This window comes from Chelonoidis abingdonii, chromosome 3, assembly GCF_003597395.2.
Source record: "Chelonoidis abingdonii isolate Lonesome George chromosome 3, CheloAbing_2.0, whole genome shotgun sequence".
NCBI lineage: Eukaryota > Metazoa > Chordata > Testudines > Testudinidae > Chelonoidis > Chelonoidis abingdonii.
The window spans coordinates 193,122,989-193,195,077 of NC_133771.1; the positions used below are offsets into that span (position 1 = coordinate 193,122,989).

The 72,089-nt window shown below is 46.5% G+C and overlaps 1 protein-coding gene and 1 long non-coding RNA gene across 4 annotated transcripts in view; one reads left to right on the forward strand and one right to left on the reverse strand.

The window, feature by feature from the left end:
- Window positions 1-22,231: 22,231 nt before the first annotated feature.
- Window positions 22,232-29,191, reverse strand: LOC142046508 (uncharacterized). Of its 2 annotated transcripts, none has more exons than XR_012655453.1 (3): window positions 29,103-29,191; window positions 28,570-28,648; window positions 22,232-22,518 (listed from the first exon to the last, which is right to left on the reverse strand). It is a non-coding gene; the product is annotated as an uncharacterized LOC142046508 (long non-coding RNA). The 2 variants fall into 2 exon arrangements; XR_012655452.1 differs by lacking the exon at window positions 22,232-22,518 and adding an exon at window positions 27,690-27,804.
- A 34,273-nt stretch (window positions 29,192-63,464) lies between these two features.
- CFAP36 (cilia and flagella associated protein 36) overlaps window positions 63,465-72,089 on the forward strand; it is a 144,950-nt gene continuing 136,325 nt past the window's right edge. For both annotated transcript variants that reach the window (XM_075064423.1, XM_075064424.1), the window contains exon 1: window positions 63,465-63,680. In XM_075064423.1, the coding sequence (XP_074920524.1) occupies window positions 63,566-63,680 (115 nt within the window). In that variant the 5' untranslated portion in view covers window positions 63,465-63,565. The remainder of the gene's footprint in view (window positions 63,681-72,089) is intronic.

A 72,089-nucleotide genomic window follows, 5' to 3' on the forward strand; every position in this document is an offset into this window, starting at 1 on the left:
GAAATCTCACTCATTTTTGGTTCCTGGATGAAAAGCCCTGCAAATTTTGTACCTCTCAGTCTGGTGTGCCTCCCCCAGACACTTCAAGCAGGAGTCATGGGGGTCACTAATGGGCACAGGCTTGCTGCTAGCAACCCAGGGCTTAAAACCCTGGGCTTGCGGCATGTCCCGGAGCCCGAGGATGGGTTAGGGATTGAGGAGAGATCCCGCTCCCAAACCTTACTACCTAAACTATCTACTACGTAAACTAGACTAACTAGGGAGAAACGCTAAGGAAAGCCCTTGCTGAGCAAGTGCTGTTCCAATGACCGTCATGGACAGTAAGAAGGAAATGAAGGGGGGTCAGGTCAGCAGGGTCACATATTGAGCGCCATGCAGGTGTCACTCCACAGGGCTCCATAGCCGACCCGACGGGAGCTGCTAAGGGAAAATGTTCTGACGACTGTGCACGCAGCGTGCATGCACCTGATTGGAATCAATGTGAACATGGATCTAGACTGTTCTCAGTGGTACCTGATGACAAAACAAGGAGTAATAGTCTCAAGTTGTTGTGGGGGAGGTCTAGGTTGGATATCAGGAAAAACTTTTTACGCTCGGAGGGTGGTGAAGCACTGGATGGGTTACTAGGGAGGTGGTGGAATCTCACCTTCCTTAGAGTTTTTAAGGTCAGGCTTGACAAAGCCCTGGCTGGATGATTTAGTTGGGATTGGTCCTGCTTGAGCAGGATGTGGGACTAGATGACTCCTGAGGTCCCTTCCAACCCTGATATTCTATGATTCTAAGCACTCAAAGAAGAATGCCTAATCTGGCTCTGACTCTTGGAAGGAGAGTGACTGTTATAGACTATCGTGGTCCACATTGGGTGGGGTGAAGGAAGGACAGGAACATGCACATTGTTGTCATCTCACTGGCCCCTGCATAGATACCAAGTTACATTTTCCCTTCACAGTAGGGCCCTGTGGACAACCAGAGCAGTATACTGGGGGCCAGAGTGTATTGGGAGGGATCTGGTTCCTGGAGATGGCGCAAAACTCATGACAACTGAATAATGAGAAGATTCCACAAAATTCTGAGGCCTGGTCTACACTACGCCGTTTATCGATTTAAACGCGTTAAATCGATTTAACGCTGCACCCGTCCACACTACACTGCTCTTTAAATCAATTTAAAGGACTCTTTTAAATCGATTTCTGTTACTCTACCAAAACGAGAGGAGTACCCTAAAACGACATTACTAATTCGGATAGTGTTAGTGTGGACGGAAATTGACGTTATGGCCTCCGGGAGGTATCCCACAGTGCACCACTGACCGCTCTGGACAGCCAATCAGACTCAGAGGACTGGCTAGGTAACAGGAAAAGCCCGCAAACTTTTGAATTCATTTCCTGTTTGGCCAGCGTGGAGCTCTGTCAGCACAGGTGACACGCAGAGCTCATCAGCACAGGTACACATGCGTCCTCAGAAATCAAAAAGAGCACCAGCATGCGACGCACAAGAGGTACTCGATCTGATCGCTATATGGGGAGAGGATTCAGTGCTAACAGAATCCGTTCGACAGACGAAATGAAATTTTGAAAGAATTTCAAGTCTATGATGCAAAAGGCCACAGCAGGGACTCAGTGCAGTGCAGGTAAAAGTAGGAGCTCAGACAGGCATACCAGAAAACCAGACAAGAAACGGAAGTCTGGGTCAGGGCGAAACATGCCGCTTCTTGCTGAGCTGCATGCAGTTTGGGAGCTGCAAACAGTACCCCACCCTGGCCGTGGTCAGAGGTCGGGGTTGTATCTATCACCATGGATGAGGATTCTGCGGAGGAAAGAGATAGGAGGGAGGAAGAGGAGGAAGAGCTTGCTGAGAGCACACAGCACTCCGTTAGCCCAACAGAGGAGCTTTTTGTGACCACAGAATTACCCTCCCAGCACCACCAAGCCTAGCCCAGACAGTGAAGCATGGAAGCGACCTCTGGTGAGTGTACCTTTGTAAATATCAAACATGGTTTAAAACAAGCGTTATTTAATGATTGATTTGCCATCAGGGCTTGTGATGCATTCACGCCAGTAAAGTTAGCAGGAAAAGTTCGTTACACGTCAGGGATGGAGCGAAAATCCTCCAAGAAATCTCCTGAATTGCTCTTGGAGTACCTAAAAAGCCTTTGCATGAGTTTTGGGCAAGGCAGCCTTATCCGGTCCCATTGTAGGACTCTTTCCTTGCCATGCATGTACAAGTAATTCGGTATCATTGCTTCACAGCACAGCTGCGTATGCTCCTGTGACTGCTGGCATTCAAGAAAATACGTTCTGATTTGCGCTTGTTATTCTCCGGGGTGTATTCATTGTAACCTGGTTGAAATTCGGAATTTTAATTAGGGGGCATACATACATGGCGATTTTCCTAACCCTTACTGGGCTGCCGCTTAAATCAAATCCTTTCCGTGCCCATTGTAGCAAAGCGGGGGGAGAGGAGGAAGGATGCACTGAGCTTTTCTGCTTTGGCGAGCAGGAATTCTTCCCAGCTACCGCCACGTGGTGCAGGAGGGGGGGGAAGGAAGGAGGGGGATGATACCAGTGTCTTACATGATCAGCAGCCATGCGGTGGGGAGGAGGGGAAAGGTGGTGGGGTGGGTTCTGCTGGTTCTCTTAACAGGACAAGGCATCATAGAGCACTGTGTATATGAAGCTGCAGAAAGTCAACATAAGCCTTCCAATGGCCGCATGGAGCTGAATTATGATGTCTGACCTGCATCTGTGAGATCTGCAACACAGAGCCACACAGGCACAATATAATGATACAAACATGCGACTCTTGTAGTGAAATCACAGGGCTCATGTAAGGTGGATAGTGTTATTCACTGTGAAAGAGTACAAGCGTGTTCTGTAAATGTATCTTTTTACTACTTCTCTCCCTGTTTTCCCTCCCCAGGCTGCTGCACAGTTGTCCAGCCTCCCTACCCCATCCCGAAGGCTAGCTCAGATAAGGCGAGGAGGAAGAGCGCGAGATGAAATGCTTCAGTAATCATGGAAGTACCACAGTGAAAGAGCTCTATCAGAATGAGTGGAAGGACGTGCTGCAAAGTACAGGAAGATGCAGTGAACGGAGGTAGGAGAGATGCTCGAGAATGAGAGGTGGCGTGGAGGATCAGAAGTGTGGCAGGAAGTCGCGGTGGCAGGATGCAATGCTGGAGCTGCTGCGTGATCAAACTGATATCTCTGACGCTGGTGGATCTTCAGGAAGAGCGCGGGGTCACAGAGTGCCACTGCAGCCCATATTTAACCACCCTCACGTACTCACAATGTCCATATCTTCCTCACCCAGAGTGTTAGAACGCGGGGGGAAGGCTTTTCTGCACCGCCCACTCCACCCCCGTGCAGTCCAACCAAAAGGTTCTATACGGTTGAAATGTGCTTAATGGCCTTTCCTTCCCTCCTTCCTCCTCCCAAACCCAGCAGCAGGGTGACCTGATAATGTCTCTGCCCTTTTTATAATTACTTTTAATAAGAATACATGATTTTTAACCATATGACTTTATTTCCTTCAGAACTATATAGCAAAGGGGAAGGTGGGATTGCTTACCAGGGATGATCATCAAGGGGGGAGTTCATCAAGGGAACAACACAGCAGCACCACCGTACCCTGCCCGTGCTGAAACTCGTTTTCAGCTTCTCCTGATGCGGCAACCTCCTGGTGTGCTCTTCTAATGCCCTGGTGGTCTGGTCTGCTGTAATCAGCAGCAGGTTGATTTGCTCTTCAGCTCCACCCGCCATAACTGTTCCCTTCTCTCACAGATTTGGCCACACAAGAGCAATAACACAACGGGACATTGGGTTTTGGCTGAGGTCTGGAGCGAATAGTCATGTGCCAGCGCCCTTTAATCGGCCAAGATTGCCCATTCTACCACCATCCTGCTTGCGCAGCCTGTGTGTTAAACGCTCTGACCACTGTCAGGTGCTGGAGGGTTCTGAGCCATGCTTACGGTAGGCTGGGCACCAGGATACGACCAGGCATCGTCAACATCCCCAACTGTTTTATTTTCTGTTCTGGAAGTTTCTGCTTGGCTGCGCGTTAACGAGTTTGTGCTTTGGAGCGTCAGGGCTCATGTACTTCGGCCATCCGGGATGTTGGTGAAAGTCCTTGTGTAGTCCACCAGTGCTTTGCCGCACCATTGAAAAGTACCCTTTGCGGTTTGTACTGGGTGGCCTGGTTTCAGTCGGTGCCCAGATAGGGATATGCGCCGGTTCCTCTAGGGGCCTCACATTAGGAATTCCATTGCGCAAAGCCATCCATATGACCTGCGCGTTTCCCCGAGTCGACCTTTGTAGCACGCAGCTGGTAATGTTGCTTCTGGCTATTTCGCATCCCAGCAGCCTTCCACAGTAGATTTTCCCACTCAAATTGCATTCCCGACTACCAGATTAGTCTGGAGCTTGCAAGATTTCAGCGGCTATGCCCTCGCTTCTCCACTGTGAAGGGCTGCTTCATCTAGTATGTATGCGTTCAGCAGGCGGAATAAGCAGTCACAACGTCAAAGAGAAGTGCCTCTACGCAATCACAAAAGTTTCGCAGCCACTGGCATCATCACCACACCTCAAAACCTATGGGGTCCCACCAGTCTGTGCCTTCGTTTCCCGCGCCAAATCGGCATATCATATGGGTTAGACTGCCCTTACCACAGAGCTCCAACGCAGTTGGGCCACGGATTTAGAAAATTCGTGTTTCCAGATCCCTATCGCTTCTCCCCGCTGCCGTAGTGTCCTGTAGGCCTGCTCCTCTCTCTGCCTTTTCAGTTCAGGTCTCACCATAGACAGGCAAGAATCGCGAGTTTTACAACGTCCATGATAGCGTTACAATCTGAGTCGCGCATGCTTGTGTCCTATGCGTTTTGCTCTCAGTTCACCCAGCGAGAAAGGCGTGAACCGTTTGTCTGCTGCTTTCACAAGGGCAAGGGGTGCGTGGCGGGTGCGGGCTGTACAGACACCGACATATGTTTTTGCTCCCATCAGGCACTGGACTCTCAACCAACTTCCAAGGGCAGGGGGACATGAGGGCCTATGGGTAGCTACGGCACAGCTATCTACACAGATGCACCGCTCCAGAAATCGACGCTAGCTTTGGACCATGGACACACACCATCGAATTAATGTGCCTAGTGTGGACGCGCACAATTGACTTTATAATATCAGTTTTATGAAACCGATTTTAGCTAATTCGATATTATCCCGTAGTGTAGACGTGGCCTGAGATTTCTTCTCTGCATATCCCTCTGTTCTAACTTGGCAAAAGTCCACTGACTTCAAGGGGGTGTTGTGTGAGCAGAAACAGTAGGGTTTGATCCTAATATCAGAGTAGTTTCAGGAAAAAATGATGAATGAGACAGTGGCATGGGGAGAATATTTTTAGTGGACAAGAGGGGTTGGGCACCGAGGGGCAGCTTTCAACCCCTAAATGTTGTTAATTACTACTGGTATCTGACTGCCTATGTCAAGCTGTAACAAGCAGAGGGAGACCTGAGGACAGTGAAAGGAGAAGGGAAAGAGGCAGGACACACAAAGATGTCTGTGTTGCAATCTGCAGCTCCAAAACTGCTTTTCTGCACTACTGTCTCTAAACAAATGCATTAAACTTTGATACAGGATAGAATATTGGTTCCAACAACATACTATACTTTTTGTTTCCAGACATAGCTTGCTAACTGGTACTCATCAAGCCATATGACTCTGATTTAGTCCACGTGGACACTGAATCCTTTAGCTTCTGAACTAAAGTATAATAGAATGAAACACACATCTCCAATATTCTCTAATATTGACTCTAATTCATTATTTTTTATTTTGTAATGGTGAACTCTGTCTACAATAAACTATGACAATGTGAATTTTGAGAATGTGTAAATTGACATTTTAAAATTAATTCAAGGGGAAGCAGGGTAGTCTAGAGGATATTACACAGGAGTGGGGCAAGTTCTGACTTTGTCACTGAGTTGCTGTGTGACCTTAGGCAAGTTAGTCTACCTCTGAGTTTTCCTGTCTCTAAATAATGGGAATAATGATGTTTACCTACTTTTTTCAAAGTACTTTGAGACTATGGAATGTATGAATGAAAGCACTACATAAATTCTAAGTATTAACTAATACTAAGTATAATAATTGTGTGTGTGCTACCTAACCTGTAAAACAGTGTGTGGAAATTTTAAATCTAAATTAGCATTTAACCTGAAAAGACATAAGTAAATTTGTTCCATTTCTTTTCCGTCAGCCTGTTGCCACAAGTGTTTCAGTTTTCCTTGGCAGGAAACTATGTGATGTCATTGTAGAAAGTCTGCTAATCTGACCAAGAGTAAATAGTGAGATTTCTCTCTTGCTAGTTATATTTAACTACAGATTATTTTTAAAAGGTGTTTAAATAGGTTTAGATTACTAAGAATGTCAACTATGTTATTATGAAGACAAATAATGCCTCACAAATAAGTTTTACTTAAAACTTACTACTTTGGTCTTTTAATTCAAACTATCTAATATTGCTTTAGTCCTGTCCTTTTTATGATTCTAGTTAAACTACAAGACTGGCTGCTAATATTTATTTCTTTTAATATCCTTTTATTCATTATTTGCTCATAAATAGAAAAATAATTGTAACCATCAAAACAATACATAAATAACAGTAGTTTTCTAGGACAACAGTTTTTGCACTAAATCCTACCCTGGCCAGCAGAGTGAGGCAGAGAAGAGGCATTCCTTTGTATGTCTTCTGTCAAAGAATTCTTGCCAATTTGGGCAGTTTTTCTTGTAATGGGTCAGGGAGATGAATTAAAGTGTATTAAGCCAGTGGTTCTCAACCTGTGGCCCACGGGCTGCTTGCGGCCCAATCAGCACACAGCTGCAGCCCATGTGACATCCTCAGGGCCATACAGGTAGTATTAGATGTGGCCCACAATGCTAAATAGGTTGAGAACCATTTCCCTAAGCTTCTGACTGCTAGATCCTGGGACTCTGGAGGGTTGCCAACCCTCCAGGATTGTCCTGGAGTCTTTTGGAATTAAAGATTAAACTTTAATTAAAGATTATGTCATGTGATAAAACCTCCAGGAATACATCCAACCAAAACTGGAAACCCTAACAACAAGGGGTGGATCACTCAATAATTGCCCTGTTCTGTTCATTCTCTCTGAAGCATCTGACATTGGCCAGTGTCAGAAGACAGGATACTGCGCTACATGGACCATTGGTCTGACCCAGTGTGGCCATTTTAATGTTCTTATATCCTTGGATCCACAGACCTCAATCAGCTGGAGACATGACACAGACAGAGGGTATTGTATGAGCTGGCTTTCATCTCTACTGCATTCAAACTTCTCTGTCAGCCAAAGATAAAAGTTCAACCCTTGCAGGATAATGAAAAGTCCAAACCAATTAATCAGCCAAACAAAAAGCATCACAGTTCTTCATGTTGCCCAGGCACAGTCCTTTCCCAGGCTCCATACAACATTTTCCTATTGGCTGCAGGGTTACCCAGTCTTGTTTCTGGATCATAGATCCTCTTTCACGTGTCTATGTCAGTCATATCTCCTGATGGTCCCTCGGAGATGTAGAAGAGATCTCTTCCCCTTTCCTCTCTCCTGTGAGCTGCAGCCTTGGGCCTTATACTCAGAAGCAGTCATCCCCCCCACTTCTTTTGTACTCAGGGCTCCTTCCTATACTGAGGAAAGCAAGCAACTTTTTTACTATATCTCTTTCCAGCTTGCTGCTTTGTTACCAGCCTACAGTTCCCATATTCCTTTGGGAACTATAACTCTCAGAATGTCTTGTTGCTGTTGGCTGGAATTTGGAACAGGGCTGAACTGGACCTTGGGCCTGCCTTTAAAGGGAGTACTTTCCGTTATACTTGTCTTACACGACCGCACAGGGCAGGATGTATCCCTTTATGTTCATCTTGAGTGGCTTGTAATTGTTAAGCTTTTTATTTGTTTCCCAAACCAATTCAGAGCAGATAACATCTTTCTGTCCAGTTAGTTGGGGAACTGAGAAGAAAGTAGAAAGTTTTGTGCCCTAAGCCCTGATCCAATGTCCATAAAAGTTAACAGAAAGTCTCCCATCAACTTCAGAGGGCTTAGATGAAGCTTATTGTTTTCAACTGTCTAAAGCACAGAAGAGTAATAAATATCAGTAATAATGATAAGCCTAAGATTGATTCTGTAGTCTTTCTGCATACAAAATTTGTCTTCAATAGATGTTCTCCATATGGACTTCTAGTATCCACTAAAGTTCATTAAATAACCCTCAGCACAATCAGAAAGGATATGTTTCTGGATTACTTGGATGCATTATTCCTATACGTGGACATGGTTATACCAACAATAGTAATAAAAAATATATAAAGTTATAAGAACATAAGTAATAGAGTTCAAACACTGTTCAAACCATCCTAGTTCTTTGATTTCTCTGCCTCAGGATCTTCCATTTTGTTTTCATTTCTAATTGTATCAAAGTCATTTGTCCAATTGTTTGTCCCAGACAAGATGCCACCATAATTTTCCAAAGGAGGGGGCTCAGAGTTCTTTCTTCCCTGCCCTGCACCCAGCCCCACATACCCTCTTCTGCTGCCACACATCCAGTCCCATGCTTCCCCCCCCACATTGTTCCTCACTCAGCTCAAAGCTCTCCCACTGCACCCACACCCATAATATCTCTACCCCACACCTAGCCACAGGTAGGGACACACCCAGCTGCAGTTACACGTAGACTTTCTGACCAGACACTGCATGACCCAACAGTAAAAAGGTTACAGCCAAACTCTCAGCTCCCCAGGCATGGACCTCTGGAGCATAAACCCAAAATTATAGCATCTTCCGGTGCACAGGGAAGAGTATGGCATAAGCTTTCATAGAGTTTGCCCCTCCCTCAATGTGAAGAGGAAATACAATGAATCTGTGTTAAACCAAGCTGAGATTTGTCCTCACCTCTCACTTAAAGGCACATTGGGTTTTATTTAAAATATAAAACAGGTTTATTAATTACAAAAGATAGATTTTAAGTTTAAGCAGATTACCTAGTAAATAAACAAAATTTGAAAGCTGTTGTTTATTTAAACCTCTCATCTTTTACTTACAATCATAGATTATTAGGGTTGGAAGGGACCTCAAGAGATCATCTAGTCCAACCCTCTGCTCAAAGCAGGACCAATCCCCAAATGGCCCCCTCAAGAGCTGAACTTACAACCTTGGGTTTAGCAGGCTAATATTCAAACTGCTGAGCTATCCCTCCCTCCCTCCGATAATTGGAGATATACCAATCTCCTAGAACTGGAAGGGACCTTGAAAGGTCATCAAGTCCAGCCCCCTGCCTTCACTAGCAGGACCAATTTTTGCCCCAGATCCCTAAGTAGCCCCCTCAAGGATTGAACTCACAACCCTAGGTTTAGCAGGCCAATGCTCAAACCACTGAGCTATCCCCCTGCCCCCCCCTTAATAATTAGAGATATACCAGTCATCCAGGACCTCACCCAATCACCACAAATTTTCAAAGATAATGGCCAATGGCTGCAATCACATCAGCCAACTCCCTCAGTAACCTTGGATGCATTAGATCTGGACCCATGGACTTGTGCATGTCTAGCTTTTCTAAATAGTCCTTAACCTGTTCTTTCACCACTGAGGGCTGCTCACCTCCTCCCCATACTGTGTTGTCCAGTGCAGCAGTCTGGGAGCTGACTTTGTCTGTGAAGACCCAGGCAAAAAAAAGCATTGAGTACCTCAGCTTTTCCCACATCATGTGACACTAGCTTGCCGCCCCCATTCAGTAAGGGTCCCACACTTTCCCTGACCTTCTTGCTAACATACCTGTAGAAACCCTTCTTGTTACCCTTCACATCCCTTGCTAGCTTCAACTCCAGTTGTGCCCTGTCCTCCCTGATTACACCCCTGCATGCTCGAGCAATATTTTTATACTCTTCCTTAGTCATCTGTCTGAATTTCCACTTCTTGCAAGCTTCCTATTTGAGTTTAAGCTCACTAAAGATTTCACTGTTAAGCCAAGCTGGTTGCCTGCCATATTTGCTATTCTTTCTGCACATCAGGATGATTTGTTCCTGCACTCTCAATAAGGCTTCTTTGAATACTGTGTGAAGTTCTGGTTGCCCCACCTCAAAGAAGATATATTAGAATTGGAAAAGGTACAGAGGAAGGCAACAAATATGATTAGGGGTATAGAATGGCTTCCATATGAGGAGAGATTAAAAAGACTGGGATTCTTCAGTTTAGAAAGGAAACGACTAAGGGGGACATGATAGAAGTCTATTTAATCACAAATGATGTAAAGAAAGTGAATAGGGAAGTGTTATTTATCCTTTCACACAACACACAAACCAGGGGTCACCCAATGAAACTAATAGACAGCAAATTTAAAACAAACATAAGGAAGTACTTCACACAACGTACAGTCAACTCGTGGAGTTTGTTGCCTGGGAATGTTGTGAAGGCCAAAAGTATAATTTGATTTAAAAAATAATTAAGATAAGTTCATGGAAGATAGGTCCATCAATGGCTTTTAGCCAAAATGGTTAGGAATGCAACCCCATGCTCTGGGTATCCTTAAATGTCTGACTGCCAGATGCTGGGACTGTACAACAAGGGATGGATCACTTAATAATTACCCTGTTCTGTTCATTCCCCTCTGAAGCATCTGGCCCTGGCCACTGTCATGAGACAGGACACTAGACAAGGTGGACCATTGATCTGACACAGTATGGTCATTCTTGTGTTCTTGGAAAGAACAACCTTAATAATTATGGGTTTGTTGCTGACTTGCAGCTGGTTATACTATTTAAGTTCCAGTAACAGTTATTCTTCTTTGAGTGCTTGCTCATGTCGATTCCAATTAGGTGTGCGAGCACCGTGTGCATGCTGTCGGAGAATTTTTACCCTAGCAACACCAGGTGGATGACTGTGGAGCCCCCTGGAGTGGCATTTTCATGGCTCTGGATATATACCCTGGCTGACCCAGCGGCCCCTCAGTTCCTTCTTACTGCCCGTGATGGTCGTTGGAACTGTGGAGATTGGCTTTGCTACTCTCCACTCTCCCTAGCATTTTCCCTACAGTTTATTAATAGTTTGTTGTTATAGTATTGTTATAGATTTTAATAGTGTAGTTCTAGTTATAGTATAGTAGTTTGTATTAGTGGGGGAGAAGGGGCTTTCCCCTCCTTCTCATATTTGATTGGGCTCATGCCCAAAACTCCGGGCTTTAAATCCTGTGGATCCTGTTCAAAACCCATGCCAACAAGTAGCCTCCACAACTCTTGCCTGGGGGAATCTCACCAGGCAGAGAAGTGCAGGATTTGCAAGAGCTTTCACCCCTGGACTACATTTGAGACAGCTCCTTATGGAGGTGGCTCTTAGTCCTCAGCCTCCAGCGGCCTGGCAAGACCTGGTGCTGAGCACTTCGGTACACAGCACCCTGGCTTCAGCTACAGGAACAGTACCGTGTTCGGACTCTGATAGAGAGCCCCGACACCGACGTTCCCTAGCAACGCAACCAATTTCTGCAGTCTTGCACCACTCTCACTCGCCTGGCCCAAAGCGGCACCAGAAGCTGGAAAAGGCTGTCCCACCTCACCCCTTCTGAATCCGCCTGTAGAAACTTGTCCCCCAGCAGAAAGCCTGGGGACACAGGTACTGGCCTCAGCACCGTTGACTCCAGCACCAAGGATGAAGCCGTTGAGTCCGGTGAGACTGGTCTCCCTGTCTCACAGCGTGGTTGAGGTCCAGTTGCCATCTACACCAGATACATTTGCAAGGGATCTGATTGCCATGACTGTATTGTCATCTCCCCAACAGACCAAGGTACCGCCACCTATCCATGTGGCACCATCCAGGGAAAACCAGCTCTTATTCACCCGCTGACACCGTTGGTTGAGCTGCGGCACCGTTCCCACTCTCGGCACCATTCACACTTTTGGCGCTGTTCCCGCTCCTGATGCCGTTCACAGTCCCGGCACCACTCTCCATCGTGGCGCCAGTTGTACTAATGGCACTGCTCCGACTCCTGGCATCAGTCTTGACACCGCTCTGTCTGCGGGTCACCATCCAGGAGTAGATCCCAGTCCCGACACCGGTCATTGTCTTCGAGACCCAGGTCCAGATCCAAATGCCGATCCAGTTCCTGACACCAGTCTAGGTCCAGACCCTGTTCCCCAGTATCGTGGGACCGTTCTTCTCCATCTCGGCACCAATTTCCAGCTTCATGGTACCAATCAACTTCAGCTCGTTGACATGACTCGGCACAGACCCACTCGGTACCACTGTGGCCATCATGTTCCACCTCTCACTCATCAGGGTCTGAGGCAGGATCACGCTTCTCAGACTGCCACCACTTGGATCATGGCCACCTGGGCTCAGGGGCGGATCAGTGGCAGGCGCAGGAACAAGGCCCCTCTCAAAGGGTACACCCAGTGGCCCTTTTGGACACCCTGGGCATATCTCCAGGCCCAAGGTGCTCCCTCTGGGGCTTCTCGCTCGGCACTGTCTGAGCCACGAGTGCCTGAGGCCTCTGCCAACTGTCCTGCTCCCAGAGGCATGGAGATGGTGGCATCATCCTCACAGGCGCCAGCTCCTCTTCCTCCAACTCCAGCTCCTGTCCAGGACACTGAGGTCACAGGACCAGAGCAGAGGGACACAGCTCAGCAAGAGGCCCTGTATGATCCTTTACCTCCTGTGGCATCCTCCTCATCTTCGCCCAGTGAGGCTGTGGCAGAGACCACTATATCGGGTCCCCCCCACAGTAAACCTCCGCGCCCACCAGGAACTCTTGCAAAGAGTGGCGCAGAATATGAACCTGCAAGCAGAGGAGGTAGTCGAGGTGGAGGACCCTGTGGTTGACATTTTGTCCACAGAGGCTACTTCCAGGGTGGCCTTACCACTTATCCGGACCATTCAAACCATGGCTAGTACAATCTGGCAAACACCCACTTCCATTCCCCCAACTGCTAAGGGGGTGGAGCAGAAGTATTTTGTCCCCTTCAAGGGATATGGCTATCTGTACACTCACCCACAGCCCTGTTCACTGGTGGTGGCCTCAGTGAATGAGAAGAAGCGTCATGGTCAGCAAGTCCTGGCACCCAAATCGAAAGAAGCCAAGTGCCTCAATTTATTTGGGTGCAAAGTCTACTCCTCAGGGGAGCTCCAACTCCGGATTGCGAACCAGCAGGCTCTCCTAAGCCAACACAATTTTAACTCTTGGAAGTCCATGATGAAGTTCAAGGAACTGGTTCCTCCAGAGTCCAGAGAAGAGTTTGGGACTCTGTTCGAAGAGGGCAAAATGGTCGCACGAACCACTTTGCAGGCCTCATTGGACACCATGGACTCTGCCGCTCGGACCCTCTCCCCAGGGATAGCAATGAGGTGCATTTCTTGGCTGAAAGCTTCTAGTCTACTACCAGAGTTTCAGCAAACTTTGCAGGATCTCCCCTTTGATGGAGTGGGCCTATTCTCAAACAAGACAGACTCGAGGCTTCAAAGCCTCAAAGACTCTAGGGCTATAATATGTTTGCTGGAGATGCACACACCATCTACCCTGCGGAAACCATTTAAACTGCAGCCTCAATGCTCCTACCCTCCTCCTCAGCCGAGACAGGACTTCTACAGGAGATGGGGGTGCGGTGGCAAGAGAAAACCCTCCAATCACCGATCTAGCAAGGCCCAAGGTCCTTTCAAGCCCTCGGCGATTCCCAAACAAAACTTTTGAAGGGACGCCTGAAGACGGACCTCACTCAGGATCCTACCCCATTCTTGAATCATTTATCCCATTTCCAGCGTGCCTGGTCCCTCATAACCACGGACTGTTGAGTTCTTCGCATGGTGGAAAGGGGATACTCTCTCTAATTTTCATCCTCCCACCCTCCCTTCCGTCCCTCTTCAGGGACCCCACTCATGAGCAACTCCTTATCCAGGAGGTCCAGTCGCTCCTTGCCATGGGGATGATCGAGGAGGTTCCAAGGGAACTAAGCGGCAGGGAGGTTGACTCCTGTTACTTCCTAATCCCCCAGGCAAAAGGCGGGCTTTGGCCTATCCTGGACCTGCGTGGACTCAACAAATTCATGGTAAAGTTGAAGTTCCGCATGGTCTCCTTGGGCACCATTATACCTTCCCTGGATCCTGGAGACTGGTATGCCACCCTCGACATGAAGGAGGTGTATTTCCACATAGCGATCCATGCAGTTTACGGTCCTTTCTATGTCCCCCTGGGTGTTCATCAAATGTATGGCAGTAGTGGCAGCCTTCCTCTGTCGTTGACGAATTCAGGTATACCCATATCTCGATGACTGGCTCATCCAAGGGCGCACCAAAGAGCAGGTGCAGTCCCACATTCAGTTGTCACGGACACGTTTGGTCAATTAGGTTTCCTTCTCAGCATGGCAAAGTCGACGCTAGAACTGACCCAGACGATTGAATTCATAGGGGTGGTCCTGGACTCCATGCATGCTCAAGCCCTCCTGCCGAAGGCTCATTTCCAAGCTTTGTCGGGCCTCATCCAGACCCTTCAGAGCATCCCAAGCTCAATGGCAAGAACATGCTTGAGTCTTCTAGGACACATGGCTTCCTGCACATCTGTCACCAGGCATGCCAGACTAAGGATCTTTCCACTTCAAGCCTGACTGGCATCAGTCTATTGCCCAGGTTGAGACAGCCTGAACCTGGTGGTCACCATCCTGGAGAGGGTCCTGACCACACTCCACTGGTGGCTAGACCCAGGGACGGTATGCGAAGGAGTTCCCTTCCACATCCCTCAGCCCTCCTTGTCCTTTGTTACGGACGCATCAGCCCTGGGATGGGGCACCCATCTCTGGGACACTCAGACACAGGACCTGTGGGCCCCGTCCAAACTCTCTCTCCACATCAATGTACAGGAACCGATGACAGTACGTCTAGCTTGTCAAGCCTTTCAAGAGCGGCTGCACGGTTGTTGTGTGACGGTCCTCACAGACTACACCATGTTCTACATCAACAAGCAAGGGGGGGGCTCATTCCTCCCCCCTCTGTCAGGAGGCCATTCAACTGTGGGAATTCTGCATAGCCAACTCCATTCACCTGGTGGCGCCTTTTTCTCCCAGGGGTCCAGAACACATTAGCGGACCGCCTTGGAGGATACTTCCACACCCACAAGTGGTTGCTCCATCCGGAGATTATCCACTCCATCCTCCTAAAGTGGGAGTTTCCCCAGGTCAACCTGTTTGCTTCATGCACCAATCGGAAATGCCAGGCATTTTTCTCCCTCCAGGGTCGCTCCCCAGGCTCTCTCACAGATGCCTTCCTACACTTGTGGACAAGCCGATTGTTCTATGCCTTCCTGCCATTTCCCCTTGTACACAAGGTCCTGCTCAAGGTGTGCAGGGACAAATCACAACTGATTCTGGTGGTCTCAGCATGGCCTAGATAGCATCGGTACACCACTCTGTTGGAGATCTCAGTGAATGCCCCGATTCCGCTGCCTCTGTTTCCAGACCTGATCATGCAAGATTGTGGCCACCTCTGTCACCCCGACCTGTGGTCCCTCCACCTCATGGCATGGATGCTGCATGGCTGAGCCACTCTGAATTCCTCTGTTCTCGTTTGGTGCAACAGGTCCTGTTGGGCAGCAGGAAACCTTCCACTCAGGCTACGTATATGGCTAAATGGAGGCAATTCTCATGCTGGTGCTCTCACCATGACATGCTTCCCCTCCAAGTGTCCATGCCTCTCATTCTGGACTATCTCCTGAATCTGAAACAGCAAGGCCTGGTGATATCATCCATCAGAGTTCACCTGGAGGCCATCTCAGCTTTCCACGCAGGAGTGAATGGCCCATCTGTCTTTGCCAACCCCATGGTTGATAGGTTCCTCAAGGGCCTGGACCATCTATATCTGCAGGTACGACAGTCTGTACCCACATGGGACCTTACCCTGGTCCTCTCCAGACTTATGACTTCTCCATTTGAGCCTTGGCCACATGTTCTCTTTTGTACCTCTCTTGGAAAACCGCTTTCCTCATGGCTATCAGTTGCGCGAGGCATGTCTCTGAGCTCAAGGCTCTTACATCAGAACCACCTTACGCAATCTTCCATGGAGATAAGGTGCAGCTACGACCTCACCGTGCCTTTCTTCCCAAGTTGTATCGACTTTTCATATCAACCAGGACATCTTCCTCCCAGTTTTCTACCCAGAACCTCACACCAATAGTCAGGAACAACGGCTTCAGTCCCTCAATGTTCGTAGGGCTCTTACGTTCTACTTTAAACGTACAAAGCCACTCTGGAAAACAACACAGCTCTTCATCACAGCTCTTCATCACAGAAGATGAAGGGTCTTCCGGTCTCCTCCTAGCAGATCTCTCCTTGGATTACGTCATGTATTCATGCTTGCTATGATCTGGCCAGGGTCCCAACCCCTCATCTCACTGCTCACTCCATGAGGCCTGAGGCCTCGTCGGCAGACTTCCTGGCCCAGGTGCCAATCCAAGAGATCTGCAGAGCTGCTACTTGGTCTTCAGTGCATACGTTTGCCTCACACTGTGCCATCGTTAGACAGGCCAGAGACGATGCAGCATTTGGTAGGGTGAGCGTACAATCCACGGTACTTCACTCTGACCCCACCACCTAGGTAAGGCTTGGAAGTCACCTAATTGGAATCGATATGAGCAAGCACTCGAAGAAGAAAAGATGGTTACTCAGCTTTGTAACTGTTGTTCTTCGAGATGAGTTGCTCATAGCCATTCCAAACCCGCCCCCCTTCCCCTCTGTTGGAGTAGCCAGCAAGAAGGAACTGAGGGGGTGCTGGGTCAGCCAGGGTATATATCCAGCACCATGAAGGCGCCACTCCAGGGGGCTCCACAGCCAACCCACCAGGTGTTGCTAGGGTAAAAATTCTCTGACAGCCATGCATGCGGTGTGCACACACCTAATTAAAATGGATATGAGCAATACATCTCGAAGAACAACAGTTACAAAGGTGAGTAACTATTTTTCCCCTATCCCTCAATGGAATAGTCTATAAACAAACTCAATTAGAAAATGAGGGTAGTTTATGTTGAATTCTAGCTTAGCCTAGTGATTATTCTGTCCAAAAACAAAGGTGTTGCCCCTAATAATTAATAATTCAAGGTAATGGGAGGTTTTCTTGTCAAATGATGTCTGGATTGTGGTATCCTGGAATACGAGCTTTTATCATAGCATGATGTATATGAAAAAGGCAATGAAACAGAGTCAGTGACTGGCATGGAAAAAGAACTTGGGATAGAATTTATGATTCAGAGGTGTTCTGGATCTAAAAAAAACTTGCCATTTCAGCTGATTCATCCACTGAAGGTGTCCATAGTTCTTGCAAAATGCTCATTGATATGTGTCCATCTTGTGAGACAATTTTATGTACCCCACAGTAGATGCTGATCCTGTTTCTGCACTGACTACTGAAGGAACTGTTATATCCTCTTTAGTAGAGTAAAAAAGTTAGAAATGATTTGTCCTCATATAATGATTCTGCTTTTGGTTTATATCTCCCCTTTGTCTAGCTCTTATTCTTTGCAGCCTGGGTTAAGGATGATTGCAGTAAGCGGAAACAAGCAGCTGCCAGCCAAATGTTAGAAGTCCTAGAGACTCCTTTGTAGTGGCATATGAGCTATGTTTAAGAAATTAGTTAGGTATTTAGGAACAGATAATCCTCCTTGTGCAGAACAGAAAACTTGTTTCATTACGGAAATTTCTCTTCCACATGCCAGTCTTTGATTCCTTGGAAATACATAGTCCACAAGTAAGTTGGTTTTGCCTACTAAATGCTCTTGCTTCTAAAAAATTTGGGTTTTAACAATGCAATTTTTTTCTTTCCTGGCAAATTTTCCTGTTGCTCTTTTCCTGTGGCTGGTGTCATAGTGGAGTCATTGTCCTCATAACTAGTGAAAATATTAAATATAACTAGGCTTAAATAAACAAGGGAACACACCCAGATGCAGGTCAACAACAACCTCTTCTTTATTAAATTATTCCTTAGAAAAGCAGGTTTTAAATGGCTTCTGCTTTCCCATAATTTGTATGATAGACTTTTAAGGCTGACTATTCAAGGCATGGTAAGTTCTTCTTCGAGGAATGTCCCTGTGGATGCTCCACTTTTAGGTGTTTGAGCGCCCCTGCACTTCTAGTCAGAGATTTAAGGTAGAAGTGCCCTGGTTGGCCACGCACACGCTGCAGTCAGCTCTTGCTGCTCTGAGTGGGTATCGCGCACACGTAGCCAACCGTCCCCCAGTTCCTTCTTTGCTGCTGTTGGCATCAGTCGGAACAACAACAGCACCTCAGAATAATCTTCCTCAGAATACTTTTTCCTTTCCTTTTAGCCCGAAATTACTCCTTCCTGTTCCCTGCGAGGTTCCTGTTTCTTCTCTTTCCATCTAAAAACAACAACAACAAACAAAAAACCTAGAGACTCTCTTCAAATGGCCATGCCTCACCTGTAGACCATCAGTACCAGTCTCTGGTAGTCATTTCCAGTGTAAGGGGACTGTTGCCCTTATTAACATTCAGAGAGGGTGTTTTGTTTGGCTAACTCCCAGCACTAAAAGATAGGGGAAAGGCCAATGCTCCAAGTCAGCCTCAGCCTCTGAGCCTGATTGACAAGGCGGGCAGGCTAATCAGGGAGTCAGGAGGCCAGGGTGGTCCCATCCTCTGTGTGAGCTGGAATTGCTGGGTCAGACAGAGTGGGGCCAAGCTAAGGAGAAAGCAGGGGCCCAAGCTGAGCTGGGGAGCAGAGCCATGCCAGCCAGAGTGGCCAGAGAAGCAGGTCAGGAAGCAGGTCAGAGCTGGGAGCAGAGCCAGAGACTCAACCCAGGGAGAGAGTAGATCCTGTGTTGGAAGCAGGGCTGCACCCACAGAGCCAGAGACACAACCCAGGGAGAGAGCAGATCCTGTGCTGGGAGCAGAGCTGCAGCCACAGAGCCAGGTGTGGTGAGCAACTGGGGCCAGCCAAGGGGGGGCCTTGGGCAAAGGACCCAGTGCAGAAAGACACCTTCAGCCAAGGATCCTTGCAGGCCAGACTGGGAGGAGGATTGTAACCCGACAGGCGGCTGATGCTGTAATAAATGTCTGTCTCAAATTTGGACTTAGAGTTCAACATCTGAGTGTTTATCTGAACCTTCCCCAAGCTCACTACCAGCTTGGATTTTATCTCGCTGCCACCAACTAGGACTATTTAGGGTTCCTAGTTACCCCGAGTCACCCAACCTTTCCCTGGGGGACCCCCAAGACCCAGAACCCCTGGGTCTCCCTATCTCAACGGGAAAACAAGCTCTTCCCCCTTGTCTCCTCGTTATCTGCTCCCCCGCTTCCCCCTCCCTTTTCCCTGGGTGAGCCTGGACGATGCAGTACTTAACTCCTTGAAGGCAAAACAAAGAGGGAAATCACCCTCCCCCTGAGGCGATGCATTCAAATCTAGTAAAGCTAATATAAAGAGATGTTCCACCCCCCCTTCCTGTAGCCTCACCGGAGAAATCCCAAAAACCTCAGCCAGGTTTTAAAAAAGAACTTTATATAAAAGAAAGAAAATACAAAACAATATTACTGCATTAAGAGATCAATACAGGCTCTTGCTTATAAGAAAATATGAATAAACAGTCTGAATTTTAAAACGATAGCCAAATTAACCAGTCCATGCCTATCAACACACATGTAAATACACACCAAAGCTATAACAGCCTCCTATTTGCCTATGTTGCTTGCTGTTACTTACACGTTGTAGGAGAAATTAGAATAAAATAGAGGGTTAGCAGGAAGTTGTTCCTCATGCTGGAGCAGAAACAAAAGACTTGAGCAGTCACAATTCCCACCCCTGACTTTTAAAAAATCCAGCTCTCTGATTGGTCCTCTGGTCAGGTGTTTGGTTCCCTTTGTTCACCCTTTACAGGTAAAAGAAATTTAACCCTTACCTTACCTATCTACTTACCTTACCTATCTTCCCCACAGATGCTGGGAAGAGGGGTCCCACCACCCAAAGCCCGGAGGTGTGTGGCCACCACCATTGCAAGTGTCCAACCCGCAGCATCCCTGCCCAACAGCCAGGGCCTGAAAAGGAGACCTGGGACCTACAAGGAATAGATTGTGAAGTACCCTGATGTCCAGAGACACTGTTTGTAATGTTCCCTGCCACAGAGCGGGGTGATGTGTTTTCCTTTAACCTTTCCCATTTTTCCTTATTCTTTTTTTAAATTAATTGTTAATTAAACAACTTGTATTTGCTTTAAATTGTATGAAATGATCAGTGGGTCAGGGAGGTGCCCAGTGCAGAGAGAGTACCCCGGAGTGGGACACCCTAGCCCCTGTCCCATGTGACTACAGCAGGGTTGGTGATTGAGCCCCCCAGGAACCCTGGGTTCAGCCTTGTTGGGGTTCACGGACTCTGCCAGACAGGAGAGTGGAAGGGGAGTCCTCGAGGGCAGGGAGGCCTCTGGGTAAAGGAAGTGGGAATGAGGACTCAGATCCTTTCACTAGCCCATCTCACCGGGGTAGTGCAGAAGGCAGGAGAGTTTCCCACTATAGCGGGATCATCCCCCGCTTACACCAGTGTGTTCACTGCCTGGGAGAGACTCACGTTCTGCAGAAGTGCCACTACTGCAAAAAGTTAACCTCAAGGACCAGAAAGGCTAGGGAACTCCAGCTCAAATTGATGCTTATGGAGAAATCCCTGTGTCCTGCCTCTGATCTTGAACAGGGGATTCCTCCCAACCAGCTCACTCACTCATCAACTGCATGTCGGACATGGGATCCTCTAAGATGAGCACAAAGAAGCTCCCATGAAAACAAAGAAGTGGTCTCACTCCTCCCCCCAGGGAGAATCGCCATGCAAAAAGCGATCTCCAACTGCTAAATCCACCCCGGTACTGTCGGCACACAGAGCCTCAGACCGTGTGGCAGTGGGTTCGTCCAATGCAGAGGCGACCCAAGGAGCGAAAGACCTGGTGCGGTCTAGGTCTAAGACAGACAGTCATGGAAAAACTAAGCCTGTTCCTTCAGAGGCTAGAGAGCTGAAGCCCTTGGCACAAGCAGTGCTATGGCGCCACCTGCTGTTCCTATATATTGTTAGTCCTGCTTTGAGCAAGTGATTGGACTAGATGACCTCCTGAGGTCTCTTCCAACCCTAATATTCTCTTATTCTATGATTACAGCAAGCCCACAGCACCAGCAGCACAGACACTGACTAACCTCTGTGTGCCCGCCATGCCTGCACCTAACTTCCCGATGCCTCAGCATTTCATTAGCCAGGCAGACTTTTTCATTGCCTCCATCCCAGGCATGCCTCTCTCTGTCACAGATGGCACCCTAGCCAGACCAGCCATGAGTCTCACGTCTACACCTGCTGGCTCAGTCCCTCCTCTCTCAAGCAATGAGGAGGATGAAGCGGCCGTGGGGATGGGCACCCCACGCCATTCATCAACCAAGCCTGGAACCTCAGGGCTATAACCCATAGTGTGGCAACCCCCTTAATGGATGCCCCCACAATGGCCCTCCCACCAAACTGGCCCTACTGGGACTGATGGGCACTGTATAGGGCTCATAATATTCAGCCCTCTAACCAGTTCAGGTCCAGAACACTAAGATCAGCTAGATCTACTTCACTGGTTGCCCCAGCTTCCCCTGAAGTCACCATGGAGGAGCAAGACGGCAATGAGGACTTAATAGAGAGTGACATCCCACCTCCTACCCATATTTCTTCATCATCCCTGGAAGACACAATCATGCCTCCCCACACACAGGGGGATGACTTTAAATCTTTCCAAGATCTATTGAAGCGTGTGGCTGATTCCCTAGCTACCAGAGACACACAGCATAAGCTCACTGACATTCTCCATGCCTCTCCTATGGCCAAGATTGAATTGCCTATTAATTCTTCCACTATAGACCTGCCAAAAACGGTCTGGCACACACCGGCCATGGCCCCACCTTCTTGTAAATGTTCAGACAAGACGTATTATGTGCCAGCAAAAGGGGCTGAGTTCCTCTTCACTCACCCTTGCCCAAACTCACTGGTTGTGGAAGCTGTTAATCAAAAGGGAAAACAACACCTGGCTCTTAGCACTCCTTACAACAAAGACTGGAAACGCCTTGACCTGTTTGGTAGAAAGGCCTCAGCGACTCTTCAGTTACGCATCGCGAACTATTCTGTGCTATTAGTCAAATATACTCACAACATTTTTGCACAGATGTCTACGTTTATTGAGCATCTCCCCACAGACAAATAAGAACAATACAAAGTGAGCATCTTAGAAGGTTCCCTGATTGCCAGGATGGTCTTGCAGGCATCATTGGATTCTGCAGACACAGTGGCTCACTCCATTGCCACATCAGTAGTCATGCAGAGGGCCTCTTGACTCCACCTTTCCGGCTTCCCCAAGGAAATCCAGGCCACAATCAAGGACAAACCTTTTGAGGGACAGAAACTCTTTATGGACACCACAGGTGCAGCCTTGCATAAACTCAAGGACTCCCATGTCATGCTGAAAACCTTGGGAATTCATGTACCTGATAACAAAAAGAAACAAGGCCCATTTTACATCTAGCACTTCCGTACTGCTCTGTATATCCAGCTGCAGAGACAGTACTACCAATGTGGCAAACAACGTCAGCCAAGACAACAGACACCGGGGCAATCCACCATGACCCAACCATCTACTTCTAGACACGCATTTTGAAGTGTTGGTCGAGGACATGAGAGCCCCTCATATTCCATTGCCACAACCATCTCCTGATTCCAGTCCATTTGGAGATCGCCTAAAACCTTTCTGTCCAGTCTGGGCAACCATTACATTGGATAAATGGGTTCTGGAAATTATATGCAAAGGCTATTCCATACCCTTCACCTCTCTTCCACCAACCCATACCCCTCCCTCATCCCTCTTCAGGGACCCTTCTCATGAACACTTACTACAGCAGGAAATAAATCACCTCCTGCAACTCAGTGCTGTAGAACCTGTACCTCCCAAACACAGGAGGACCAGGTTTTCTTCACACTGGTTCCTCATCCAAAAGAAAACCAGCAGCTGGACGCCCATATTGGACTAGCACAAGCTAAATAAGTTTATCAGAACTCAGCATTTCAAGATGGTTACCCTTGCAACCATAATCTTGGCATTGGAGAAGGGAGATTGTTTCTTGGCCCTCGACCTCCAGGATGCTTATTTCCATGTTACCATACATCCTGCACACAGAAGGTTCCTTCGTTTCACAGTAAGCAACCTACATTTCCAGTACAAAGTGCTCCCATTTGGACTTTCCACAGCCACACGAGTTTTTGCCGAAGTCCTCACTGTGGTCACAGCCCATCTTTGTAATTATATTCCCCTACCTGGATGGTTGCCTCTTGAAAGCTTCTACATACTAACAGGCGGTGGATGCTTTGTCATTCACTGCAAATCTGTTCATAAAACTAGGCCTACAAATCAATGCCATAAAATCCACCTTAATTCTGACCCAACAGCTGAAATTCATAGGTGCCCACCTGGACTGCACCCTGGCATTGCCAAGTCTACCCCAACAACACTTCCTCACATTAACAAACCTCATAACAACTATAAAAAACAGCCCGCAGACATTCGTTAGGTTATGCCTCTAACTTCTAGGACATGTCAGCAACCATGTTTGTCATGAAACATGCACGACTTCATATGAGGCACCTTCAGGCACGGTTCCGTACAGTATACATCCCTTACAGACATCCTTTTCACAAGCGACTGACCATGCCCACCACAATAAAGAACTCGTTATCCTGGTGGACAAACTATTCCAAGGTCTGCATGGGAGACCAGTTCCAACAACACACCCCATCAGTCACGATAACCACAGATATGTCTGTTAGTCTGTAAGGTGCCACAGGACTCTTTGTCACTTTTTACAGATCCAGACTAACACGGCTACCCCTCTGATACTTGATAACCACAGATGCGTCTCTCCTGGGCTGGGGGCACACCTGTCTGAACATACCATCCAAGGCACATGTTCATCCATGAAGTCCATGATCCACATAAATCTATTGGAGCTCCAGGCGGTCCGCAATGCATCGCACCATTTTATGCCCCTCATTCGCAACAAGACAATGCAGACCCTTACGGACAATTTGGCCACCATGTTTTATATCAATCGCCAAGGTGGGGCTCGATTTTACATAGGCCAACATCATGGGTGGTGCAACCACTAGGCGAACTAGGCAGTCGCCTAGGGCAGCAAGTGCTTGAGGGCACCCAGAGCTGTCCTCAGGCATAGGCAGCTGGGTAGGGCACCTGAAAATTTGGGGCACCACTGGGTCTTAGTGTCCACCCTACAGGTTTTCCTATCCCTGTTCTGACCCTGCAGGATCCGAGTCTTCCTGGCAAGGAGATCTAGTAGTTAAAAGAGAAAAAGTCTCCAGCCTGCCAGACCTATTAGCACAACACTGAAACTGTTAAAGAGCCATTCAAGGGGTAATGAAGATATTTAACAGGCATTTGCCAATCCCCAGGTATGTACTGTCAGTTTCTGAATGTACTGACAAAAACAGTTGTGTCAGTCTACAGGACCTTAGTTTAAAATTTGCTTTAAAAATATTTCATTAATGAGTTGGTGAAGATTATAAAATCACATCTCTAAAAAGTCCTTGCATAGATTTTTGATGCACAATCATCTTTAGCCTTAAATGCTTGGATTTTCAGACATATGTTTTTTTAAATAAATTCTTCAAAAGACCACCCTTATCTAAAATACACATTTTAATTACTATAGTAAAAAAACTTTCATCCAAAGTCTTCCTGTCCTTTGTCCCCATCCATTTCTCCCTTCACCCCCTCTCCCCTCCCCTCCTCCCCAGCTAAGGAAGCAACAGCCCTTGGTTCCAGATAGCTGGACAAAATGTTTCCCTTTCTCTACTTCTGACTATCTGATGAACTAGTTTTAAGCAAAATCAGTACCTTAGGATTTTATATCCTACTTTCTTATGCCTAAAATCTTTGGAAACTTTTTTTTTAAAGTTGGTGAAATTTCATAAACGTGTATTCTTATGGAGATCACACATGGTAAATTAGTGTTCCCTTTTTCTAAAAGCAATGAACGTTGTTGTGAACACACTGAACCTCTGTAACTGATTAATTTAAAATAATGTCTGTTTCAGTGAGTTAAATATGTAGTAATCTGGAATGAATCATAGAACATCAGGGTTGGAAGGGACCTCAGGAGGTCATCTAGTCCAACCCCCTGCTCAAAGCAGGACCAATTCCCAACTAAATCATCCCAACCAGGGCTTTGTCAAGCCTGATCTTAAAAACCTCTAAGGAAGGAGATTCCACCATCTCCCTAGGTAATCCATTCCAGTGTTTACCACTCTCTGAGTGAAAAAGTTTTCCTAATATCAACCTAAAACTACCCCACTGCTTGAGATCATTATCCTGTTTGTCATCGGTTAGCACTGAAACGAGTCTTAGATCCATCCTCTTTGGGTCCCCCTTTTCAGGTAGTTGAACAGCAGCTATCAATCCCCGCCTCGTTTCCTTCTCTTTCAGACTAAACATCCCAGATCCCTCAGCTCTCCTCGATAAGTCAGGCGTGCTCGCAGCCACCTAATCATATTCTGTGTGCCCTCTGCTGGCACTTTTCAATCATTTCACATCCTTCCATTGTAATGTGGGGCCCAAAACTGGACACAGAGTAGTCCCAGATGAGGCCTCACAATGTTGAATGAGGGGGATGATCACATCCGCCGATGCTGCTGGCAATGGCCACGACTGTATCAGCCAAAATGCATTAGCCCTTCTTTTCTTGCGAACAGCGACACTGTTGACTCATATCCAGCTTCTCGTCCACTGTAACCCCTAGGTCCTTTTCTGCAGAACTGCTTCCTAGTCGTTCGGTCCCTAGTCTGTAACAGTTAATGGGACTCTGCACTTGTCCTTGTTGAACCTCATCAGGTCTCTTTTGGCCCAGTCCTTTAATTTGTCTAGGTCCCTCTGTATCCTATCCCTATCCTCCAGCGTATCTACCATTCCTCCAAGTTTAGCGTCATGATTACTTAATGAAGGCTTAAGAGTATATTTAAAATATAAAATCAGCTTAGAAATACTGATTAAGAAAACGTAAAACAGTATTCCATAATATTTAATGTTGTATTCAGCAAGACAGCTGACTCACCCTTACTACAAAGTTTTTGCAAATAAATGTCTGACAAACTTCAGGGCATATTAAAAAACCTGTGACTAACATTTTTTATTCCCAAGTTTAGTGCTTTTAATTAGGTACCTTCTGCATATGCATTCTGCGTGAGGGAGAGGGTACAGGGGTCTCTGCGGGGAACTGTGATTCTCCACCACCGAGAGACGGTCCGGGCATCTTGTTATTCTTTCTGCCTTGTCCCCCTGCCCCTACCCCTGCCGGGCTGCAAGGTCAGGTTGCCATCAGGCATAGGGGCACCAGTTTAATACTACTGCATAGGGCCCCATAAATCCTAAGGACAGCCCTGGGGGTGTCAAAAAGTGGTGCCCTGGCTCGGCAAGGAGGAGCCTCCTTCTGGAGGCATCAGAGAGCAAGAGCGTCGGGTTGTGGGGGTGGTGAGCCCCAACCATGGAGGAGCCAGCATAGCGCAAAGGGGCAGGAGTCCTGCAAAGGCTGCAGCGCCGTTAGCAGGGAGAAGCCGTGCCCCTCTCCCCTCCTGCCCAGGCTGTGGCCTGGCGCCCCCCCAGGAGGCTCCTGCAGGCTGCAGCAGATGTATGCGGGCAGAGGCCCCCGTGCACCCTGCAGCTTCTCCCTCACCACACTTCTGCAGCTGCTGGGCACATAAGCTGCCGCCAGGTGCAGGGCCCTGAGCCTGCTCTGGGAGGGGAGCAGTGACAGTGGCTCACACTCCCGGGAGTCACTGAGCCTGAGTGCAGCGAGGGAGGAGCTGGGGGGGTGCATGGTGGCCTCTGCCCATATGCATCTGCTGCAGGAGCCCCCAGAAGGCTGCTCCTCCCTGCCAAGCTGCTGGAGCGGTCCAAGCCTGGCAAAGCCAGTGAGTGGACTTGGGGCGGGGACCGCTGGGGTGAGGTGAGGAGGGGAGAGCTCATGGGGGGGGCAGCTGCGCACCCTCCAGGGGAGTTCAGGAGGTAGGAAGGGGGGAAATCTGGTTTGAGGAGCAGCCCCTGGGTAGGCTGGCCCCTGGGATCTATAATGGCTCATTGGGATTTGCCTCTCAATGAACCGATGTTGGGGGGGGAGCAAAGTGGAAGTTTCACCTAGGTCGCAAAATATCCTTGCACCGGCCCTGACGAACTTAGACCTCAAAGCAACCTACCTACCAGGAATCGAAAACAGCACAGCAGATGAGCTAAGCAGAAACTTCTCCCAGACACACGAATGGGAAGTGGACCTGAAAATCCTCACCACTATCTTCCAATGCTGGGGTTTCCCCACAATAGACCTTTTTGCAACGTCCCACAATACCAAGTGCCCTCAATACTGCTCCCGGGAAGGACTCAGGGAAAAATCCCTCAGGGACGCCTTCTTCATGAAATGGGAAGGACCTCTAATGTATGCTTTTCCCCCGATTCCTCTGATATCTCATGTCCTTTACAAGATAAAACAGGAAAGATCCTGAGTGATCCTGATCGCACCAACGTCGCCCAGACAAACCTAGTTTCTCTACCTTAATCGGACGATCAGAACACCACCATGGCCTCTCCCACTCATACCTCATCCACTCACACAGGACTCAGGTCATCTCCTTCATCCCAACATCCTGATCCTCCATCTCAAGGCATGGCTGACACCTCTGTGGCTGACACCTCTGGAGGCAAGCTGTTCCACAGAGGTCTGGGATATTTTGATGAACAGCAGATGATTAACCACATGAAAAACATATGCTCAAAAGTGGCATCATTTCTCCATATGGTGCGGTGACAAACAACTCTGCCCTCGAACGGCTCCATTACCAGCAATACTTGAATATATGCTGACCCTAAAAAAAATCAGGTCTTTCTATCAGTTCACTATAATAATAATTGGAGATATACCAATCTCCTAGAACTGGAAGGGACCTTGAAAGGTCATTGAGTCCAGCCCCCTGCCTTCACTAGCAGGACCAATTTTTGCCCCAGATCCCTAAGTGGCCCCCTCAAGGATTAAACTCACAACCCTGAGTTTAGCAGGCCAATGCTCAAACTGCTGAACTATCCCTCCCCCTCCAGGTACACTTATCTGCAATCACAGCTTTCCATTCCAAAGTAGATGGCTTCACTATATTTGTGCATCCTCTCACTAAATACTTCCTCAAGGGTATACAGAATACTTACCCTACAGTCAGAGACCCTACCTCTATGTGGGACCTTAACTTAGTCCTCCACACCCTCATGGGCAAACCTTTTGAGCCTCCAGCTACCTGCTCACTATTACACTTGTCCATGAAAGTTGCCTTCTTAGTCGCAATTACGTCAGCATGATGGGTTGGAGAGCTTGGTGCCCTGATGGTAACTTCACCTTACACCGTATTCCTCAAGAACAAGGTAATCCTTCGCCCACATCCGAAATTCATACCTAAAGTGGCCTTATCCTTCCATCTCAACCAGCCCATCTACTTACCTGTATTCTTCCCAAAGCTGCACACTGACAGCAGGGAAGCATCTCTTTACATATTGGATGTTCGGAGAACACTCATGTTCTATACAGATAGAACAAAGACATTCAGAAAATCCACCAGATTGTTCGTTTCCACAACGGAACAATCTCAAGGACTAACCATTTCCAAACAACGACTTTCAAAATGGGTATCAGAGTGCGTCCAATTATACTACCACGAACACGACCTAGAACCCCTCTCTGGTCTTTGCACGCACTCTACCAAGGCTATATTCACATCAATAGGCTTTCTTAAAGATATACCCATCATTGATATATGTAAAGTAGCTACCTGGGCATCACTCCAAACCTTCACCAGACATTACGCCATAGAGAAGCAATCAGCTGCTGATGCTCATTTTGGAGAATCGGTGTTATCTACCGCTCAGTAAAGATTTCTGAAGCCCCTCCTTTCACTGAAGGGTACTGCTCCATAGTCACCTAAAAGTGGAGCACCCACAGGGACACTCCTTGAAGAAGAAAAGAAGGTTACTCACCTGTGCAGTAACTGAGGTGCTTCGAGATGGTTGTCCTCGTGGGTTCTCCACCACTCCCCCTCCTCGCCTCTGCTTTGGAGTTTCTCTTCAATCCTGTGTGGCAGAGAAGGGATTGGGGGATGGTTGGCTACGCATGCACAATACCCACTCAGAGCAGCATGAGCTGGCTGCAGCGACTGCGTGACCAGCCAGGGCACTGCTACCTTAAATCTCCAACTAGAAGTGCAGGGACTCTCAAACACCTAAAAGTGGAGCATACACAGGGACAGCCATCTCAAAGAACCTCAGTTACTGCACAGGTGAGTAACCTTCTCTTCCCAAAGAATCAGTGCAAAGCTACATAATTCTAATACATATGAATTTTGGCTTTACAAACTGTTTTAACATTCTTATTAAATTACTGTTTTAGTTTTTATACCCATCAAGAGATATTGATACATGTACTATAAATCACTGTATAAATAAATAAATGAACAAAGAGACAATATGGTTTAGTGGACTGATTTTGAAACTGAGAGCCAGAAACTACTGAGTTTTAACCCTAGGTCTGAAAGCAACTCCTTCTCTTGCCTTCAGTGAGAAGACTTAAACTCTCAATTTTCTGATCTTTCAAACAAATAATATTATTATAAGTATCTCACAACATAATTAGGATTAATTATTTAACATTTTAAAGCTGTTTGAACATGTAAATAGTTAGCCAAGTGCTTATTATTATTAATAATAATTGTAATAGTAATAATGAATAAATCAAGAAATCCAGCTAGTCCTTAACTATTAGCAGGAGCACACTAATGATATGGAATCTTACTAGTAAACTGCAGTTCAATTAATTATCATGGAGTTCAGTTACTGAGACTTCAAGGAGGAAGCTTTCTCCAAATTACCAAATAAATTGTTCTCAGGACTTCAACACTCCTTTCATTGTCATCATGGATCTGGCTAACTTATGAATCTTAGTCACTAGCATGAACAAAGTCAATCTATTGTATATAGTGACATCTGATTTTGTCTGCATCAAATTCTAATCTATCACTATTTTGCTAATATATATTTATTTAATAGCAGCAGGACAGAAAAAGAACAGTAAAATGACACTGGAAAATCAAAGTACATACCAAACTTCTGAATATCACAATAAAACTCCTTGTCTACTATTTTCCTATTCCTAACTGCAAGCTAAAATCCTGACTCCAGTCATCATATAACGAGGCTTGATCCGTAGCAAAAATCATAATCTGAGTATAAATACAGCTTTGTGCAAGGCTTAGTTATGGAAGTTAAGATTCTTTTACCTTTGTCTGAGGTACTTTGGCTATATAATAGTTTGAACTATGACAATTTCTAAGAGCTCTTATGGTAAACTTTTATGTCAATGCACAACAAAGAAAAATCTAGATGAAAAGATTACACTTATTATAGAATGTATTTAGATCAATAGTGACCCCATGAGGACAGCTTTGAAAAAGGAGATTAATATGACTGTTTCAACCACAAATTAAATTTATTACTTGTATAGTAATAAACAAGTATGTAAGGTCACTCAAATCAGCAGGCTGCTCAGATTTAGGACCTTTCTACAGATTTTGTTAGATAATATTCTAAAGAATGAGCCTTTTTGTTTCAAACAAGTATTGTCTACAGCCTATCTGTGTTGGCTGTATCGGAGTGAAATACATATATATATATATATATATATATATATATATATATATATAAGGCTATTTTGCCCCATTAAGGCCAAATTCTGCAGTTCTTTACCAGGTAATATGCCCACTAACTCAAGCTGAACCCTCAATGATGCCTGCATGACCTCATTATCTTCAAATTATGCCCTCATTGATATGCCCCCTCAACCAGCTGTGAGAAAAAAGAACTTAGTGAGACACAGGGCTGCAAAAATAATAGCAATAACAGTGAAGGTCAAGGCAGAAAAAAAACAGTCTCCAGAGCCGGGATGTTTTGGAAAAGGAAAACAACAGATCTAAGACTACAAAGATGGAAAAACACCAGCTACCAGGCAAATTAAAATTAAGTGCATTCCAATCTCGTTAACTGCAGCAATCATCCCTCCCTTTTCTCAAAATAGGGCAAGAGCACCTGAGGCACAACCAGGCAGCCGTCCGGGGAACACCAAAGGTGCTCAGGGTGTAAAGCGAACTCAGCAGCACTCCAAGAACATTTCTCAGCTTGGCGCAGCCTCTGTCACATATCTTAAAATCTTAGTATTTCCTGATAGTATCCAAAGCACTTTGTATTCCAAGTTGGATAAAACAAGTATCTGCATTTAGCTCTAGCCCTTCCATTTGGTTTTGAATTAGGCTGTCCTGTAGAAAATTAAATACAACAATTCTAGCCACAAGCAGGGGTGGCTCTAGGCATTTTGCCGCCCCAAGCACGGCAGGCAGGCTGCCTTCGGCGGCTTGCCTGCGGAGGGTCTGCTGGTCCCGAGGCTTCGGCGGACTGCAGGAGGTCCTCCAAAGCCGCGGGACCAGCGGACCCTCTGCAGGCATGCCTGTGGGAGGTCCACCGAAGCCGCAGGACCAGCGGACCCTCTGCAGGCAAGCCACCGAAGGCAGCCTGACTGCTGCCCTCGCGGCAATCAACAGAGAGCCCCCCACGGCTTGCCACCCCAAGTACGCGCTTGGCGTGCTGGGGCCTGGAGCCGCCCCTGGTCACAAGACAAAACACCACAAGGACATAGGACACAGAACACAATTTCTATTGTGGCACTAAATGCATGGTATGTTGGATTGCTCTTTAGGTGGCATTAGCTTTCTCTAATTTTTAAAATTTTAATTTAATTTTAATTTTTAATTGTTTAAAATATTTCTTTCTTACTGTCATAAACAGATAGTTAAGGGTTAATGACTCTTTTACCTGTAAAGGGTTAAGAAGTTCACCTAGCCTAGCTGACACCTGATCAGAGGAACCAATGGGGGAACAAGATGTTTCAAAAGGAAGGAGGGAAGTTTTCCTTTGTTTAGAGTCTCTGTTTCAGCCAGAGTGAAAAAGATAAGGAACCAGCCTCTTATCAGAGTAGTAAGTTTTAGAAAGAGATAAATAGGTTTATGTTTATTTTCGTTGTAACTTGTCTTGGTACCATTAAGGGAATTATCAAATTTGGGTATTCTTGTGTGTATTAAGATTTTTGCCCAGGGGAACGTCCTCTGTGTTTTGAATCTGTTGTCTGTGAGAGTAGCTGGTATGCTAATCTCTCCCAGAGGGTTTTATTTTACCTTTCTTTTCTTTAATTAAAAGCCTTCTTTTTAAATACCTGATTGATTTTTTCCTTGTTTTTAGATCCAAGGGGGTTGGATCTGGATCCACCAGAAGTTGGTGGGAGAAAGGAGGGGGGATGGTTAATTTCTCCTTGTTTTAAGATCCAAGGGGTTTGGATCTGTGTTCACTAGGAAATTGGTGAAGTCTCTCATGACTACTCAGGGAAGAAAAGTAGTGCTTGTGAGTGGTGGCAGGGATACCAGATGTAAGCTGGTAATTAAGCTTAGAAGTGTCCATGCAGGTCCCCACATCTGTACACTAAAGTTCAGAGTCAGGGAAGGAACCTTGACACTTATACAAATACTCTTGCTGATTGCACGAGAACAGAGGAATTACCCCCCATATCTTCCTGAATTTGTTTTATAGGCAGATCAGGTTTCAATGGCTTCAATCTTTACCATTTAGGTGATTTGCATTAACACAGACATTCTTGGCTTGCTTTTGGATTCAAAGTTATCAGCCACTTAAAGATTCTGTCTCAAAAAAACACAATTAACTTTTAACTCCTTTTTTCAAACACACAGTTTTTTGAAAAGGAAAACACAACCCATTTTGGCTCCTCTTTGGCAAAGTGACCATTGATTACACAGAGCCACCTTAAGGCTTAGTGCGGGGCATGGTTTCTTTCTTTACACCTTTAATCTGCTATTTGTTATCAAAAACAGATCTAAAATCTTTTCCCATTCTCCTGGCTTTGATTGCCCTGCTGCAGCCACAACTTTGGTCTTATTTAAAAACATTTAAAATCTTGTAAAGCATTAAGCTACCTTAAGGGTTAAATGCTAAATACCAAAATTAAACAACACTAGTTTCCTTTGCCTGTGTCTGGCAAAAGTATTCTCGGTTTTGCAACTTTAAAACACCACCAATTTATCTCAAACTTATAAAACACAGATTGTACAAATGTTAAAAGAAGGTGTTATGACAAGAAATTTCTTGTTTCTTTGCAGCCATTCTGAAGGAGAAATGGGCCCTTTTTCCAAAGGAATTTCTGTAAATAATCCAGGGAAGAGGTTATTTAAGTGGAATCATTTGACTATGAATAAGTTAGTTGAATTTGCTAAAGAACACTTCTGGTGTGTACAAAGTTTCACTGCTTAATTCCCTCCAGTACTACAGAGTTAACTTCTCACTCTCTTTCCTTAAATCACTGCTTATTTTCCCAAAACAACACCCCAATCAACTCAGATTTTACAATTCAAATTATTGTTCCACGGGTTTACATTCCCCATGCCTATACTTACTGCTTTCCCTTAGTCCTGCCACCATGCCCCTCAGGCTTCCAACCGGTTTTTCATTTCTTTTCTTCTCTGCCTGCCTGTTTGCTTGTCTGGGCCCGATCCTTTCCCCCCCTCACTGCATCATTCTTTTTCATGGGCACAGGCTTTGTTTTGCTACCAATCTAGCAAGGCGGGTAGGCTTCTCAACCAACTCCCACCCCTCCTGGTCCCTTTCCTTAACAATATCACTCACAAGGGTCACTCAAATCATCCCCTATGAGGCTTGCCACCTGGACAGAATACACAGCCAATTGGCGTTTTAACTGTTTATCATTTTCTCTGTCAGGTACACAACTCTTCCCTTTTCCCCAGCTCCTCTTATTGCTACGACTGGGAGTATACACCTGCAACCTTCTTTCACACTCACAAACATGCTGCCTGGGCTGGCCAGGCCCAGAGGTAGGAGACAGAGAGAGAGAGATGGATGGGAAGTTATCCTGTGCACAGGTTGTCCAGCGGTACGCTGCAAAAATCTCCAACTTGCTTCTGCTCTTGGGTTTTTCCCACCCTGGGGTCTCTTGGTGCGTCCCTTTCACAGACCTTTGCTCAGTATTCCGATCCAAGCCAGCTGCCTGTGGCTTCTTCAGTGTCTGCAAACCACACCAGCTCCAGGGTTGCACTGGGAAGCCAACCTTTGCAAATGTAATTTCAGTTCTGCAACTTGTGTTGCCTTTGTTTGCCTCAGCCTATATTTTCACAGCCAGTTGGGGCTGAAAGCAGTTTTTTCTTTGTACTTGGCACTGTCTATGTTGATTCTTGTTCTCTTTATATCTAAGCCAAGCTGAATTTTCAAATTAACCTGTTCCTTTCCCTCTTCACTTTCAGCCTTAACTAATTGGGGATATAAAGGAGCCAAGGGGGTTGATGAAGTGGTTTGGGTCGGGAGGCATCTGGATGCTTTACATTTCATTTTTAAATCCCACTTTTCAATCTTTAATTTGTCCTGGGAGTCCTTTAGATTCCACATTCGAGACTCATGGAGTCTCTTCGTAGTTTTCTCACACCAATAGACAAATTGCTCCCACTGTGTATCAGAGGCTTTTGGTGATGTAAGGGTTCCTCTGAGGTATGTGAGTTTAGCTAAATCAAAGGTACTTTCTTTTGGGAATTGTTAAGATGGATTAATAGTTCCAATTCTCTAAATACCTGCAGGTTCTTGGGCCATCGTGCATATATATATAATACGCAGGGGTGCCCTTCGATGGTGTGGGGGAAGTCTTAGACTGTCCCCCACCCATTTTCCAATCACACACGCCGGGGAGGGCGTCCTGTCTGCTAGCGGCTCATAAGGTAAAGAAAGGTCTCACACGCTCTGTAGCGAGCGCCCTGTCTGCTAGGTCAGTAGCTCATACGCTAAAAAGGACTTCCCATACACTCTGAGAAATGCCCTGACTGCTCAGCAGCTCATGAGCTGAAGAAAATTCTCATTTTCTCACCTCCCCAGGAAAGGTTCCACGGGGGTCAGTGCATCATAAGTAAGGTCCAAATTCCTATCTGCTGGGTCACAAGGTTCAGCTGACCCTCCTTGCTTTCAAAACTCCCCACACGGGGCAGCCCTGGGGCAGCTGGAGTCAGTTTAGTCTTAGACCTTGTTAGCGGCTCATATCCCCCACCCTTTTTTCATTCTCACACACACATTCATTCCCCATATCTCCATGCATCTCATTTAACAATAACCGTAATTCATTATGTCCGGACTCAATACAACATTTCCCTTATTTTTGAGGCAGTGAAAACCCCTCAGCACCGGTGCATTAACCTTAACCTTATTGGGGGTGGTAAACTAAGTCCCCAACACCACATCAACTAACCTTACTTGAGGGCGGCAAAACTATTCCTCAGCACCTCATATGACCAAGCTTATATGAGGGCGGCAAAAAGTTCCTCAGCACCGCTTTGCATCTGACCTTGTTGCAGATTCAATCAGTTCACATGGCATGAGCCCAAAAGGGACAGACGGGCCATGGGAAGTCCTCTTGCGACACCCCAATAGAGATTTCAAAAGGTCTCTTACCTCTATTATGGCACCATGGGGTTCGCAGGGGAACAGTCTGGAGTAGTTTGTTGCTGTCTCAGCCAGACGTTTCCCTCTGAGTCACGGCACCACATTGTGGAAGAATAACATAGCCTTTGCTCTTAGGTTGGTTGCAACATGTCAGAGGCAGTTTATTCTCAAGCAATATTGCAAGAGGGAGAGTGCACAATGGCAGGTCTCCCAAAAGATAGACAATTAAGGCAAGCATTTGTACCTTTCGTTACATATAGTAATGATCAACAACTGCATTTTGTTTATACATATTCCTTCCTGATATCTTACTTTTCTCAACAGTTCTTGCTATAGTCTGCGTTCCATTCTTATCTAACACAATGTCAAAACAACCTCTCTTACAGTTCTTTTCCACTCACCCAGGCCCTGCCTGGAAGTCTCGCATTATTAGCTGTTAGAGTTAGCCTGACTCTTGCTCTTCCTAGAAGACTAAGATGTCTACGCTTTTTTTCCCACTTCCACAACTGGCACCGCAGAAAACTCTCTGCCTCTTGTCGGGGTTGTTTTTTAAAGTGCTGCAGCTGCGCAGTTTCTGTGCACTAAGTGGCTTGGCAGTGTGTACACCTCAAGAGTTACAGTGCTCAAAGCTGCTTTACTGTGCACAAATTTGCCTGTGTAGATGGGGCCTGTCATAGCTTCCTACTCAGATTTGAACCTTAGCGTTCATAAACTGAGAAGCTAGCATGAACCCTCTAAGCTTAATTACCAGCTTAGATCTGATATCGCTGCCACCAGCCAAAAATTCCAGTGTCTTGGCTCACTCTGGTCTCCCCAAAACCTTCCTGAGGGACCCAAGGATCAGAGGCTTCTGAGTCTCACACCAAGGGAAAACAACCTCTCCCCTTGTCTCCTCTTTATCTCATCCCCAGCTCCCCTCCCAGGGTTATCCTGGCAATACTGTAATTAAACTCCTTGAATGCAAAACGAGAGGGCAATTACCTTCCCCCTCCTTTCTCCCCTGAGGCTATGCAGATTCAAACCTAGTCAGCTAACACAAAGAGATTTCCCCTCCCTTCGTTCCTTAGCTTTAACCAGAGAAAAAACTAAACAGGTTTTAAAAAGAAAGCTTTAATAAAAAAGAAAGAAAAAGACATAAAAAATATCTCTGTATCAAGGTGACAATAATACGGATCAATTGCTTAAAAGAAAAATGAATAACAGCCTTATTCAAAAGAGATACAATTTAACACTTCCAGCAACTATACAATGTAAATACAACATCAAACAATAACAGCCTATTGTTTTTCTACCTTTGTACTCACAACTTTGAAACTGAAGATTAGAAGCTTGAAGATAGAAAGACCCCTCTCATAGCTGAGAGCCAGACAAAAGACACAGACCCAAACATTCCGTCCCTGAGCTTTTAAAAAAAATCCGGTTTCCTGATTGGTCCTCTGGTCAGGTGTTTGTTAACCCTTTACAGGTGAAAGAAACATTAACCCTTAGCTATCTATTTATGAGAGGACCTAAGACTTTAGGGTTCACACTGGGAGAGATGACACACACACACTCACATACACCTCTCTCACACAGGGGGTGGAGGGGTGACCGACCGACCAGACCCTCCCAGCACAGCACTCTCCGTCCTCCATTCCTGGCTGGGCCCCTGGGATGGACCCACCTCTCCTGGTACCTAGCGCCATGTTTTCCCTAGGCAACACTTCAGGGGGAGGGCACACAGGGTCACATACCACCCCCCTAAATTTCTGCCAGGGTTTACACCAGAATGTGGCCAGCAGCAGCCTTTTGGCACTGTGTGGGAGAGAAGAGATGGGAGCTGCTTCTAGCTGCAGGGGAGGAGGGCAGGGGAAGGGATGACCTGGCCCGTGTCTTTGCAGAGTTCATCTCTTCCCCGCCTGACCCAGTGCGGTCGGAAGCAACTTGTCCCTTCCTGCCCACGTAGTGTCAAAAGGCAGCTAACATCTCCAGGCCGCTGCTGGCCACCAGGAAGGAAGGGGTTAAGCCCAAAGGATGCAGTGTGCATCAGGGCCCAGGAAAGCTGATTGCAGGGGATTCAGCAAACCCAGCCAGAGAGGTGACTCAGCAGGAAAGGGTGTCTAGGGGGCAGAGCAGCCCCACATTCTCTGGGAGCAGGACCCAGGCGGGGGGATGGGGAGAGCAAAAAGGGTTGCTAAACCCCTGCCCTAGGGGTTGCTGTGAAGCTTGCAGGTTCAGGGCATGAAAAGGCTGGAAATGGCTTCCCTCTCCCACTCCAGAGCTTACTTGAGGGGCAGAGAAGCTTCCCCATGCCACAACTGTGCAGGGCTTTGCCACATGCAGGGCTCAGCTTCTCCTGGCCAGCACCCTGGGTCAGAGACAGTGGGAGAAGGAAGGAGCCTGACTGCCAGGCTGTTGCGCTGAGCGCTCTGACCAGGGGCTGGTTCTCCACATAGTGCTGGGAGTGGGATGCGTCCTATCAGGGGTGGGATCTGGAGGAGCAGTGGGGCTGGGGGTGGGGGCAAAGAGGCCAAGAAGACATAGGACAGTGAGAGGAGGAGCACATAGAGGGCTGATGGGTGGGTAGCAGAGGCAACACTTAACTGCTTGGCGCCTGCCTGCACTCACCAGCCACTGCAGCTCACAATGTGCAGCCAGCACTGACCAGAAATGGGACAGGGGGTGGGGCCCTGTTAGTCGAGAGCTGACACGCAGCAGAGGCTATGCTGATGGACCATCAAGGGGAGTGACCAGCCCCACATGCTGTATCTTCAACCCGCCACCAGCCTTACACACCCACCCCAATCATCAGCCACTGGACCCCCCGCAGTCACCACTGGTGAGAAGGCAGCTGGCAAGCAAGGATCCAGTCAGCAGTAGGACCTACCCAGTACTGATGGGTGGGGGAGACAGAAAATAGGGGATAATTTGCCCATTTTTGAGAAAAAGTTGGGACACTTGCAGGAGGGCTTAAACACTGGACTGTCCCTTTAAAAACAGGACATCTGGTCACCCTATATGTAACCCATATTCTCTTTTCCTTAACTGATCTCCAGAATGCTGCTGTCATCCAGAGAAAGCCTGATAATTTTGGACTGCAGCCTTTTAAAAAAATTTCTCCAGTTGACTGACCTTCAGTCAACCAAGCTAGAACTCAAAACTGTAAAGGATGGTGGGGTCTGGCAGCCTTTCAACATTGTTCCCAGTACCATGACTGCCACATGATGAAGAGGCTGCATACTCTTGGCCTGCTAGCAAAGGAATATTCCCCTGTAGCTGCTGAGCCCATGATGGACAATATGGCCAACAATTGTGGAGGCTTCTTTTATCGGCCTGAGCCCGATGAATCAAACTTTTTTCTCAGTTACAGGGGTGCAGCACCCATTAAGTGGGCAATATGCTCATATAACCCAGAATGGATTTTGATCTTGTAATCTACGTTGCTCAGAGGTATATTTGTTCTTAGTAACTTCTAACAGCTTTAAAAGTGAATTCAATACGCAGCTTGCTGAAACATAGAAGCAATGATATTTTAGTTCTCATTTTGTTTTAGTTATGAAATATTAGGTATAGTTTAAGTGAAAAGTAATTATTGGCAAAAATTTAATGTCAAAGTATTAGATATAAATGCTACATATATCCATATGCGTTAACTGGATCCATTATTATGTAGAAACCAGGGTAGATAATATGATTTTAGTCACCACAATTACTTTAGGGCCAAATCACAGCCTCGTGTAGAAACCTAGGGGACAAACTCTGCAAGGTGCTCTTGAGTTTTCCCTGGAAGCGCACAAATTGGTATGAGGGGTTTGGAGAGGTGCAGATATTGGTAGCTGCATCTCCTCATCCCTGAAGAACTTGGGGATCCAAAAGGAAGGAAACCTTGTTCTGCACCAAAATAGGAGCTGTGCTGCCACTGGATGGGTCTCCACACAGCTGCACAAGGGACTCAGGGAGATAATACAGTTAATATTATCTCAGAGCTCTCTCTTAGGAGTTTGATTACACTATAATATATCCTCATGCTTGAGCTTGGACTCACGCCTAGGCTACCTTGATTCAGACCCAAGGTCCCAGGACCCTCCCGTGCTGGAGACTCCAAGCATGAGTCAAGCAGGGACCCAGGGTTCAAGCTCTATTGCTTTGCAGTGTAGACACAGCCCCCCTTGATTCTTGTCACAGTAGTTCACCAGCAGTATCCCATAATTCCACGGGACAACTTCCTTAGTTCTCTCTATCCCAACGATCCACTCTGTTGAAAATGGAACCCAACCCCTGCCCCTCCCCACCTACCGGTAAATGGCAGCAGTTCAGGTCAACGATAACCCATTCTCTTTTGATCACTGATCTGCAAGCACACTTTCAGAGAGCCCCCTTGGTTTGCAATGAAGAGCGAACTGGTTAAGCTTTTAACAAAGCAAGATGCTTCATGGTCACAGGAGCACACCCAAATTTTGGTGATCTCTGGTAAAACTGTATTTCAGCAAAAGCACGGGGAATGACCATCCATACCAGAAGAGAGCTAAAAAGCTGGCAACTCTGCAGATTTTCTGGACTGGTGATCAGTGCAGGGAGCATATTAAGAGGCTGAAGAGCAAGTACTTGAAGACCAGGGACAAGAACCATACCAGGGGCAACTCACTCATAACATGCCCATTTTATGATGACTTTGACTGGGTTTTGTGCACTGCACTTAGCATGGAGCCAGCTGATCTGTTCAGCTGACATGATGCTTTGTTAGCACCTGAATCAAGCATGGGAACTGATGGGAGCTAGCAGCAGGCTCCCCGTGAGGAACATGAAGTGACTCTTAATGAAACCAGTCCCAGAACAGGCTGTGATCAGGATCAACAACAAATTCTCAGTCCCTACTCAGAAGGGCAGTTTGAACACTCCCTGCCCCCCAACACCACCACGCACAAGGAACAGTTATGGATGAGCCTGCAGAAAACCCAGTGGAGACAGAAGCTGCCCTGGAGCCCAGAAAGTATATGACTCAAATTTACAGTTTATGATTACAATGATGGGAGAGATTTCTGCTGTAAGAAGTAATGCAAAAATCATAAGATGATAAGAATGGCCATACTGGGTCAGACTAAAGGTCCATCTAGCTCAGTATCCTGTCTTCCAACAGTGGACAATGCCAGGTGCCCCAAAGGGAATGAACCAGAACATGTAATCATGAAGTGATCCATCCCCTGTCACCCCTTCCCAGTTTCTGGCAGACAGCTAGGGACACCATCCCTGCCCATCTTGGTTAATAGCCATTGATGAACCTTTCTTTTTTTGAATGCTTCCTAAGTCTTGGCCTTCACAACATCCTCTGGCAAGGAATTCCACAGGTTGATTGTGCATTGTGTGAATAAATTCTTCCTTTTGTTTGTTTTAAACCTGCTGCCAATTAATTTCATTTGGTGACCCCTAGTTCTTGTGTTATGAGAAGGAGTAAATAACACTTCCTTATTTACTTTCTCCACACCATTCATGATTTTATAGACTTCAATCGTATCCCCCTTAGTCATCTCTTTTCCAAGCTGAAAAGTCCCCGTCTTATTAATTTCTCCTCATAGGGAAGTTATTTCATGCCCCCTAATAATTTTTGTTGCCCTTTTCTAAACCTTTTCCAACTCCAATATATCTTTTTTGAGATGGGGCAACCACATCTGCACACACTACTCAAGATGTGGGTATACCATAGATTTATAGAGAGGCCATATGATATTTTCTGTCTTATCTATTCCTTACTTAATGATTCCCAACATTCTGTGAGCTTTTTTGACTGCCACTGCACATCAAGTGGATGTTTTCGGAGAACTATCCACAATGATTCCAAGATCTCTTTCTTGAGTGGTAACAGCTAATTTAGACCCCATCATTTTATATGTATAGTTGGCATTATGTTTTCCAGTGTGCACTACTTTGCATTTATCAACATTGAATTTCATCTGCAATTTTGTTACTCAGTCACCCAGTTCTGAGAGATCCTTCTGTAGCTCTTCACAAGATAGTTAAGTCCCAGGCATACTATGAAGTTTCGTATCCTCTGCAAATTTTGCCACCTCATTGTTTACCCCTTTTTTCCAGGTTGTTTATGAATATGTTGAATAGGACTGGTCCCAATATAGATCCCTGTGAGACACCAGTGTAGCCACTAAAGAAGGACTGTATCACCATGCCAGGTATCACATGGAGTTCAAGATGGCAACTTGGAATGTCAGACATTCATAAACAGCTGTAGAGGTTATTTAAACTGTTAAGTCACATGTTTACTACGGTCATTCATGTTTCTTTCATTAATAAGAAATTTGCCACTCTGTAATCACTCCTGCTGGGTCTATGGAGCCACCTGTGAACAGTGAACAGGGTATTTGAATGCACCATTAACAGGGGAAATCACCTGTGAGCTAACACATCATCGTATTAATTCTGACCCAATTCTGGCTGCTGATACTGGCAAAATTTTCCTGAAGCAGGAACTCCAGATAGTCACAAAGTGAGGAAGGGCATATTTTCCAGGCCCCCTGTATGGCTGACTATTCTACTCTACTCACCAACGTGCTGTTGATCATTATAGATTTGAATACTTCAGCTGCATAGATTGCAGGTTTCCCTCCAGCAGCTTGGAATAACATCTTCCTCTGCCAGTTGGGCACCACAAGAACAGTTATGTCTTCCAAAATATGAAAAGGCCTGAAACAGAAAAAGCCTTTTGCAGCAAGGACACTATACACATCTACCTCCACCCACCCCCATCTGGCAATTAGTTATGAAATTTTTGTAAAACAAGGAAGTGGTTATAATTTTAAACTTATCATTGTCTCTGCACTTCTGTAACTGCAATTAACAAGACTGTGTGTCCAGAGACAGTATGAGGACTGAAGCACCCTTCACAATACGTATTGGTTCACTTCTCAATATTTTATGTTGAAATTCCACAAAAATTAATTCTGTGCTCACTGAGCTAGTTTAGATGGTAACCCTCTTTCTTGTCCTGTTTCAGGATCCTCAAGCTATACTGCCTGATAATCTTCAGGAACTTGATCCTTGGCCCAATATACCTTCATGGACAGTTCCAGAAGGAAGCATTTCCATGAAGTAGTTATGGTTGATGTTCTTGAGAGGGCAGACCAGCAGGTCCAGTATCAGAAAAAGAGGGACAAAAGACTGCAACAATGGTATGCTGATAGGATGGAGGAAAGACTGAGGCTCACTGCCCAGGTAGAGGACAGGGTTTCAGCAAGGGAGCAGGCACTTGCAAAGCAGTTCCTGGAACAGAAATGGCAGTTAAGGGAGGAGGACAGAGAGATCAACAGAGAGAACTGTTTCAGCGACTTCTGTCCATATGGCTGCAAGAGTATTATCTCCTACTGCCTTCCCCAACACCATGATATGATCACCCTGCAATGTACCCTCACTCCAGAAGTAGCTTGGATAAATCCATGACAGCGCAAACCATGCATTCAGATTCAGGACTCATTAGTGGCTGGGCAGGGCAACTAAAACCCATGCAGCCTTCCTTCTTCAACTCCACTCCAATGGAAAACTCCACCCCCCTCTCCCTGCTGCCGACATGTAAAAAGGGAAAAGAGAACATGGGGCCAGGGACATGTAGCGGTAGAGGGATTGTGTCAGGTATAAATTATTTCCTGCCTCTGCCTCTGCGTGTGTGTGTGTGGTTTTGTAATGGCAGCTGGCCTGCCCAACACTGCGTTTTTCACTATTTTAAGACATGTTTATAAATAAAGTATGTGTTGTTTTCAAGAAAGTTTATTGCTTTCATTGCATCACATTATACCATGATTTGAAATAATAAAGCTAAAAACATGTTCAGGAGAAATTAAGCATTAGTAAGCAAACCGCATTCCCCTATTTCGCTAGGTAGAGCAAGTAACATTTAAAAAAATTCTATCTTTACACCCATTCTGCCCCTAACCCTTGCCAAATTCATTATTCATCATGTCATTTGCACATATATTGCATGGTAATCAAGCCCACACCCTCTAAAGCACTGCTCCCCCAACTGCTCCCCCCAAATGAATAAGCCGCTTTCCCCTCCATAAGCACATTCCTATAGGTAATGTTCCCCTTCTTCCATTGGGCCATGCACATCTGTAGCTATAGAATTAGCTTTAGCATTTATTTTATTCAGCAGTAATGTAAGGAACCTGTATCCTGCAGTGGTTTTCAAAGTTTCCAGGCTACTGTACCCCTTTCAGGAATAAGTTTCATCTCACTTAAAAACTACTTGCTTACAAAATCAAATATAAAAATACAGAAGTGTCACAGCACACTATTACTGAAAAATTGTTTACTTTCTCATTTTTACTATATAAAATAAACTGACTGGAACATAAATATTGTACTTACATTTCAGTGTGATATTTGAGCCTGTTTTTCCACTTGTGAGCCTTATCTGAAGCCTGAAGCAGTTATCATAAGGCTTTAGGCCCATGAACTTTGGCACAAACAGCCCAATGGTCACCCCTAAGTACTGGGGAATAGAGTGTTTAAGGGGGAGTTTGTCCATAACACCAGCCAACCACAGGAATATGAGCTAACTCCAGCTTTTGGATATTTTAGGATAGGAACATCTGCAGAAGTTTGACAAGGGTGCCATGGCAATTAACTGACATATATGATAAGTTGAGATCCTTGGTATACTAACATATAGAAGAAGGGCATCCCAATATTAGAAGGGTGAGGAAATGCAAATAAGGAAGAAGAGAGAAACTCCTACTGAATATGCATTAGACATAGTGGCATCAGCGTAACATATAAAAGTTGTATCCCAGCCTGTGGGTAGGAGGAGGAGAGAGAGATGTAGCCTTTGGGAGATGCCAGGATGGCCACTGGTAATGATGACGAAGATAACGGCTAACATGTCAAACTGTTTTGCAAGGGATTGAGCGAGTATATGGATGTTCAGATGTACATTCTGTATTATCTCTACCTTGCTGGGTTAGAGTGTTTGTGACTTTGATAAATGTATTAATAAACTATTACAAATGCAACACTCACACTTCAGGAACCCTTCTGCAACTGTGCACACTGGGTTTCCCAACTAATCAGTAATTTTAATACTGTGCCCGATCTTGAGACAGAGTGATAACTGGGAATTCTTAAATTATCAATATATGATTCACAGATCAGGCTACAGACCATAATATGAAAACACCAAGCACTCCCAACTTCTGTGCAACCAGCTCCCACACTGGTAGCTTCACTTTCTGGCTGAGGGTACCAATCTAGTGTCCCCTCATGGTCATAGTCCATTCAGAGGAAAATGGCTCACCTCTGGTTTCACAAAGGTGAAGGGCACAGCAAGCCACAGTAATACAGACAGTATTGGTGAAACTGGCCTCCAAACAGGTTTGACGACACCTTCAATATGGTTTTAATCTGCCAAGAGCACATTCTGTACCCTCCGAGATTGTAATTAAACCTTCTTTTGCCAGGGCCTGTGAAATCAGGGTTCAGTTTCATAAACCAAGGCAAAAAAATGGAATATGCAGGGAGGCCCCCCAGAATAACATTTGGGACCATAACAACATTTAGGTCAATGTCATTAGGTGGGAATAGTATCCCAGCCTCTCCATGAATGTAGACTCTCGAGCGGCAAAACACTCTGGCATTGTGAACTTTTCCAGCACAGTCCAAGCTGACATTCATAAATCTGCTTCTGTGGTCCACTAGTGCCTGTGTAATAATGGAGTACCCCCTTGGTGATTTATGTACTCATATGCTCTTTGAGAAGGGCAAACTATAGGTATGAGTCCCATCAGTGGCCCTGGCACAGTTGGGAAACCCCATTCTCTCAAAGCCAGTAATTACCTCCAGAATAGCTTTGATGCCTGGCACCTTGGGGTAAACCACAAACTTGATTGCCTCAGTAACCTCTACCACTTTACCCACAGTAGACTTTCTAACCCTAAACTGTTTGGCAACAACCTGTAGCAGTTTGGGATAACCAGCTTCCACATGGTTATAGAAATCCACTTCTGGACCGGCAAGGGTAACCTCAGATGTGGCTGTTGATGCTGGAGGGTGGGGGCAAGCTGCTCACAAAGCTCTAGCAATGTGGTTTTCATGAGGTGAAAGTTCTGGACCCCCTGCTGGTCAACCCAGGTCTGCATGACAATGTGGCTGACCCACAGGCGCCGGCTTCCAATTTTCCCTAGGGGTGCTCAATCCCTGCTCAGTCCAAGGCCCCGCCCCCACTCCACCCCTTCCCTCACCGTTGACCCACCTCATCCTTCCCCCTCTCTTCCAGTCCAGTTCCACCCCCTCCCCGCAAGTGCACCCCATCCCTGCTCCTTCCCCTCCCTGCCAGCTCCTCCTGCATGCCACGGAACAGCTGATCCATGGCAGGGGAGAGGTGCTGGGAGGGAGGGAGGGAGAAGAGTTGATCAGCAGGGCCACCAGTGGGCAAGAGGCACTGGAGGGAAGGGGAGAAGCATGGCTGCCAGTGGGTGCTAAGCCATGGAGTCAGCGCCTGTGATCCCATCAGTCTGGGCTTGTGGCTCTGCACTAGAAGTAGCAGTCTACATAGAGGGCATCAGCAACTATGACAATTATACTGAGCAACATCTGCCAGTGCAAGTCTGAGATGCCAGAGTACTCCTCCTCCTCTGCTGCTGCCTCCTCCTCCTCCTGCAGCTCCATCAGAATAGCTATCAGGTATCTTTGGTGGGTCAGAAATGTCCTCCACCACCTTGCAGATGCTCTTCCAGTTTCCTGACACAGGTGTGAGGGCACAGGCAATAGAAGTTCATCAAAAACCACCTCCTCCGTGTTGCTGACTCCAGTAGCTGAGAGAGCATAGACCAAAATGACTGTTTGGCAGGCTGTATTGGCAAGCTGTTTAAACTTCCTGTAACATGCAGGGAGGGCAGTAAAGTTTTCCCACAGTACACCATGGTCCTAGGGCTAGAGTGGCCACATTTTGGAGCTGAAAGGGGTAGAAAGAGCGGGGGGGGGGAAGCTAGGGACTCTAGGATATGGTTACTTTGAATCAGGTCTGCATACTGCGGTGTGGACATCAGAGCCCCAGGTTCGAGCCTGGGTTAGAAAACTCAACATAGGGTTAAAATACAAAGATTTCCCTGACACAAATCAGCTGACTTGATTCCCACTAATCCTGGGCTTACATTGCAGTGTAGATGTGCCCTTAGATACTTATAAGGACCCCATGGCTACTCAGTCTCCCATGCATTTGTACAGCTGTGCCTTCACATGCACACACCCAACCAAACCACCCCCCCCCCCAAAAAAAATGCTGGCCAATGTGGATGTGACAGCATGGAAGGAGAAGTAAGCTATATCAACAAAAATGCTCTCTTGCTGGTGCAGTTTACATCCCCGGGGAGCAAGGGGAAATCAGAGTTCAGATTGTGACACTCAGATTCATGGTCTGGTTCCTGCCCTGCTCCTAGAGCAGCAGAACTATGTATGGTCCCTTACTCAGACTGGATCTTATAGAACCAACCCTTAATTTGTACAGAATAGCCAAGTCATAAAAGCAAAAGGTCATATGTATACCATGTAGCTCATAGGGCTAGCTTGCCTTTATTATATGCAGTGCTTTGCACTATATTCAGTAGTAATGCAAAGAACCTACAGGCCTGTATCTTGTAAGACATTAACTTCAGCAAGTTAGCACAGGGCTGGAGGCCTACAAACTTTGAACAGGTAAACTTTGAACAGATATACAGCCGAATGGAAAACCTCAAGTATTGGGGAGCTGAAAAAAGTGTTTAAAGGGAATTTCTGACCCCAGGAACAGCCAACAAAAACGTCCAAGACTCCAACCATAAGAGTGTCATAGCAAAGAACTGATATAAATAACAGGGTGCTGCTATATGTGTATACTGTATGCAGAACTGATTTATGCCATACTAACCCATTGCTACTTCTGGTACAGATGCAGCTACTCTGGAGTTACTGATTAGTAACCTAGAAAAAGGTCCGTCTTCTAAAGGTGACATGGTTGCATTTATTTGCTCAGGCCTGGTCTACACTATGACTTTAGGTCCAATTTAGCAGTGTTACCTCAATTTAACCCTGGAACCATCCACACAATGGAGCCCTTTTTTTCAACTTAAAGGGCTCTTTAAATTGATTTCTTTAGTCCACCTCTGACAAGGGGATTAGCATTGAAATCAGCCTTGCTGGGTTGAATTTGGGATAGTGTGGATGCAATTCGATGGTACTGGCCTCCGGGAGCTATCCCAGAATGCTCCATTGTGACTGCTCTGGACAGCGCTCTCAACACAGATGCACTGGCCAGGTAGAGAGGAAAAGGCCCGCGAACTTTTCAATTTCATTTCCGGTTTGGCCAGCGTGTTTGCAGAGTTCATCAGCATGATGTGCACATTGCCTGGCCCATACTTTGTGAGAAGTCTATGACCATGTCTCTTTCATCACCATGCTGCCGTCGCCTCCTTGCCTGGTTTTACGCAAAACAATTGTCTGCTGTTGCTCTGAAGGAGGGGCGACTGACGACATGGCTTACAGGAAATTAAAATCAACAAAAGAGGTGGCTTTGCATCAAGGAGAAACACAAACAACTGTCACACGGAATGGCCCCCTCAAGGATTGAGCTCAAAACCCTGGGTTTAGCAGACCATTGATTTCACAACACAAATGAGGTCAACCTCTTGTTTTGATCCATCTGTCTTTTACATCTTAGGCTGCAGCAGATGGTGCAGTACGACTGCTAGCCATTGTCATCTCCTGGGTGCTTGGCAGAAGATGGGAATGACCTGGCTGAGTCATTCCCATGTCTGCCCAGGCACCCCGACCAACCTCACTGAAGTCGGCTAAAAGAGCACCAAGGAATACGATGACGATGGCTACCAACTGTAATGAACTGTCTGCTGCCAAAAGGCAATGAGCTGCTGCTGTGTAGCAATGCAGTCCCATGTCTGCCAGCACCCAGGAGATGTACAGTGATGGTGAGCTGAGCAGGCCCCATGCTTGCCGTGGTATGGTGTCTGCTCAGGTAACCCAGGAAAAAAGGCATGAAATGATTGTCTGCTGTTGCTTTCGTGGAGGGAGGGAGAGTGGAGCCTGATGACATGTACCCAGAACCACTTGCAACACAGTTTTTGCCCCATCAGGCATTGGGATCTCAACCCAGAATTCCAATAGGCAGTGGAGGCTCTGGGATAGCTACCCACAGCGCAACGCTCCAGAAGTCGACGCTAGCCTCAGTACTGTGGACACAGTCTGCTGACTTAATGCTCTTAGAGCATTTTGTGTGGGGACACATACAATCAACTGTATAAAAACGCTCTCTAGAACAAACAACTTCTATAAATTCGACCTAATTTCATAGTGTAGACATACCATCAGAGGGTCATACTTTCACCTGGCATGCCTATAGGAAAAGGACACTCCAACATTAGTAAGGTGAGGATATACAAATAAGGAAAAGGGGAAATACCCTTACTGAATATGAATCAAACATAGTAGCATCAGCATGTCATATTATAAAAATTGCATCCCAGTCTATAGGCTGTAGAAGGTGTCCAGAGTGATGACACTGGTGAGGACGGGGAAGGTGGTGATGAGGAGGATGGGATAGTGTGAGTTCACGGATGTGCAGATGTACATTCTGTAGTATCTCTATCTACCTTACTGAGTTGGGGTGTTCGTGACTGTGCTAAATGTATTAATAAACTATTTGTAAATACAGAAGAGTTCTTATAGTGTGGCTGTTGCAACTGTGCACATCGGGGTTTCCAACTATATAATAATTTGAATAATATAGGGCTTGATCTTCAGACAAGAACCTGTCAACCCTCAAAGTGATAACTGGGGATTCTTTAAGTAATCAATATAATATAATCTATAGATCAGGCTACAGATTGGCACCCCAGATGGAACCCTGAGAGGTGCATAGGGATAAACCTCCCTACTTGGGATAGGAACTAATTTTTTATAAAAATCTAAGTTGAAATCCAACTAACGTTGCAGCCAGAATTTGATGCCTGTCAGAAACACTACAACTCACCAGGGACTCTCTCTTTTTCTTCAGCTGTTTCTCTTTTCTGTTTCTTTGCATCTGGTATACTACTAGTACTTTTCTTAACCAACTAACTTCGCGACAGAGGGAGGGATATGCCCTGCAGGGGGAAATAGCAGACAGACACGAACTCTCTCTCACACTCATCACACAAAGAAGTGCTCGTAGTCTTGACCAGACTAATATGACTCATGGGTTACGCCATCTCCCACCATTAGGTCTCGAGGGAAACTGTAACTGTGTAAGGATCCCTCATTGCACTCCAAGGGCATCTTCATTGGGTATTATTGACTAGTCTTTGGGGTTTAGAATCTTTATACACATATTAAGGGGGCTTTGTAAGTAGAACTGTTTTGTAATATTGAGGTACCTGAAGTGACCCACACTTTTTGGCAGTTTAATTAAAAAAACAACAACAACAACAACAAAAATCAACCAACTCTCCCGCCACCTCAAAGGCCGAAGTAGTTTAGTCCTTTTGGTTCGCCCAGGCTGTTCTCAGATCTGTCTACTGCCAGCTTGCCCCTTGCTGCTCGGTAGGTTCCAACTGGGTAGTTACCTCTCAATCAGCTAACAGCACATTAGCCATCAAGGGAAGAGGGAGGGAGCAACCCCCCCTCCACCTCTGCTTTTTCTTGAGACTTGTTTAAGTAACTCTTGAAACAGGAGTTAATTATTTATGGAGGGACACATCTTCAAATGTGTAGTGTTAAGCGCTTATTGTGTAGTGTTATAAATTAGATATTGGGATAGCTAGTAGAATTTAATTGAGCTCATTTAATTGAGCTGGAGATGCATGAAATAGAGTTAGCGAAGATTTCTGGGAACCCAGTTGTGGTCAGCTAGAATACAGCATGAAAATACATTAAAGATCATGGAGGAGGTTTTGTATGAATGCAACATAACCAAGCTATTTTCATCACTCTAACCTATGGGGTTTGATCATATGACCATATGTTTAATATGTGTTATGATATAGTGGGGGGGGGGGGTACAGAATACCGTATTTACAAGCATCACAGACAGCTAATGCTTGTCAGGAGGAGGCAATGAGAATGAATGGAGAAGTGAAAAGGAACAAGACTGTCTAACGGCAGCTGTAAGTATAAGCCCAATATCCACCAAAGCAGGGCGTTAACAACTCAGGAAACTAAATTACATAGTAATTTAAAGAGATGGTTAAATAAGAAGTATCAAAAGAAAAAAACCTTACCAGAAAGTACCAAAAGCTCAGCCCTTCTAATGTTGAGCACACAGAACTTCTGAAACCCCCACCCCCACAGAAATTGGCTGCAGAGATATTGGCCGCCACAAGGGGCTGCTGGACCCAAAAGAGCCCAGCTTGCAAACAGAAGACAAGGCCGGGGGAGGAGGAGGAGGGAACTGGAGGGTTCCCAGCACATCCTGATGGAAGGAGACAGTGGTGAGCAGGTATCACCATGAAAGCCCAGGACCCAGCATCAGGCTGTTTCTCCTGATTTTTCACATACCAGAGGGATGGGGTGGCATGGGGTGGGGTAATAGGAGCCTATATAAGAAAAAGACCCAAAAATTGGGACTATCCCTATAAAAATCAGGATATCTGGTCACCCTACCCCTCTGGACCCATGGGCTCTAGGATGGTAGGGACTGACAGTGTCTGCGATGGGGTCGGGGGGGACACAGCTGGGCTCGGGGGGGGGAGGGAGGGAGGGAGAGGAGGCAGAGAAGCAGGAACTGGGTTTTCATAGGGGTTTATTTAACACTCTACTCCTGGGGAAAAATTTTATGCGTGTCTGTATTTTTACAGACATACTTGTGACAGGTATTTTGAAATAAAATTACCAAAATAATTGAAACTGGCGTGATTATATAGTGTTATTTTGACAAAATAAAATTTGCAGAATTTTTAATTTTTTGGTGCAGCATTCCCCCAGGAGTATATATTCAACAGGAATGCAAAGAACCTACAGGTCTGTATCTTGTAGTGATAGGATACAGTAAGACATTAGCTTCAGAAAGTTAGCATAAGGCTTGAGGTCTACGAACTTTGAACAGATATACCGCCCAATGTAAAACTCCAAGTATTGGAGAGCTGAAAAATAGAGTGTTTAAGTGGAATTTCTGACCCCAGGAACAACCAACCACAAGAATGTCCAAGAGTCCAACCATAAAAGTGTCATGGCAATGAATTGACATACATACTAGATACATGAGCTACATCTGCAGATATCTAACCACAAGAGGGCCATGGTAATGAACTGATGTACATGATAAAAAGTCGAAATAACTGATATACTAGCCTATAGGAGAGAACACTCCAACATTAATAAGGTGAGGCTATACAAATAAGAAGAATGGGACATACTCCTACTAAATATGCATCAAACATAGTGGTATCAGCATATCATATTATAAAAGTTACATTTGAGCCTAGGGGCAATAGGAGAAGATGTCATCCTTGGGTGATGGCACTGGTGATGAGCGGGAAGGTGATAGCAATGAGAAAGATGATGGCTAAAATTTCAGGTTGTTCTACAAGGGATGGTGTGTGTATATGGATGTTGTAGGTGAGTGCAGCCTCACCTAGTGACGTCACCTGATGGTTGTCCTCAGGAATTAGCATACAGCCTCCAGAGCGCCCTCTTCAGGCTGGTGTCTTGCCATCACTGCTGGCCCCCGTGTCCCTCCCAGGACCCCAATGCCCCTTTAACTGGGTGCTGTCCCCTGGCAGTACCCCCACAGTTCTGGGTCTCCCCCTCCCAGGGGAGCCCCCACCCACTATCCCCACTTCGCCTCAGTCTTGGCTACTGCCCAGTCTCCATCTAGCCCCCATTCACTGGGGCAGACTGCAGTATAAGCCACTCATCACAGGCAAAGGGGTTTGGACCTGCTGCCTCTGGCTGTCCCTGCAACCGAGTACCTAATAGGCCTTATCAGGCCTGCAGCCTAGGGCTTTCCTAGGCCGGAGCACCCCATCTCTCTTGGCCTTTCCCCAGCACTACTCCACTCCAGATACCTAGTTAAGCTTCCTGGAGCCAGGCCCTTCTCTCTCTGAATACAGAGAGAGCCTGTCTGCTTGAGCTCCTGGCTCATGCCTTTATAGGGCCAGCTGGGCCCTGATTGGGGCGTGGCCCCAGCTGAGCCTGCTTCCTCCCAATCAGCCCAGGCATCTTGCCCTTCCACAGTCATCCTCCAGGGCTGTTTTAAACCCCTCAGGGCAGGAGCGGGTAACCACCCCGCTGCAGTTCTCAATAGATGCTCCATGGGGCCGTGATCACAGGCGTGTATTTGGCGTGGTTTACCCCTGACCCAGACACGTGCCCCTTCTGCGGCGTGAGGGAGACCCTGGCGCATGTTTACTTAGAGTGCGCCAGGTTGCAGCCCCTATACCAGCTCCTCACCAATATCCTGTTACGTTTCTGGCTGCACTTCTCCCCTCACCTCCTTCTCTATGCACTCCCTATCCGTGGCCCCATAAAGTCACGAGACCTTCTGGTCAACCTCCTCCTCACCCTGGCTAAAATGGTCATCTACGCAATCAGGGGGAGAAGGTTGGCTGATGGAGACTCCGGTGACTGTGGGGCTTGTTTCCAATCCTTAGTCCGTTCACGTATCAGGGCAGAGTTCCTCTGGGCGGTGTCCACTGGCTCCTCTGGCTGTAGTCAGAAGGAACATGGAGACTTCCGCGATGAGGTTCATCAATGGCATTGCGGTTCCATCAATATGTGGAACCTTTCCAGCACCAGGAATGCCCTGAAGCAGGTCAAGTTGAGAACTGCTCCGATGAACTCTATCCTCTGCACTGGCACTAATGTTGACTTTTTGTCATTTACCAGTAGGACCGGACCACGGCATATACCTTGAAGCACCAAACATCCTTTTGGACTTGAGATCTGGAGCTGCCCTTGATGAGCCAGTCATCGAGGTACAGGTAGATCTAAATACCCCGGCACCTGAGGTAAGCCGCTACCACCGACATGCACTTGCTAAATACTTTTGGTGCTGTCGCTGGGCCGAACAGGAGGACAGCAAACTGGTAGTAGTGGGGCCCCATCGTAAACCTGAGGAAGTGTCTGTGTCCTTGAAAGATCACTATGTGGAAGTATGCATCCTTCAAGTCGAGGGCAGCATACTAGTCTCTCAGATTCAGGGAAGGGATAATAGAAGCCAGGGAAACCATGCAGAACTTTAGTTTCTTTAGGTACTTGTTGAGGCCTTGCAGTTCCAGGATGGGCTGTAGACCGTCCTTAGCCTTTGGGATTAAAAAGTACTGGGAATAGAACCCCTTGTTCCTGTACTTGAGAAGAACTTCTTCCATAGCACCCAGCTGTAGCAACCCCTTTACTTCTTGCACAAGGAGACTCTTGTGAGAGGAATGGGGAAGGTGGGTGGGAATGGGGGGTAGAAAGGAACTCGAGGGTATAACCCTGTTCCACTGTGCTGAGGACCCATCGGTCCAAGGTTATAGTTGACCAGGAAGGGAGAAAGAGGGAATAGTGGTTGGAGAACACTGGGAAAGATGGATCTGGGAAATAGTCTGGTAGGTCACCCTTAGGCGCACCCTCAAAATGACTGTTTGGTCCCCTGCTTATCCTGGGTCAAGCCTGATGAGGAAGAGGGTGGAGGCGTGTGGCTCAGACGGCGCTTGTAGCCCTTGGCTCGTTTACGGGGCTGGTCCTGCCTAGGCTGGCTGCCCTGGCCCTGCAGCTGCTGTGGTTTGAACTGCTTATGTGCCAGGGCTGGGACATAGAGAACCAGGGTCTTCAGGATGGTATGGGAGTCCTTGAGGCCATGAAATTTGCTGTCTGTTTGCTCCGCAAATAGGGGCCAGCCATCAAAGGGCAGGTCTTGCATAGATGGCTGCTCCTTTCTGGGTTGTCCACTGAGGCCCAGCAAAGGGCCTCACGGCACAGAGACAGAATAACAGAATCAGAGAATATTAGGGCTGAAGAGATAATGGAAGCCATTGTGCGGGTCTTACCCCTGCAAAAGTCTCAAGCACCTGAGGGGGATGGAATACTGACGCCGCTGGCCTTTCCAAGGCTCCTGACACCGATTGGGCAGCCTGGGAAGGTTGGATGAACTCCCAAGGGTTCCACAGGCACCATGGTGCTGGCCACTGCACTTGGGGCCATGGGACAGGTTTCGGTGCTGATAATATAGTTGGCACTGCCAGTAATGGGACTTGTCCCACAGTCAGGGAACCTCGCTCCGAGCCGGAGCTACCAGCAGTGACCAGGACTGGGCTGAGTGGTGGCTCTTGTCTGACTGGTGCTGGTTGCTGCATCCAAAAGTTGACCTGTCCAAGCGAGACTGTGTTGGTAGGGCTCTTGGGAACTGATGGCATTCAGTGGATCTGCATCAGATACCCAGCAATCCACGCCTCATGCTACTCAACTGGTAGCAGGATGCTGAACAGGACCAGGAGCTCCTCTGGGCCAGTTGCTGGGAGTATCGTCCTGAGCAGAGGTGGATGATGACGGCCTGGCGATCAATAGTCTTTGGTGTCCGATTTGGCTCAGGATCAGTGCCAGGCCCTCGGAGATGGTCGGGGAAGATCCTGGAGTTCTTGCCGAGTGGCGCATACCTCAGAGAGTCTGCCCCAATCTACCAGTGAAGTATGCCTTGAGTCCTTCAATTGGTGCCCCCCGTGCAGGGACTGAAGAGGGCTCCGCTGAGTCTGCCTCTCTAGTCCTAAGGTGTGGTGGCTGTGGGGGGTGAACACTGGCGGGACGTCCCTCACGATGGGGAACAGTAGCGTTGAGGTGGGGACACATGCATAGGTCCCAACATGGGTTTTCCCCGAGATCGGGGTACCGCAGGAGCCAGTGAGAGTGGCAACGGGAGCATCAGGATCTCCTGAGCTGCTTGAAGGGCTTTGGGTATTGACGGCACCTGAAGCTGGCTGGGGCCTGCATTGCTATCTTGAGTCGCAGGCAAAGCATGAGATGGGCTGCATCACTTGACTTGAGCTGAGGCCCAACTTCTTAAGGGGGATGTTGAGCTGCCCAACACAGATCTTGGCTCTCCCCTGTCTTTTCTTTTCCCTTGAGGAGATGTTCTTCTCACAGTCTTTTTCAGCCTCTTGACCGGAGCTGTGGAGGGAGACCAGTGCCAGCTCATGGACAGCACCAGGGAAGCACTGAGCATCGAGGCCACGGTGCTTGGTGCGGAGTCAGACCGCTGCCGGAGTGAATGCTGACTCCATTAGGAGCGCTCTTAGATGGATATCACGCTCCTTCTTTGTACTAGGGGTTTGAAGGACTTGCAGATATGGCACTTGTCATTTATGTGCCCTTCGCCTAAGCACCTTAGGCAGCTGGTATGTGGATCGCTGACAGGCATAGGCCATTTGCAGTGATCACAGGGCCCCATCTATTTTACAGAGTTTCAAAGTTCGCAAAAACAGAGAATGAAACAATGCTAGTCAAAGCAGAATGTTGCGCTCGTAGAAGCATATTCAGGCATCTGTCCAGGAAATCTTCATTTTCTCTTATGCAACGCAGGGTCAACACTTGTTTCTCCAGACCTCGAAACTTCTCTTCCAATATGGAGACCAGACTGCACTTTGTGCAGACAAAGTTGCTTCTGTCCTGTGGAAGAAAGAGAAACATGACACAACCTGTGCAAGTTACAACAGCTGAACGCTCACCTTCCATATTACCTTCCTTCTCAGAGCTTCCTCAGATGTTGCAGTAACTACTCAGAAAAGCCCACAAGATGAAAGCCTCAGTGCGCTCTTCCCAGGCAAACTTCCTCTGTTAGCCTCTGCTGTTCGCTGCTCAGCTGGTTCACTGCTGACTGCCTTTTTATAACAGTCAGGCCTACTCAAGGCCCACCTGGAACAAAGCACTCCCAATTTACACTTTTCAAACAAATAATCAAGCACATAGTCAAACTAACAAACTGTCCCCGCAACAGACACTCAGATACTCACCAACACAACCCCCCTAATGCAGCACTTAGCGTACTTCCTTTCGGACAGATCCCAGGCAAACTCCCTCTGTTAGCCTCCACTAACAAAGCACTGGAAGTCCTTAGGTTTGCATAAAGACATAAATGTTAAAGCATAGTCAATTCTGGTCAAACCAGAGCAATTCACTGGCCGAGCTGTAGAGGATTCCATTTCAGATTCTGTCTCTCTCTGACTCCTCAGTCAGTCCCAACAGAGAGCAGCCAAACTATTTCAGGGCTTGTCTACACTGGCAAGTTTTTTCATCAAAAACTGCCTTTTGGCAACAAAACAGCGATAGCGTACACACTGCAATGGGACTTTTGTAAAACAAACAAACAAACAAACAAAAATGCCCAGTTTTGGCGACAAAAAACTTCCACCCCGTGAGAGACTTGTCTTTTCCCCTCCCTTTATTGTTGACAAACAGTCAGTGTAGACACCACGCCTCTTTTTCCTGATTTTATTGGCCTCCAGAAAGTGTCCCTCAATTCCCATGCTACCGCTCTGGTCAGCGGTTGGAACTTGCCCGTCCCCCTTGCAAGCCCCAGAAATTTTAAATCTCATTTCCTGCTTGCTGGCTTCCTAGGTGAGCATGGCTGACTGTTGCACCAAACACACTCCCATTTGGACCATTGCTGAGCTGTTGGATCTGACCAGTATATGGGGAGAGGAGTCTATTCAGTTGCAGCTGCAACTGACCTGTACGAGTCGGGACACATATGGGCAAATTTTCTCAATCCTTGTGCGAAAGGGGCTACGATCGGGACACAGCAGAGCAGAGCGAAGATAAAGGAGCTGAGGCAAATTTACCATAAGGCGTGGGAGGCAAACCATCGCTCCAGTGGTGCACTTAAGACCTGCCACTTCTATAAGGAGCTGAATGCTATCCTCAGTGGTGACCCCACCTCCATTGCCAATAGCCCCAGGGATACATCGGAGGCAGCAGAAAGAGGGGGTAACCCGGAAGCTGAAATTCTGGATGAAGAAGTGAAGCTAGAAGAGGATGTGGACCTCCCAGCAGTATTGTCCGTTTGGGCCAGCAGCTAGGAACTTTTCTCCACTCCAGAAGTGTTCTACGGGGAGCAGGAAGCAAACGGGACGCCAGGTAAGTTGCTGGGATTGTGTAGGGAATCGAAAAGTGGGAGGCAGGTAGTGTCTTCTGTGAGTTGGACATTGCCCTGTGTAGCTAATCTGTGTGGCCAAGCACGGTGTTGATGGACATTGATACCTGCAGGGAATCCTCCAGAGAGGCTCTGGAAAGTTTCCAAGAGGTACTTGTTAATCGTCTGCCACAGATTCCAAGGGATCTCAGCCTTGTTAGTTCCCTCATTGTAGGAAATTGTGCCATGCCATTTAGCAATCACTGGAGCTGGGACCAAAGTGGCATATAGCTGAGCTGCATATAGACCGGGGTGAAAGCTGCAAACGTGCTGCAAGTTGTGCCCTGGTTTCCCTGCTTACCCACACCAGTGAGATGTCAACCAGCAGGTTGGCCGCCTATGAAAAAGTGTGTGATAATTTTAGAATGAGTTCCCTGTCCTACGCACAACCACCTTCTCCCCAACTTCCAACACTCACTGTGATTGGGGTTCTCGTGGAGCTGTGTGCCTGCCTGGAGTCACTGAGAAAGTGATTGTTACTAGTTGCAAAAGGCCCTTGTTACTGAAATGTTTCAATAGTTTGCTGGCATGTAACAATCCCTCTTCCGTGCATTGTCCACAGCAGCAGAGACCTTGAGAAACACACACACACCTCTGACGACTGGCTTCGGCAGATAAGGAAGAAGCCGAGATGCAGCAAAGAAGACATGTTCAGGGAGGTGCTGCAGCATGATGAGAGACAGACCAGGGAACACAAAGAGTGCTGGGAAGCCAAAAGTCAGGACAGAAAAGAGAATGCAGCATTTGGTAGGCAAGTGACAGAGCAGATGATAAAAGTTATGGAGGATCAGACAGAGATGCTCAAGTCTTTGATAGAGCTTCAGACTGAGCAGATCAGTGGTTGACCTCCACTGCAGCACATGCACAGTTCTTTGCCAACCCCACCCCCCTGTATGCCCAGACATTCCTTTTCACTTCACAGAACTCCTGAGTTTCCCCATCACTCCACCCCCTTTCACAGCTTGGACAGAGATAGCTGGAGCTACACATCATTCTGAGGTTTTACCCTTTTTAACAATAAATAAAAGCTAAGGTATTTAATGATACAGTGTTTTTATTCTGAGTTCTACAAAAGCATATCGCAATCAATTCACTCTCTGGAACAGGCTTCTAAAGCATTTTGTTGCATGGATCTTGGGTCCCAAAATTGTTCATCGATGCACTAGGGAAGCAACTCCAAAGCAGCCATGTGCTAGTTCCCCTCATTGTCAAAGTGGTTTGTCAAAGCCACTCTGATGTTAATAGCAGCCCTCTGAGCAACTCTGACAGCCCTAGCATCTTGCTGTTCAAACTGTGCAGCCAAGCACTCTGCCTCAGTGCTCCACATCTGAGCAAACATTCACCCTTAGATTCACACAGATTATGCAAAGTGCAGCATGCGGCTATGACCACAGGAATATTATTCTTGGTAAGGTCTAGCTTGCCATTGAGACACCTCCAGCCAGGGACGGCTTTAGGGCTATTCCCCTGATTCCCAGGAATCAGGTACTGCGTCTAAGAGGGCCCCGCAGCGTCTGGAAGAGGGGCCCCGCACTCTGCTGAAGTGCCACCGGAAACAGCGTCAACTGATTGAGCTGCCGCCGAATTGCCGCTATCTTCGGCGGCAGTTCAATCGCTGCCGATGTCTTCGGCAGCATCTCTTTCGAACTGGACCCTGCGCGTCCTGAAACTGGCCCTGCCTCCAGCAAGCTTTCAAACAGACAAAAGCACATTCGACTACCATGTGGCACCTGCTCAGCCTGTTGTTAAAATGCTCCTTGCTGCTGTCCAGATGCCCTGTACAAGATTTCATGAGCCAGGGCTGTAAGGGGTAAGATGGGTCTCCCAGGATTACTATGGACATTTCCATATTTCCCCACTGTGATCTTGTGGTCTGGAAAGAAAGTCCCCACCTGCACCTTTCTGTACAGGTCACTGTTCCTAAAGATGCATGCATCATGCACCTTTCCAGACCAGCCTGCATTGATGTCTGTGAAATTCCCCCGGTGATCCACAAGTGCCTGCAATACCATGGAGAAGTATTCCTTCCTACTGATGTATTCTGAGGCAAGGTGGTCTGGTGCTAAAATTGGAACGTGTGTGCCATCAGTCGCCCCGCCAGAGTTAGGGAACCCATCTCTGCAAAGCCATCCACTATTTCATGCACATTTCCCAGAGCCACGGTCCTCTGCAGCAGGATGTGATTTATTGCCCTGCACACTTGGAGTAATACAGCCCCAACAGTGGACTTCCCCACTCCAAACTGATTTGCAACTGACCAGTAGCAGTCTGGATTTGCCAGCTTCCACACAGCAATTGCAACATGCTTCTCTACCAAAAGGGCAGCTCTCATTCTGGTGTCTCTGCTCCAGGAAGGTTGCTTTACGCATCCTAAAATTCTATATCCACTGGTCTTCATCCGACACCTGCATGACAATGTGATCCCACCAAACAGTACTTGTTTCCCTAGCCCGAAAGTGACAGTCTACCATATGCAGCTGCTCTGTGAATGCCAAAAGTCCATATCATACTCGAGTGTCTGCGATTCATCCTCTGTCAGTAACTTCACAAGTAACTCTGCTGCTGTGTGTGATGTCGTCATGACAGTTAACAGTGCATAGGAGAGAAATGTGGACTCCATCCTCCCTCACTGCAGATTCTGGCGTAACTACAAAGACTGACAGTTGGAAATAATGCCATGAAAGGAAAGCCAGAACAGTGTGAAAGGAAGCCAGAAACCATTGCAGGGCTGGGACAGAAAGCAATGCATGATGGGACATTTTGCATGTCCCAGGATGTGCCGTGCTCCATTTCCACAATCCCACAACACCTAGTGACAGATGGTGTCACCAGGCACTGTGGGATACATACCCATAGTGCATTGCTCACAACGTTGACAATGGTGCCCCGAATGTGGGCATGATCTGTCGACAGAGGGACCAAATGTAGACTCGCTTTGGCGACTTTGCTTTTGTCTCTGAACAGCTAAACTGTAAACCAAGAGTTGGAGTTGTTTTAGAAACAAAGCTATGATTATGTCACAGAAGTCACAGAATCCATGACATACATAGACTCCGTGACATTTTCTGCCATGGGGCTGAAGCTCCCAGTCCACCTCTCTGCAGCTCCCAGCCCCCGCCTTGGTGAGGTGACCCTGCAGCTGCCCAGCTGCAATGGGTGACATGGGACCCTCCTGAGCACCCAGCTGCCTCAGGGGGCGAGGGAACCCCGCAGCAGTCCAGCCCTCATGGACAGGGGGACCTCAGAGCTTCCACTCCTTGCAGCAGTGGGTGCTGAACCCGCCTCCCCATTTTGTTATGGATATTTTTAGACTTTTCAGTAGCTTAAGCACACCTTCTAAGTAAGGCTATGTTTTTGTCACGGATATTTTTAGTAAAAGTTAGGGATAGGTCACAGGCTTCCATGAATTTTTGTTTATTGCCCGTGACCTGTAGGGCCTAACTCAGTGGGTCTCAAACTTTTTTTTTTTTTACTGGCAACCCCTTTCACATCACGAGGCTCTGAGTGTGACCCCACCCCCAAATAAATTGAACACACCGTTTAATATATTAAACACCATTATAAATGCTGGAACCAAGCAGAGTTTGGGGTGGAGGTTGACAGCTTGCGACTCCCCCATGTAATAACCTTGTGACCCCCGAGGGTCCTGATCCCCAGTTTGAGAACCCCTGGCCTAACTCTTGCTTCCATTTAAGACAATAAGACTCCCACTAACTAATGTGAGCAATATTTAACCCATAAGCATGTACAGGCTCCACTGTGCAAATTTATAAACTTATTTAGTATACTTTCACATATACTTGAGCCAGACACAAAAAGTAGACATCCTCCTCCTTTGATTTCATAGTTTAGTTAGATGTTAAACTAAGGGCAGGTCTGCACTTAAAACGCTCCATCAGCGCAGCTACACTGATGCAGTGCTTAAGTGAAGACAATCCTATGTTGACAGGAAAGCTCTCCTGTCTGTGTAGTTAATTCAACTTCCCAAGAGGTAGTAGCTATGTTGGCAGGAGAAGCTCTCCCCCGACATAGCGCTGTCTACACAGGGGTTAAGGTCAGTATAACGATATTGCTTAGAGGTATGGACTTCTCACACCCCTGAGCAACATAGTTATACTGCTATATGTCTGCAGCATAGACCTGGCCTAATTCAGTTTCCTCAGCAGAGTCTTCCATTCCTGAAATGGTCTCATCTAGGACCAATTATTTAGCCTGCAACGTGTGACAGCATAACAGTTATGAGCCTTGCAAAATTCTACTTTTTCTCACTTGCCTGTTAGTTTTTTCATCATTTGAAATGTGGGCAGATAGATTTGTCTCAGATTATTTTGCTAGGTTTAGTTATGTTAATCTCTGTGTAATACCAACATAACAGGGTTGGATGGAACTTTGTTTCCAGCTTTAAAGAAATGCAGCTTTTCAATCTGTCACTTATTTGAGGGCTTTGATTAACGTCCCCTAGATCAGTGGTTCTCAAAGCGGGTCCACCGCTTGTTCAGTGAAGCCCCTGGCAGGCCGGGCTGGTTTGTTTACCCCGTGTCTGCAGGTTCGGTCGATCGCAGCTCCCACTGGCCATGGTTCACTGCTCTAGGCCAATGTAACTAATGCATAATATTACCTGTTCCTGTGCTTGTCATCAGTATAACTTGCCATTTACATAAATCCTTATTCAATGCTGGTCTTTAATTTTTCTTTTCCTATTCTGTCTGTGCCATAAATCATTAAAAACCTTTCTTGAGGAATAATCAGTAATTTTAATTTTTCTTATATGGGCACTACTCAATCTCATTACATCTGTGTTGGGTGGTGGGAAGAAGCAATCACCTGGGGCCCAATTAGGGTCCTGACACCTGGTTCCTTCTTCCTTTATCTCAGCAATGATCTCCATCTCCCCTTTTGTAATTTCTCCCAAATGCATAAAAATGGGTATATCCAAAGTCCAGGAAGTTATATTGGTTAAACTAATAAGTAATATAATAAAACTCTCTTTAAAAAATCACTTTCATGGGTAACCTGGGGACAGCTGACTGCTGCTACTCTGCTACAGCATTTGTGAAATCAAGATGCAAACAGGTCTCAGAGATCTGGGAGGAGGTAAACAAGGCATCTGAGTACTTGGAGCCCAGGCCTGTTTCTATAATTCTGGGAATGTTTGCACTAGCCTCTAGCTACCACGCAGAGACACCTCTCCCCACAGAAATGCCGACCGCTGCGGCTCTCCTCTTCCCCGTCTACAGTGTACGCGTGCATGCAGTACTATGCCAGCGTGCTGGGGGTTGCATGGGGTAATTACCTTGCTGCAGCTCCCTGGGCCAGGCGCTCAGAGATAGTTCAAGCCAACCGCAGAAGAGCCTGGGAGGACAAGGGGAAACACCTCCCCCGGGCCCGCTGCAGAGCTCCAGGGGCAGAACCTTCGGAGAAAACAAGGCGTCCCACCCTCGCACGGCTGTTCTTGCAGTCCAGGAGCTGCACCGGGACCAGGGAGTGCCACGGGTTCAACGCTCCTCCGTTCCTCGGGCCCTGCGCTCCCGCGCGCTCCCAGCGCCAGCGCGTGGCCTCGCAACCGGAGACCTGCCTCGCTGCTTCCCGTGCGCTCCCGGCCCTGAGGCGCGACCCCGCCCAACGTTCTGTCCGCTCAGTGCCTCTCTCACCTGGACTGTGCCACAGTGACGCTGCTGTCGCGCGCTCCGACCTAACGAAGCCCCAACCGCCGCCGCAACTCTACCCGGGCCTTCCTGTGTTCCCCCGGAGCTTGTACGCGGGCCGTCGGCGACGGCCGGGACCCGCCCCGATGGCGGCGGAGGGGGAGGCGGACGTGGAGTGGGTGGTAGACAGCATCGCCGGCTTCCTGCGCGGGCCCGCCTGGTCCATCCCCATCCTGGAGTTCCTGGAGCAGAAGTGCGCGGGTGAGAGGCCGGGGGCGGGGACCTTGCCGGGACTGGAGCGGCGGAGCCTTCCTCCCCCCGCCCCCCAAAAAAGCGCCGTGGCAGGGGCACCCTGGGGAGAAGGGCGTTGTTAGGCCTGTTGAGAGACGTTCCGGCCCCAGCTCTTCCTGCGCGCTGCCCACTTTCTCTTTATTGACAGAGAAGCTAGAGCGGTCTGGGGGGCCCTGAGATGAGGATACCGTTGTGCCCCTCCCCTGGCTCCTTCTCACCCCAGAGAGCGAAGGCAGGTGCATCTACTGCTCCCTGCTCCAGGCCTGGACTCCCCTTCTGTATTCAGTGCTGTCCAACTGTTCTGGAGCACTGTAGGGTGATCAGCAAATGTGAAAAATCCAGACAGGGGTGGTGGGTAATAGGAGCCTATATAAGAAAAAGATCCAAAAATCTGGACTGTCCCTATAAAATTGGGACATCTGGGCACCATAGGAGCGTGGGACCTCTTGGCTTGCAGCAGCATTGGCTCCCCCAAGCGCTGTCACCATGGCTACTTGGGGCATGGCCTCTCTGCCGAGGCTGGCTACAAGGCCGCCGGACAATAGCCGCTGGGGATGCAAAGGCTAGTGCCCTGCGATCTCACCTGCAAATGTCCTGGACCCATTCTCTGGGGGCGAAACCTGCCTGCTCATCAGGCACCATCCTTCTCCCAGAGACTTCTCAGAAAGCACTAAACTGATTCTTAGATCTGCTTCCAGGTAGAAACACTTCACTGAAGTGTGCTCTGCTAGTCTTACTTCCTAGTGACACTGTGCTGTGCTTCCAAGAGGGGATAGTATCAAATAAAGACAGAAATTTTATGTGTTTCATGGAAACATACTTCGGAAAGTTCTTCATTGTAAACTTAAAACTGTTGTGACGTTGATAAAAGGTCAATGGAGTTGCTTTAATAATTGATAATTAGCAGGGCTTTTACTTATTGCATGTTAGAGTCAAGAGTTCATGAAAGTAGTTCGGCGGGAGTTAAGATTTTCAGGACAGTTATAGACACTAAAAAAAGTTTTTACTACTCTTTGCAGGTTTTACATTACTAACAAATCCATTAAAACATTTTATACCTATTGTTTTGCTCTTGGAAAATTTAATTTACAGTAATTGACAGATAATTTACTGATTCAGTACAATGAATGAACTGGTCGTTTACTGCCATTTACCATCTAGAAATGCTAATTATTATTCAATTTTTTCTTTAATCTAAAATTTATATAAACAAGTGATTGTGTGGTGTAAAGATTTTAGTGGTATGGTATTGCTTCTCACGAAGCAGTCACTTTTCTGACCTGTCAGTCCTCATCCTTAAAGAAAATCTGCACAACAGTTTCAGAGATGAACCTGGGAGCTTAAATTAATTCCTCTGCTAGACACTAAGGCAGGGGTCGGCAACCTTTCAGAAGTGATGTGCCGAGTCTTCATTTAATCACTCTAATTTAAGGTTTTGTGTGCCAGTAATACGTTAATGTTTTTAGAAGGTCTCTTTCTATAAGTGTATAATATATAACTAAACTATTGTTGTATATAAAGTAAATAAGGTTTTTAATTTTAAATGAAGTTTCTTAAATATTTTAAATTAAAATGCAGAGCCCCTCGGACTGGTGGCCAGGACCCAGGCAGTGTGGGTGCCACTGAAATCAGCTTGCGTGCCGCCTTCGGCATGCATGGCATAGGTTGCTACCACTGCACTAAGGCTATGTCTACACTAGAGACCTTACAACAGCACAGCTGTACCGATGCAGCTGCACCAATGTAAGATCTCTCATGTAGCTGCTCTATGCCAAAGGGGGAGACCTGTCCTGTCGACATAATTAAACCACCCCCAATGGGAGGCAGTAGTTGTGCATACTACTACTTATGCCAGTGAAATTTACATTGCTAGAGTTTAGGGATTTTTTTCCCCCCACACCACTGAGTGATATAAGTTTTGCCGACATATGTGGTAGCGTAGACATGGCTTAAAAATCAAGAACTGAATAGAGATACTGGATTTGTGGCTTATTACAACAATCTGTAACCCACTACCTCCTCTTTTTGTCCTGGGACTTCAGAGGTGCTAAAGGGCCACTCTGCCTTGAATGTATGTGCTAACTACGTATGCTGAACAATCTGTTCCACTTTGCATGTTGCTGTGACACAGGGAGTGCCTTTCCCATACCTGAAGAAGAGCTCTGTGTGGCTTGAAAGCTTATAACTACCCCTTGAATTTCTCCATCACTCCCTCAGTGGTCAACTAGTTACATTAAGTGTTGCCAATTTAGTCCTTGGTTGGAAATTTGAATTGAAATTGAAATACACACTTTAAAAGCATATACAGTATATGATAAAATACTTGTACCGGAAAAAGCATAATAGGTTTGAAAATGTGACCAAAGACTAGATTCCTCACACAGCTGTTGTTTTTTTGACAATGTCAGTGCATGGCTTTTGGCGATGTTGGCCAACCTAATAATTTCAAATTGTGATTTGTAAGCAAGGTCTGAATGAGCTCTCCCCTGATAGCTAGTGATGAGCCAAGTGGTGGAGAGGAAAGACTTCAGGACTAGATTGTACTTAAGAATGGCCATACTGGTGTGACAGGTTCGGTCACAGAGACGCCTTGGGACTGTCACCTGACGAGCTAGATTACCTCTGAGCCTATTTTCCCTGCCAGCTTTGGACTCCAGAATCCTGCCTTGTTGAACCAGACACGCTAGCCTGCTGCAACACAGACTCAGGTCTGGTCCACTCCCCCCAAAGCTGCTGACTTTAACCAAAAACTGCTCAGAAGGTCACTTATCTCCAGCACCCAGACCCCCAGTTCCCAATGGAATCCAAGCCCCAAATAAATCCATTTTATTCTGTATAAAGCTTATACACGGAAACTCATAAATTGTCCACTGTCTATAACACCGATAGAGAGATACGCACAGCTGTTTTTTCCCCCCAGGTATTAATAAACAAAGGTGATTTTATTAAGTGTAAAAAGTAGGATTTAAGTGGTTTCAAATAATAACAGACAGAACAAAGTTAGTTACCAAGCAAAATAAAGCAAAAACATGCAAGTCTAAGCCTAATATATTAAGAAACTGATTACAGGTAAAATCTCACCCTCAGATGTTCCAATAAGCTTCTTTCACAGACTAGACTCCTTCTTAGTCTGGGCCCAATCCTTTTCCCTGGTACAGTTCTTGTTAGTTCAAGCAGACATCTTAGGTGGAAAACAGGGGTGTTCGCATGACTTGCAGCCCCTTTGTTCTGTTCCACGCCTTTTAATAGCTTTGGAACTCTTTTCTCTCTGGGTCCCTACCCCTCCTAAATGGAAAAGTACCAGATTTAAGTTGGATTCCAGTATCCGGTGACATGGTTACATGTCACTGTAAGACCTCATTCTTCATTACCTACAGACTGGCCCACATGCAGCCAGGAAGATTTGCAAGTAAACAGGTCATTTACAACCAATTGTCCTAGTGAATGGGAGCCATCAAGCTTCTAAACCACCATTAATGGCCCACACTTTGCATAATTAAATAGGACCACAGAATTATACTTCATATTTCTACCTTCAGATACGAGAATGAGGAGGAATATATTCAGTAGATTTTAAGCTTTGTATTGATACCTCACAAGAGACCTTTTGCATAAAGCATATTACAGTTACATTATATTCACACTCAGAAGCATATTTCCATAAAACATTATGGAGTGCAGCGTCACAACTGGGTCAGACAAAAGGTCCATCTAGCCCAGTATCCTGTCTACCGACAGTGGCCAATGCCAGGTGCTCCAGAGGGAATGAACAGAACAGGCAGTCATCAAGTGATCCATCCCCTGTCTCACATTTCCAGCTTCTGACAAATAGAAAGTAGGTACACCATTCCTGCCCATCCTGGCTAATAGCCATTGATGAATTTGTCTAGGTCTTTTTTGAACTCTATTATAGTCTTGGCCTTCACAACATTCTCTGGCAAGGAATTCTACGGGTTGACTGTGCACTGTGTGAAGAAATATTTCCTTTTGTTTGTTTTAAACCCACTGCCTATTAATTTCATTTGGTGATCCTTAGTTCTTATGAGTTATGAGAAGGGTTAAATAACACTTCCTTATTGACTTTTTCCACACCAGTCATGACCTCTATCATATCCCTCCCCCCCCCGCCTTAGTTGTCTCTTTTCCAAGCTGAATGTCCCAGTCTTATTAATCTCTCCTCATACGGAAGACATTCCATACCCCTAGTCATTTTTGTTGCCCTTTTCTGTACTGTTTCAATGCCAATATATCATTTTTGAGATGGGGTGACCAAATCTGCATGCAGTTTTCAAGATGTCGCATACCATAGATTTGTATAGAAGCAGTATGATAATTTCTGCCTTGTTATCTGTCTTTTTCTTAATGATTCCCAACATTTTGTTTGGTTTTTGACTGCTGCTGTACATTGAGTGGATGTTTTCACAGAACTATCCACAATGACACCAAGATTTTTTTCTTGAGTGGTAACAGCTAATTTAGACCCCATCATTTTATTCGTATAGTTGGGATTTTGTTTTCCAGTGTGCATTTGTTTATTTACATGAACTGTGCCTAGATATCCATCAGATAGCTGTGTTGCTCAAGTGATCAGTTTTGTCTGATGTTGAGTTACAAATTAGTTTAGTATTGAATGCAGTAGTAATGAAATGGTGTTATTCTTATTGTATGAGTAATAAGCAGCAGAACTGTACTGAGCCTGTCTTGATTGAGGGGGTCACCCTTAATGCTTAATCTAGGCTTGGTACTTGATAGCCCTGGGACCTCTGGGCTTGCCCCATGAGTTATGAAAGTAAAAAATGTGCTTGAACCCCGGCAACTAATTGTTTGAGCCCCGGCATCTCTTTCATTGCAAATTAAGCATGGGACAACATCAACTGAACTGCAGTTGCTAAGGAGCGGGTTTGGATGCTGGATGCCAGATCCTAGTGGAGAGAAAGATGGAGCATGGGGAACATGTGTTTTTCTTGGTGGTGTGGGCTCTGCCTAAGAGTCACAGGCACTATTTGATCTGCCTGCCCCTCCCCCCCCAGTGTTTAAAGATTAGATTCCAGAGTGTCTTTTGTTTTTTTAAGTGATGACTAGAGCTGAAATCACTGATGATCAGGTCTAAGTGCTTAGACCTGCTGCAAGACAGTTTTTCTGTGGAAGAGGCTGCCCAGCCTGCACTAGCAGTGAGGTTCTCCCACTGAGAGCTGAAATCACTGAGAGCTCGGTTGAACCTCAAGAGACCAACTCAGAGAGGTCACAGTGGCAGGTGGCACAGAAGATGATGGCGTGGGGCCACTGATGATGGAGCAGAGGAGCGAATGGTGGCGCGACAAACAGCAGTGGCTAGAGCAAGTGGCTGGAGTGAGTGGCGAATGGCTGGAGGAACGAGCAAGGTGCCTTCTCCTCAGAGTGGGAGATGCACTCATATGAAAGCATCTCTGAATTTTGGGTCTACACTGACCAAGGACAACAACTGTGGGTGTTGTTTGTTGGATGGAAAGGAGAGGGGCACATGAAAAGGACATTTGTTTGTTAGACTATGTTTTAGTGACTTTGCTCTAGAATGCTAGATTTGTGACTGGGAAAGGTATATAAATATACGTTTCCTAGTAGGCCAAGATTTTTAAAATGCATTATTTGCCAAGGTCATTATCTCACATCATCGCTATCTTAAGAGGCTGTTATCTTGAGGAGTTTCTGTACTAAACATTTTTATTATTATACTATAGTAAATGTTTTCATAAGAACGGCCATATTGGGGCAGACCAATGCAGACCAATGCTCCACCTAGTCTTGCAACAGTGGCCAATGCCAGGTGCTTCAAAGGGAATGAACTGAACAGGCAATCATTGAGTGAGCCATCCCCTGTTGAGCACAGACTAGACTCTCAGACCATAGTGTTGCATCCCTGCCCATCCTGGCTAATAGCCATTGATGGATTTGTCCTCCATGAACTTATTTAGTTCTTTTTTGAACCCAGTTATAGTTCTGGCCTTCACAACATCCCCTGGCAAAAAGTTCCATAGGTTGACTGTGCGTTCCGTGAAGAATTGCTTCCTTTTGTTTGTATTAAACTTGCTACCTATTAATTTCATTGGGTGACCCCTAGTTCTTGTGTTAATTGAAGGGGTAAATGACATTTCCTTATTCACTTTCTCCATACCAGTTAAGATTTTATAGACTGCTATTGTATCCCCTCTTAGTCGTTTCTTTTCCAAGCTGAAAATCCCAGTCTTTTTGATCTCTCCTTGTATGGAATCTGTTCCATACCCCTAATATTTTAGTTGCCCTTCTTTGTATCCTTTCAAATTCCAATATATCTTTTATGAGACGGAGTAACCATAACTGCATACAGTTAAAAGAACAGGAGTACTTGTGGCACCTTAGAGACTAACAAATTTTTCTGAGTATAAGCTTTTGTGAGCTACAGCCCACTTCTTTGGTTGCATGGAATGGAACATATATTGAGGAGATATATATACACATACAGAGAGCATGAAAAGGTGGGAGTTGCCCTGCCAACTCTAAGAGGCCAATTAAGTAAGGAAAAAAAACTTTTGAAGTGATAACCAAGATAGCCCAGTACAGACAGTTTGATAAGAAGTGTGAGAATACCTACAAGGGGAGATAGATTCAATGTTTGTAATGGCTCAGCCATTCCCAGTCCCTATTTAAACCTAAGGTGATTGAATCTAGTTTTCATATCAATTCCAGCTCAGCAGTTTCTCCTTGGAGTCTGTTTTTGAAGCTTTTCTGTTGCAAAATTGCCGCCTGCAGGTCTGTCATTGAATGACCAGACAGGTTAAAGTGTTCTCCTACAGGTTTTTGAGTGTTATGATTCCTGATGTCAGACTTGTGTCCATTAATTCTTTTGCGTAGTGACTGTCTGGTTTGGCTAACGTACGTGGCAGAGGGACATTGCTGGCACATGATGGCATATATCACATTTTGGTAGAGTGCAGGTGAAGGAGCCGCTGATGGATGCTGGATGTGAATTAGGTCCATGATGATGTCACTTGAATAGCATATGTGGACAGAGGTGGCATCGGGCTTTGTTGCAAGAGGTAGGTTCCTGTGTGTGTTTTCATTCAGTGAGGTGTGGTCTGCTGGTGAGTATTTGCTTCGGTTGGGGTGTTGTCTGAAAGCGAGGACAATATCCTCCTGTTTAGTCGATGTACATTCTTGTATGAAAACTGAGAAATATGAAATATGTACTCTGTAAATCCTGTTGTAGATTCATGCAAAGTGTGGGCCATTAATGGGCTTGGAATCTTGATGGGCTCCCATTACACAGGGCAATGACTCTAGATGGCTCGTTTACTGTAAGTCTTCCTGTATACCTTTGATGCTGGGTAAGTGCGTAATGAAATCTTTAAGTGCATGTGCTATTGTCAGCTGAACTGGAATCCATCTTTGAACCTTGGATGCTTTTCCTTAGAAGGAGGAGTGGGACCCATGAGAGGAAAGGATTTCCTGCCTTGTGCAAAAGCATATAAGTGGTGGAACAGAACAAGTGAGTGTTTACAGTCATGGAAATCCCTATGTATCACTAGCTGAAACATAGGACTTACCAGGAAAAGGATTTGGGCCCAGACTGGAAAAGCAATCTCTAGGTTGTGTTACAATTATTTATGAAAGTATCTCTGAGGGCAGATTTTATCCTCGTATCAGGTTGCAGGAGTGGTACCATGTGTTATCTGTGTCATAAAGATAGTTAAGGGTTAATGCCTCTTTTACCTATAAAGGGTTAAGAAGTTCACCTAGCCTAGCTGACACCTGACCAAAGGAACCAATGGGGGAACAAGATGTTTCAAAAGGAAGGAGGGAAGTTTCCTTTGTTTAGAGTCAGTTTCAGTTTTGGCCAGAGTGGAAAAGGTCAAGGAATCAGCCTCTTATCAGAGTAGTGAGTATTAAGGAAGGAAATTGAGGCAAACAGGTTATGTTTTCTAACAGGGCTCTGTTAGAAATGGCTTCCAGCTGTGATAGTTGGAGGGTAATTAACACTGCCAGACAAGTTACAAAACGGGTTTTACTTGTTCCTTCTTACTGAGGTTCAAGTTACATTCACAAAGGAATTACAAGCTGGTTGTTTTTTTTTTTCCCCTCTCAAACAAAGATAGCTAAGGTAGCCCAGGGAGAAAATGTCAGGCAAAGGGAAAAAAAACTGTGCAACAGGACCTAGAATTAGCCAAATTCCAGGCTGAGGAGAACCAAAAGGAACATGACGGACAGATGGCCAGGGCTGAGGCTGCCCACAAAAGAGCTATGGAGGAGAGGGAAAAAAAAGAAAAAGCCAAAGAGGTTGCCCATAAAAAAGCTATGGAGCAGAAAGAAAAAGAGATGAATCATGAACTGCAGTTAGCAAGGGCTAGGCAAAATATACCAGCCAAC